General features: G+C 45.4%; 5 protein-coding genes and 1 non-coding gene across 6 annotated transcripts; 2 read left to right on the forward strand and 4 right to left on the reverse strand.

Moving 5' to 3' along the window:
• The first annotated feature begins 13,190 nt into the window (after positions 1 to 13,190).
• On the forward strand, positions 13,191 to 13,263 carry TRNAK-UUU. The gene has a single exon. It is a non-coding gene; the product is annotated as a tRNA-Lys (tRNA).
• A 272-nt stretch (positions 13,264 to 13,535) lies between these two features.
• On the reverse strand, positions 13,536 to 14,997 carry LOC124687320 (APO protein 3, mitochondrial). The gene is made up of 2 exons (XM_047221111.1): positions 14,531 to 14,997; positions 13,536 to 14,431 (listed from the first exon to the last, which is right to left on the reverse strand). Exons 1-2 carry the CDS (start codon positions 14,929 to 14,931, stop codon positions 13,585 to 13,587), a joined length of 1,248 nt encoding a protein of 415 aa, XP_047077067.1. The 5' UTR covers positions 14,932 to 14,997; the 3' UTR covers positions 13,536 to 13,584.
• Positions 14,998 to 15,373: 376 nt separating this feature from the next.
• Positions 15,374 to 16,069, forward strand: LOC124687321 (molybdopterin synthase sulfur carrier subunit). Its single transcript, XM_047221112.1, has one exon. The coding sequence runs from the start codon at positions 15,377 to 15,379 to the stop codon at positions 15,698 to 15,700; it is 324 nt and encodes a 107-aa protein (XP_047077068.1). The 5' UTR covers positions 15,374 to 15,376; the 3' UTR covers positions 15,701 to 16,069.
• Positions 16,070 to 23,954: 7,885 nt separating this feature from the next.
• Positions 23,955 to 33,541, reverse strand: LOC124692404. Its single transcript, XM_047225766.1, has 3 exons — positions 32,606 to 33,541; positions 25,923 to 25,968; positions 23,955 to 24,413 (listed from the first exon to the last, which is right to left on the reverse strand). The coding sequence occupies exons 1-3, from the start codon at positions 33,529 to 33,531 to the stop codon at positions 24,288 to 24,290; spliced, it is 1,098 nt and encodes a 365-aa protein (XP_047081722.1). The 5' UTR covers positions 33,532 to 33,541; the 3' UTR covers positions 23,955 to 24,287.
• Positions 33,542 to 40,449: 6,908 nt separating this feature from the next.
• On the reverse strand, positions 40,450 to 43,317 carry LOC124690154 (protein WVD2-like 7). The gene is made up of 4 exons (XM_047223582.1): positions 43,240 to 43,317; positions 41,815 to 42,555; positions 40,723 to 41,190; positions 40,450 to 40,554 (listed from the first exon to the last, which is right to left on the reverse strand). Exons 1-4 carry the CDS (start codon positions 43,315 to 43,317, stop codon positions 40,450 to 40,452), a joined length of 1,392 nt encoding a protein of 463 aa, XP_047079538.1.
• Positions 43,318 to 48,891: 5,574 nt separating this feature from the next.
• On the reverse strand, positions 48,892 to 49,416 carry LOC124690155 (dehydration-responsive element-binding protein 1F-like). Its single transcript, XM_047223583.1, has one exon. The coding sequence runs from the start codon at positions 49,414 to 49,416 to the stop codon at positions 48,892 to 48,894; it is 525 nt and encodes a 174-aa protein (XP_047079539.1).
• Between the last annotated feature and the right edge of the window lie 21,824 nt (positions 49,417 to 71,240).

Raw genomic sequence — 71,240 nt, forward strand, 5'->3', positions numbered from 1 at the left:
TTGATGTTATCTACATGTTATATGCACACTTTATGTCATATTCGTGCATTTTCCGGAACTAACCTATTAACAAGATGCCGAAGTGCCGGTTCCTGTTTTCTGCTGTTTTTGGTTTCAGAAATCCTAGTAACGAAATATTCTCGGAATCGGACGAAATCAACGCCCGGGTTCCTATTTTACCCGGAAGCATCCGAACACACGAGAACCGCCAGAGAAGAGGCACAGGGCCACCAAACCCTACCCCGGCGCGGCCAAGGGGGCGCGCCCCCCTAGGGTGTGGACCCCCCTTCGACCTTCCTGCGCCGCCTCTCCGCCTATAAAGAGCCCCTGGATCAGAAAACCCGAGACGAATTGACGAAACCCACGAAAACCTTCCAGAGCCGCCGCCATCGCGAAGCCAAGATCTGGGGGACAGGATCTCTGTTCCGGCACGCTGCCGGAGCGGGGAAGTGCCCCCGGAAGGCTTCTCCATCGACACCGCTGCCATCTCCACCGCCATCTTCATCACCGCTGCTGCTCCCATGAGGAGGGAGTAGTTCTCCATCGAGGCTCGGGGCTGTACCGGTAGCTATGTGGTTCATCTCTCTCCTATGTAGTTCAATACAATAATCTCATGAGATGCCTTACATGATTGAGATTCATATGATGATGCTTGTAATCTAGATGTCATTATGCTAGTCAAGTGAGTTTTACTTATGTGATCTCCGGAGACTCCTCGTCCCACGTGTGTAAAGGTGACAGTGTGTGCACCGTGTGGGTCTCTTAGGCCATATTTCACAGAATACTTACTCATTGAATGGCATAGTGAGGTGCTTATTTATATCTCTTTATGATTGCAGCATGTTTGTATCACTACTATCCATGTGCTACTCTAGTGATGTGTTATTAAAGTAGTTCTATTCCTCCTGCATGTGTGCAAAGGTGACAGTGCGTGCACCGTGTTAGTACTTGGTTTATGCTATGATCATGATCTCTTGTAGATTATGGAGTTAACTATTGCTATGATAATATTGACGTGATCTATTCCTCCTACATATGCATGAAGGTGACAGTGTGCATGCTATGCTAGTACTTGGTTTAGTAGCGTTGATCTATCTTACACTAAAGGTTACTTAAACATGAGCATTATTGTGGAGCTTGTTAACTCCGGCATTGAGGGTTCGTGTAATCCTACGCAATGTGTTCATCATCCAACAAAAGTGTAGAGTATGCATTTATCTCGTTCATTATGTGATCAATGTTGAGAGTGTCCACTAGTGAAAGTGTAATCCCTAGGCCTTGTTCCTAAATACTGCTGAGTTACTACTGCTTGTTTACTACTGCTGCGTTACTACTGCCGAGTTACTACGCTCGTTTACTCGTTTCTTTGCGTTACTACTGCTGCAATACCACCACCATCAACTACACGCCAAGCACTTTTCCGGCACCGTTGCTACTTGCTCATACTTATTTATACCACCTGTATTTCACTATCTCTTCGCCGAACTAGTGCACCTATTTGGTGTGTTGGGGACACAAGAGACTTCTTGCTTTGTGGTTGCGGGGTTGCATGAGAGGGATATCTTTGACCTCTTCCTCCCTGAGTTCGATAAACCTTGGGTATCCACTTAAGGGAAACTTGCTGCTGTTCTACAAACCTCTGCTCTTGGAGGCCCAACACTGTCTACAAGAATAGAAGCTCCCGTAGACATCAGGGGGGCGCGGCCCCACCCCTGGCCGCGCCGCCTTATGGGGTGGGCCCCTCGAGCGTCCCCCGACTCTGCCCCTTCGCCTATATAATCTCTCCGTCGCGAAAACCCTAGTACCGAGAGCCACGATACGAGAAAAGTTCCAGAGACGCTGCCGCCGTCAACCTCATCTCGGGAGGTTCTGAAGATCGCCTCCGGCACCCTGCCGGAGAGGGGAATCATCACCGGAGGGCTCTACATCACCATGCCCGCCTCCGGACTGATGCGTGAGTAGTTCATCCTTGGACTATGGATCCATAGCAGTAGCTAGATGGTTGTCTTCTCCTCTTGTGCTATCATGTTTAGATCTTGTGAGCTGCCTATCATGATCAAGATCATCTATTTGTAATGCTACATGTTGTGTTTGTTGGGATCCGATGAATATGGAATACTATGTCAAGTTGATTAATGATCTATCATATATGTGTTGTTTATGATCTTGCATGCTCTCCGTTGCTAGTAGAGGCTCGGCCAAGTTGATACTTGTGACTCCAAGAGGGAGTATTTATGCTCGATAGTGGGTTCATGCCTCCATTGAATCCGGGACGGTGACGTAAAGTTCTAAGGTTGTGGATGTGCTTGTTGCCACTAGGGATAAAACATCAATGCTTTGTCTAAGGATATTTGTATTGTTTACATTACGCACGATACTTAATGCAATTGTCCGTTGTTTGCAACTTAATATCTGGAAGGGGTGCGGATGCAAACCCGAAGGTGAACTTTTTAGGCATAGATGCATCGTTGGATAGCGGTCTATGTTCTTTGTCGTAATGCCCTAAGTAAATCTCATAGTAGTCATCATGATATGTATGTGCATTGTTATGCCCTCTCTATTTGTCAATTGCCCAACTGTAATTTGTTCACCCAACATGTTATTTATCTTATTGGAAAGACACCACTAGTGAACTGTGGACCCCGGTCCATTCTTTTACATCTGAAATACAACCTACTGCAATCATTGTTCTCTGCTGTTCTTTGCAAACAAACATCATTCTCCGCACCATACGTTTAATCCTTTGTTTACAGCAAGCCGGTGAGATTGACAACCTCACTGTTAAGTTGGGGCAAAGTATTTTGATTGTGTTGTGCAGGTTCCACGTTGGCGCCGGAATCCCGGTGTTGCGCCGCACTACACTCCTTCACCAACAACCTTCACGTGGCCTTCATCTCCTACTGGTTCGATAACCTTGGTTTCTTATCGAGGGAAAACTTGCTCGTCGTACGCATCACACCTTCCTCTTGGGGTTCCCAACGGACGTGTGCTTTACCGTCACAAGCAAATCTTTTTCTGGCGCCGTTGCCGGGGAGATCAAGACACGCTGCAAGGGGGGTCTCTCACACCCAATCTCTTTACTTTGTTTATTGTCTTGCTTTATTTTATTTTCTGTCTTGTTTGCTTTCTTTATATCAAAAACACAAAAAAATTAGTTACTTGTTTTACTTTATTTAATTCAGTTTGCTTTACTTATTTTTATTATTGCTAAAATGAATACTCCTGAGAACACTAAGTTGTGTGACTTCACTAGCACAAATAATAATGATTTCTTATGCACTCCTATTGCTCCACCTGCTGCTACAGCAGAATTTTATGAAATTAAACCTGCTTTACTAAATCTTGTTATGAGAGAGCAATTTTCTGGTGTTAGTACTGATGATGCTGCTGCCCATCTTAATAATTTTGTTGAACTTTGTGAAATGCAGAAGTATAAGGATGTAGATGGGGATATTATAAAACTGAAATTGTTTCCTTTCTCCTTAAGAGGAAGAGCTAAAGATTGGTTGCTATCTTTGCCTAAGAATAGTATTGATTCATGGGCTAAATGTAAAGATGCTTTCATTGGTAGATATTATCCTCCTGCTAAAATTATATCTTTGAGAAGTAGCATAATGAATTTTAAGCAATTGGATAATGAACATGTTGCCCAAGCATGGGAAAGAACGAAATCTTTGGTAAAGAATTGCCCTACCCATGGACTAACTACTTGGATGATCATCCAAACCTTTTATGCAGGATTGAATTTTTCTTCGAGGAACCTATTGGATTCAGCTACTGGAGGTACTTTTATGTCCATCACTTTGGGTGCTGTAGCAAAGCTTCTTGATGATATGATGATCAATTACTCTAAATGGCACACTGAAAGGACTCCTCAAGGTAAGAAGGTAAATTCTGTTGAAGAAACTTCCTCCTTGAGTGATAAGATTGATGTTATTATGTCTATGCTTGTTAATGGTAGATCTAATGTTGATCCCAATAATGTTCCTTTAGCTTCATTGGTTGCTCAAGAAGAGCATGTTGATGTGAACTTCATTAAAAATAATAATTTCAACAACAATGCTTATAGGATTAATTTTGGTAACAACAACTATAGGCCGTATCCTTCTAATAATGGTAATGGTTATGGTAATTCTTATGGTAATTCTTACAACAATAGTAGGAGTGTACCCTCTGGTCTTGAAGTCATGCTTAAAGAATTTATTAGTACACAAACTGCTTTTAACAAATCTGTTGAAGAAAAGCTTGGTAAAATTAATGTTCTTGCTTCTAAGGTTGATAGTCTTGCTGTTGATGTTGATCTTTTAAAACTGAAAGTTATGCCTAATGAATATAAAGATATTAATTCATTTGCTACAGCAAACTCTATACAAGTTCGAATTAATGACAATATTAGAATGATGGCTGAATTGCATGCTAGGTGGGAAAGAGAAGAAAAACTTGCTAAAGAAAATAATGTAGCTAAAGTTTGGACTATTACCACCACTAGCAATGTTGATGCTTCACATGTTGCTAAACCTCCTACTATCAATGGTAAAATAATTGGTGTTGGTAAAGTTTCTACTTCTAATACAAAGCATGCAAAATTTCCTGAAACTGCTGAAATTGTTTGTGATAAAAGTGCTGAAATTTTTCAGAACATTGGGGACAATGATCCCATTGCTTTAGATCATAATGGTTTTGATTTTGATAATTGTCATATCTATGAAGTTATTAAGTTCTTGCAAAAACTTGCTAGAAGTCCTAATGCTAGTGCTATAAACTTGGCCTTTACAAAACATATTACAAATGCTCTCATTAAAGTTAGAGAAGAGAAATTGAAACTTGAAACTTCTATTCCTAGGAAGTTAGAAGATGGTTGAGAGCCTATCATTAAAATGAAGGTCAATGATATTTATTGTAATGCTTTATGTGATCTTGGTGCAAGTATTTCTGTTATGCCTAAGAAACTCTATGATATGCTTGACTTGCCACCATTGAAATATTGCTATTTAGATGTTAATCTTGCTGACAATTCTATAAAAAAACCTTTGGGGAGGACTGATAATGTTCACATTACGGTTAACAATAACCTTGTCCCCGTTGATTTTGTTGTCTTGGATATTGAATGCAATGCATCTTGTCATATTATTTTGGGAAGACCCTTTCTTCGAACTGTTGGTGCTATTATTGATATGAAAGAAGGAAATATTAAATATCAATTCCCTCTTAAGAAAGGTATGGATACTTCCCTAGAAAGAGAATGAAGTTGCCTTTTGATTCTATTATTAGAACAAATTATGATGTTGATGCTTCTTCTCTTGATGTTACTTGATTTACACTTTCTGCGCCTAGCTAAAAGGCATTAAGAAAAGCGCTTATGGGAGACAACCCATTATTTTATTTCTGCAATTTTTGTTTTATATTTAAGTCAAGGTGCTTGTTACTACTGTAGCAATACCTTTCTATCTTTACTTTATTGCATTGTTGTGCCAAGTAAAGTCTTTGATAGAAGGTTGATACTAGATTTGGATTTCTGCGCAGAAACAGATTTTTAGCTGTCACGAATTTAAGTACATCTCTCTGTAGGAGAATCTAAAAATTCTGCAAAAATTCATGAGTAATCCTCAGATATGTACGCAACTTTCATTCAATTTGAGCTTCTTCATCTGAGCATGTTAAGTGCTCGAAAAAAATTCGTCTTGACGGACATTGCTCGTTTTGACAGATTCTCGCCTTTTATTTCATATTGCCTCTTTTACTGTGTTGAGTGGATTTCTTTGCTCCATTAAATTTCAGTAGCCTTGGGTAATGTCCATAAGTGTTGGGAATGATTGTGTCCTCTCTGAACATGTGAATTTTTGATTATGCACTAACCCTCTAATAAGATTGTTTTGAGTCTGGTGTGAAGAAAGTTTTCAAGGATCAAGAGAGGAGGATGATATAATATGATCAAGAAGAGTGAAAAGTCTAAGCTTGGGGATGCCCCCATGGTTCATCCCTGCATATTTCAATAATACTCAAGCATCTAAGCTTGGGGATTCCCAAGGCATCCCCTTCTTCATCAACAACTTATCAGGTCACCTCTAGTGGAACTATATTTTTATTCCGTCACATCTTATGTGCTTTACTTGGAGCGTCTGTGTGCTTTTATTTTTGTTTTTGTTTGAATAAAATCGGATCCTAGCATTCCTTGTATGGGAGAAAGACACGCTCCGCTTTTTCATATTGAACACTGGTGTTCTTAGCTTTACTTTTAATGTTCATGGCGAAGTTGAAAGCCGCTTCGTTTATTGCTATTTGGTTGGAAACAGAAAATGCTTCATGTGGTAATTGGTATATTGTCTTGAATAATTTGATACTTGGCAATTGTTTTGAGTTCTCAAGTAGATCATGTTTAAGCTTTTGCATCATGTAGTTTAAACCTATTAGTGGAGAACTACCGTAGAGCTTGTTGAAATTTGGTTTGCATGATTGGTCTCTCTAAAGTCTAGATATTTTCTGGTAAAAGTGTTTGAACAACAAGGAAGACAAGTGTAGAGTCTTATAATGCTTGCAATATGTTCTTATGTAAGTTTTGCTGTACCGGTTCATACTTGTGTTTGCTTCAAACAACCTTGCTAGCCAAAGCCTTGTACTGAGAGGGAATGCTTCTCGTGCATCCAAAATCTTGAGCCAAAACTTATGTCATTTGTGTCCACCATAACTACCTACTATGTGGTATTTTTCTGTCATTCCAAAGTAAATTGCTTGCGTGCTACCTTTAAAATTTTTATTCCTTGTCTTTGCAATACATAGCTCATGGGAATGTAGCCTAAAAACTATTGTGGTAAAGAATATGTCGCTTATGTATCTTATTTCTTATAAGTTGCTTGTTGAGCGGTAACCATGTTTCTGGGGACGCCATCAACTTGTTGCATCTTTGTTGAATATCATGTGAGTTGCTATGCATGTTCGTCTTGTCTGAAGTAAGGGAGATTTGACATGAGTTAAATGGTTTGAGTATGCATACTGTTAGAGAAGAACATTGGGCCGCCAACCAAAGCCATGTATCATGGTGGAAGTTTCAGCTTGGACATTAATCCTCAATCTCTTATGAGAATATTACCTGTTGTTGAATGCTTAAAGCATTAAAGAGGAGTCCATTATCTATTTTCTATGTTGTCCCGGTATGGATGTCCTTAAGTTGATATCTATCAAAATCGAGAAATCAAATGCGATCTATCTCCTTCGACCTTTGTACAGGTGGCATAGAGGTACCCCTTTGTGACACTTGGTTGAAACATATGTAATGCAATGATAATCCATGGAAGTCCAAGCTAACTAGGACAAGGTGCGAGCACTATTAGTATTCGATGCATGAGGCTTGCAACTTATAGGAGGTTTTATGCATAACACATATGAATTATTACTACCGTTGACAAAATTATTTCCATGTTTTCAAAATAAAAAGCTCTAGCACATGAGTAATCCCTGCTTCCCTCTGCGAAGGGCCTTTCTTTTACTTTATGTTGAGTCAGTTTACCTACTTCTTTCCATCTTAGAAGCAAACACTTGTGTCAACTGTGTGCATTGATTCTTACATACTTGCTTATTTGCACTCATCATATTATTTTGTATTGACAATTATCCATGAGATATACATGTTGAAAGTTGAAAGCAACTGCTGAAACTTAAATCTTCCTTTGTGTTGCTTCAAAACCTTCTATTAAGAATCAATTGCTTTATGAGTTAACTCTTATGCAAGACTTATTGATGCTTGTTTTGAAGTACTATTCATGAAAAGTCTTTGCTATATGATTCAGTTGTTTAGTCATTATCTTTACCATTGCTTTGAATCACTTCATCTCATATGCTTTACAATAGTATTGATCAAGATTATGATAGCAGCATGGCACTTCAGAAATTATCCTTGTTATCGTTTACCTACTCGAGGGCGAGTAGGAACTAAGCTTGGGGATGCTTGATACGTCTCAAACGTATCTATAATTTCTTATGTTCCATGCTAGTTATATGACAATACTCACATGTTTTATATACACTTTACATCATTTTGCTGCATTTTCCGGCAGTAATCTATTAACAAGATGCCGAAGCGCCAGTTCCTGTTTTCTGCTGTTTTTGGTTTCGGAAATCCTACACAGGAAATATTCTCGGAATTGGACGAAACAAAAGCCCACGGTCTTATTTTCCACGGAGCCTTCCAGAAGACCGAAGAGGAGACGAAGAGGGGCGACGAGGCGGCCACACCATAGGGGGGCGCGGCCCCACCCCTGGTCGCGCCGCCTTATATGGGGTGGCCCCTCGAGCACCCTGATACGCGTAAAGCACACGTCCGTTGGGAACCCCAAGAGGAAGGTGTGATGCGTACAGCAGCAAGTTTTCCCTCAGTAAGAAACCAAGGTTATCGAACCAGTAGGAGTCAAGGAACACGTGAAGGTTGTTGGTGGCGGAGTGTAGTGCGGCGCAACACCGGGGATTCCGGCGCCAACGTGGAACCTGCACAACACAATCAAAGTACTTTTCCCCAACGTAACGGTGAGGTTGTCAATCTCACCGGCTTGCTGTAAACAAAGGATTAGATGTATAGTGTGGATGATGATGTTTGTTTGCGAAGAACGATGAAAGAACAATTGCGGTAGATTGTATTTCAGATGTAAAGAATGGATCGGGGTCCACAGTTCACTAGTGGTGTCTCTCCCATAAGATAAATAGCATGTTGGGTGAACAAATTACGGTTGGGAAATTGACAAATAAAGAAGGCATAACAATGCACATACATATATCATGATGAGTACTATGAGATTTAATCAGGGCATTACGACAAAGTACATAGACCGCTATCCAGCATGCATCTATGCCTAAAGAGTCCACCTTCAGGTTATCATCCGAACCCCTTCCAGTATTAAGTTGCAAACAACAGACAATTGCATTAAGTATGGTGCGTAATGTAATCAACACAAATATCCTTAGACAAAGCATCGATGTTTTATCCCTAGTGGCAACAAGCACATCCACAATCTTAGAACTTTACGTCATCGTCCCGCATTCAATGGAGGCATGAACCCACTATTGAGCATAAATACTCCCTCTTGGAGTCACAAGTATCAACTTGGCCGAGCCTCTACTAGCAACGGAGAGCATGCAAGAACATAAACAACATATATGATAGATTGATAATCAACTTGACATAGTATTCAATATTCATCGGATCCCAACAAACACAACATGTAGCATTACAAATAGATGATCTTGATCATGATAGGCAGCTCACAAGATCTAAACATGATAGCACAATGAGGAGAAGACAACCATCTAGCTACTGCTATGGACCCATAGTCCAGGGGTGAACTACTCACACATCGATCCGGAGGCGATCATGGTGATGAAGAGACCTCCGGGAGATGATTCCCCTCTCCGGCAGGGTGCCGGAGGCGATCTCCTGAATCTCCCGAGATGGGATTGGCGGCGGCGTCTCTGGTAGGTTTTCCGTATCGTGGCTCTCGGTACTGGGGTTTTCGCGACGAAGGCTTTAAGTAGGCGGAAGGGTAGGTTTAGGGGCGGCACGAGGGCCCCACACAACAGGGCGGCGCGGGACCTAGCCTGGCCGCGCGGCCCTGGCGTGGCGGCGCCTCGTCGCCCCACTTCGTAATCCTTTCGGTCTTCTGGAAGCTTCGTGGAAAAATAAGACCCTGGGCGTTGATTTCGTCCAATTTCGAGAATATTTCCTTTGTAGGATTTCTGAAACCAAAAAACAGCAGAAAACAACAACTGGCTCTTCGGCATCTCGTCAATAGGTTAGTGCCGGAAAATGCATAATAATGACATATAATGTGTATAAAACATGTGAGTATCATCATAAAAGTAGCATGGAACATAAGAAATTATAGATACGTTTGAGACATATCACGTCCCCCGACTCTGCCCCTTTGCCTATATAATCTCTTCGTCGCCAAAAACCTTTTACCGAGAGCCACGATACGAGAAAAGTTCCAGAGACGCCGCCGCCGTCAACCTCATCTCGGGAGGTTCTGAAGATCGCCTCCGGCACCCTGCCGGAGAGGGGAATCATCACCGGAGGGCTCTACATCACCATGCCCGCCTCCGGACTGATGCGTGAGTAGTTCATCCTTGGACTATGGGTTCACAGCAGTAGCTAGATGGTTGTCTTCTCCTCTTGTGCTATCATGTTTAGATCTTGTGAGCTGCCTATCATGATCAAGATCATCTATTTGTAATGCTACATGTTATGTTTGTTGGGATCCGATGAATATGGAATACTATGTCAAGTTGATTAATGATCTATCATATATCTGTTGTTTATGATCTTGCATGCTCTCCGCTGCTAGTAGAGGCTCTGGCCAAGTTGATGCTTGTGACTCCAAGAGGGAGTATTTATGCTCGATAGTGTGTTCATGCCTCCATTGAATCTGGGACAGTGACAAAAAGTTCTAAGGTTGTGGATGTGCTGTTGCCACTAGGGATAAAACATCAATGCTTTGTCTAAGGATATTTATATTGTGTACATTACGCATAGTACTTAATGCAATTGTTTGTTGTTTGCAACTTAATATTGGAAGGGGTGCGGATGCTAACCCGAAGGTGGACTTTTTAGGCATAGATGCATGCTGGATAGCGGTCTATGTTATTTATCGTAATGCCCTAAGTAAATCTCATAGTAGTCATCATGATATGTATGTGCATTGTTATGCCCTCTCTATTTGTCAATATCCTTTGTTTACAGCAAGCCGGTGAGATTGACAACCTCACTATTAAGTTGGGGTAAAGTATTTTGATTGTGTTATGCAGGTTCCACGTTGGCGCCGGAATCCCTGGTGTTGCGCCGCACTACACTCCTTCACCAACAACCTTCACGTGGCATTCATCTCCTACTGGTTCGATAACCTTGGTTTCTTACTGAGGGAAAACTTGCTGTTGTACGCATCACACCTTCCTCTTGGGGTTCCCAACGGACGTGCTTTACCGTCACAAGCAGCGCCCTAGCCACCCCCTCTCTCCAATCCCTAGCACACCTCCCTCCTCCTCCTCTCTCCCGTAGTGCTTACGGCGAAGCCCTGTCGGAGATCTCCACCGCCACTGACACCACGCTGTCGTGCTATCAGGATTCCGAGGAGGATCTACTAATTCCCCTGCCCGCTGGAACAGGGAGAAGGACGTCGTCATCAACACCGAACGTGTGACTGAGTACGGAGGTGCTGCCCGACTGTGGCACCATCAAGATCTTCTACGCGCTTTCGAAAGCGGCAAGTGATCGACTACAGCAACAACGAGATCTAATCTCGTAGGCTTTGGAAATCTTCTAGGGTTAGTCTCATGATCTTCTCGTTGCTACCATCTTCTCGATTGCATCTTGGCTTGATTTTCGTTCTTGCGGTAAGAAATTTTTTATTTTCTATGCTACGAATCCCATCACGTGTATGCAGCTGCCACCACGCCGCGCCATAGCTCGTTGTGTACGTTCGCCGCATGCCTCGCCTGCAGCCACGAGCTTGGTCGTGGTCGAACAATTTTAGCAAACCAGCTAGAAATCGGCGGCTGGAAGCGATTGTACGGACGGCGGCGCTGGAGGAGCGGTGAGAAATCCGTTCAGTTTTGGGCCTATAAACTGCCTTCGGTCTGTATTAATAGAGGTCGAGTGTAAACTTTTTCGGGCCCCTGAAAAAGTTTATAAGGCCGGGCAGCGAGTTCAGTCTCTGTTCTGCGACACTTTCAACCCGAACCCGTAAATCGGCCGGAAAAATACGGTTCCGGCGTGGTTTATGGGCTCTGTTAGAGATGCTCTAAGAGCATGTCCACTGGACACCTCCATAGCATCTCACATCCTACGTATAGTTTGAGGTCTAAATTTAAAAAATGCTTTCACCGACATCTCCAGTAGCAAATCTACATCATCACGCCCGTAATAGTTGGTGGCCTTGGATTATTTCTTTGGGGTTACGATGAAGATCATTTTCTTCGATGACACGGACTTACAGGGGGTCATCCCGACCAAAGCACGTTCAATGGTATTAGCCGGCCCACTTCTATATACGAAGACATTAACTATCATTTGATTTTTTTAACTACGACACAAGGAGTCACCACAATGGTAGTATAATAAGAGCAAGTACAATAAAATCTACTCAACAGATTATAACGATTAAATATATATATTTGTGTTTAGTTGGAGGAAGCAGAAGAGGAGAGAGATGGTAAGTTGCCTCTCATGGAAGAGCCAACTCTAGCACACGCTACTAGGCACTTTGTGAGAGCGAAAGGTGGACCATATATAGTGAAAGGTAGACCATGTATTGATAAAATTGTACATTTATATAATCAACTACTGTACATGTTAGCTTTATGTTGGCTGTAGATGGTATGGCATCTTGCTGATAGTATCATGCATGTTGACAAAAAAAATCTGATGTGACACAACAATAAATAAAAAGAGTGGTGAAAGTGATATCATAGATGTAGTAGATACCGTATCATATTACATAAAACTAGAAAATTTAATAACAAATATATAATATAAACAAATTTTCATTGAGATCTTACAAAATATTAAGTATGATGAAACTATGATACTATTTATTATATGGAAGATATCATAAACTGGTATTAACACCGGTATAGATGCATGCTCTCGACAATAGACCGCAGAAACCACAAACACCATAGCTAGAGTTACAGTAAAATCTCATATCCATCTTCTCCATAATATCAATTATTACATCATAAAATCTTTCAAACGTTATGGTCAAAACACTAGAAACAAACTGGAGCTACGACATCGGAACTCGTACACCTATACAGATTTAATTACCTTACAAGGAAGGTACTGCAGTTCTTCCTCAGCTGCGGTGGTATCTTACAGGGGGTGCCATTGAGCTAGACAGTTTTGTGGAAATTGTAGTGCTTCCACAATGGTACTGGGGAACCATTAAGTATAATTATTAGATGAAGGAGAATCCACTTCAGGGTGAAATGCAGGCATCCAACGGTACCAAGAAAAATTGAATTTCAAGTTGGCTTGAAGATTGTGTATGCCGCATGATGATGAAGTAACAAAAAAATCCAACATAACACAAAATGTTTAGCTAACCAAAGAAAGGTACTCCCTCCATTCCCAAACACAACATCTGTTAACAATTATAAGGCCTTACGGAAATACCTTACAAGAATGTACGGTCACATGAATTTCCGTCGAAGCCGTCTTAGCTCAGCTGGTAGAGCGCGTGGCTTTTAACCACGTGGTCGTGGGTTCGATTCCCACAGACGGCGATTTTGTGTACCTCCCCTTGTCGATCATCACTGTTACGTTAGATTTTTTGTTTGTCATCCAAAGGAATTTGGTTCATCGAATTGATTCTGCTACTGGCATGCGTGAGCAATTGTGTTCTGCCTGATAACACGAAGGTACACCCCACATCCATGCAGGTTTAACAAATGCAACAAAACGAAGTACACTACTATCCCTGAAGAAATGGCACCGGCATATTGAGCATTTTCAACCTTGTGCATATACCACATTCAGGAGAAATGAGGATCCAACATTCACGCACTGCACTGCACCAAAACACAAAAACATCACCGGCCTGAGTGTCAGGCGACGAGGTCGTACTCGTCGCGCGCGGGCGGCACGACGTCCAGCCGCATCATGCTCCTGTACTGCGCCGGCACCGGGGCGCCCCCGCGCACGCACAGCTCCACCACGGCCGGGGCCTTGCCGTAGTACCTCTTGAGCTCGTTGGCGAGCGGCGCGCCGTCGCCGTCGCGGACGTGCCAGACGTGGTTCGGCGGGACGAGGTCGTCCACCGTGGCCTCCTGCCACGCGTGCTGCCCGTCCCGCTGCTGGTGCTTGCTCGCCTTGCACATCCTCACCTTGTGGCCCTTGGGCCCGACCTGCACGTCCGGGCAGTACCCGCAGGTGACCACGCCGTACTTCCTCATCAGCCTCGCCGCGCCCGACCGCATGTCCAGCCACGACTGCAGCGTCCTGGAGCTCAGCTCGCTCACGCTCATCTCTTCGTCTGTTCCCTCAGCGCCATCGGCTGCAGGAGCAGAACTTGGTCGAGATGGACACGGCAAAGGTTCAGGTGGTGCTTCTGCTTGGGAGCCGTCCTCCTCGTCCAGCTCGAAGTCTGCAATCCTGCCATCGATGGAGTAGACCGGCCTGGTCCTCCGTTTGGTCGGGTAGCGCTCCACGTCGACGCCTGCCTGGATGCAGAGCTCCAAGATCGCCGGGAGCCTCGGGACGACATACTTCTCCTTGTGCACCACCCTCGACTTCCCAACGCGATCGAACAGGTGGTAGCAGTACGGGAAGCCGACGACATCCTTTACGGTCCCTGGCCGCCACACATGCAAGGAGTTCCTCGACCCGCTGTCGGGGCCCTCACACGTCCTGATCTCGTGCCCGACTTCAACGATGTGCACCTCCAAGCAGAACCTGGTTGATCAAACACTTGACGCCGTCACACATATACCACCATGATGAATCATAACAATGTTTGCACAGAGCGAATCACTCAGGCTTGTTTTCTTTTACCTGCATCGCTTCACTGGGATGGCGGCTTCGCCTTTGACGAGCCTGGCAATGCCGTCGAGGAATCTCTTTCTCGCATTGTGAACCTGGTGCGCGACCTTGACGAGGTGCGGCACGAGGAGGCCGTTGTCAGGCGGGTGCTCCAGCACGCGGCACGGGCTCTCCTGCCTGACACGCCTCTCCTCCTTGGCCTTCCGGATAAGCACCTTCATCGGCGTCACGTACGGCTTCCGCTCCCACTTCCTGCCAGGCCGGGGAACGTCGGCGTACGGGATCTCTTCTTCCTGTGGCTCCTTGCCGCCGTGCAGCCATCTTGTCCATGCCTTGAGAGGACGCAGAGACCTCGCCAGCGTTTCATCGCTCCCAGATACGACTCGCCTAGCCAAAAGCCCCGACGGCGGCATTTCATCGAACACCTTGTCCTCGTCCCAGAATTCACCGCCGGTCTGCTTGCCGAGCTAGGTAGAAGCGAGGGGTGTATGAAGTTTGCAACGCCGCGGCCGTAGCGTCGGAATGCCAAGAACGGCGCGGACCGGGAGGGACACAGAGGTCCGGGCCGTGAGGGGGGCGGACGGCGATTTGAGGAGCAACGAAGTACGAATTGGCGCGCGTGGGACGATGTTGCGGCGTCGGTCGACGCGCGGGGGTGTGGATGACTAGGATCGAGTTTCTCCGGCCGAGCTCCTACGGCGGCGATAGGCGGACGCGTGGGCAGGGTAGCGCCGGCGAGCGGCGCGGCCGCAATCAGGAGTCAGGACTCAGGGGTAGTTTGGTCACTCGTAGCACTTGCTGATTACTTTTCCCGTCCCATCCCGCGAGTCAATACAGCAGCTTCCTCCCCTTTTACTCATGCCTGCAGACGCTGCTCCCGCGGAGGCGGAGAACCCCGCCGCCGATCCGGCGGCGGCGGCGGCGGCGGCGGCGACGGTCAAGGTCAAGGTGCTCTTCTTCGCCCGCGCGCGGGACCTGACGGGCGTCGCGGACTCCTCCGTCGAGCTGCCGTCCGGGAGCACCGCGGGGGAGTGCCTCGGCCGGGTGCTGGCCTCGTTCCCCAAGCTGGAGGAGATCCGCCACTCCATGGTGCTCGCACTCAACGAGGAGTACACGCCAGAGTCCGCAGCCGTCGCCGACGGAGACGAGCTCGCCATAATCCCGCCCATCAGCGGCGGCTGATAGAGACTGAAAATACACAAAAGGAAAGAAAAGGTCTTCTTTCTTCTGCTTGTTGTCTTTGCTTCCTGATCAATGTGCAAGTTGAATAAATAACGAAATTCTGGTGTTCAGCGCCATTTGCTTTCTTAAATCTTGTTGATTAGTAACATAATTTCGATCTCAAAAGGTGCAGAGAACATAATCCTCTAGTTGTATGTGGTAGTATCTCTTATATCATTCATCGCTGTTGTATTAAAGGCGAGTGGCCATAGTTGATCGAAAATATGGTCACAAAGTCCACAAAAGTATTGATCAATGGCTGGTGGAACTAAAATTGAATATAATCCTCAAACAATTGTAAGCAACTCGTCAAAGTTTTTATGTGTCTCACTCTTTTTTGTCAACGTTGTTGTGCCCTAATGATCCAATGGAGAATGCTCAAGGGTAGAGCTTCTCATCCTGGTTTCTTATCAACAGTCGGTGGAACTAAAATAATATATGATCTTGGGCCTGGCTTTTCCTTAATTAATAGGCCAAATTTTATTCCTAGTGTCCCTGCGGAAAAAAAATTTATTCGTAGTGTAAAGGCATAGCTTATCTGTTACTTACATGACAGGTTAGTTTGGGAAAAAGGCAGCAATTCTGTTAACCGCGTAAAAGTATAACCTTTCCAATTCATTTTTTGCCGCCATTAAAAAATTCTCTCATTTCTAAGCATGCCATGGTTAGCATGACAAGCTTGCGATGATCGATAAATACAGGATACTCATGAGAGTGAAGCGAGACATTGAAAACTGAGCTTGAAAGAATACACACTTTCCTGGAGAAGTTGCTGGAAGTTCAGTAATGAGCATGTGAATTGCTGAGTAACTTCTGTCAAATTGGCAAATTGATTACATAAATCAAAGCTCATCGCCAAACAGCCAAAATTGTCCAAGTTTAACGATACTGTCTCCAACCCTAGCAGACTTTGTATGCACTAATGGATCATAGAATGAGTTCCTAAGGTGATGACCAGAGGGGAAGAATATTCCAGTACAAGAACTGAACGGTTGGCCAGACAACCTATTAAACATGTATATATCATGATGTTCAGTTGATATTTGGGTGTGGCTGAAACTGGATATTTTGTTGATAGCAAATGCAGGAGCCCACCTTATGTCCTGAAAATATTGGCTGATAGCAAATGCAGGAGCCCAGCAAACTCATAATGTATTTTCACTTTTGAAACTCAAATTCTTGATAGTGACCAGAGATAACTAAAAAAACCCTTATTTACAACCAGATCTCTTATTTGGCTTTAAAACTCTAAATTATTTCCTCTATTTGGTTGATTGTCGCGGTGTTTTTTGTTAGCGCTACATCTGTCTTTTCTGTGTACATCAGATAGATTTGCCAATTGTTTCCTCTGCAAATATACAATCGATCATTATTTGCTTCTCTCTCTCTCTCTCTCTCTCTCTCTCTCTCTCTCTCTCTCTCTCTCTCTCTCTCTCTCTCTCTCTCTCTCTCTCTCTCTCTCTCTCTCTCTCTCTCTCTCTCTCTCTCTCTCTCTCTCTCTCTCTCTCTCTCTCTCTCTCTCTCTCTCTCTCTCTCTCTCTCTCTCTCTCTCTCTCTCTCTCTCTCTCTCTCTCTCTCTCTCTCTCTCTCTCTCTCTCTCTCTCTCTCTCTCTCTCTCTCTCTCTCTCTCTCTCTCTCTCTCTCTCTCTCTCTCTCTCTCTCTCTCTCTCTCTCTCTCTCTCTCTCTCTCTCTCTCTCTCTCTCTCTCTCTCTCTCTCTCTCTCTCTCTCTCTCTCTCTCTCTCTCTCTCTCTCTCTCTCTCTCTCTCTCTCTCTCTCTCTCTCTCTCTCTCTCTCTCTCTCTCTCTCTCTCTCTCTCTCTCTCTCTCTCTCTCTCTCTCTCTCTCTCTCTCTCTCTCTCTCTCTCTCTCTCTCTCTCTCTCTCTCTCTCTCTCTCTCTCTCTCTCTCTCTCTCTCTCTCTCTCTCTCTCTCTCTCTCTCTCTCTCTCTCTCTCTCATGACCATACTAAACTTAGTTTTGACGATATAAACATAACGAAGTACTTTGTGATTGCCCATAATATATGGAATGTATATGTGTGGGGGCTGTTTTAGACACCTTTCACCCGACAAAACTTGTCTGTAGTAGAATTATGACAACCCCAATACCCTAGCTAGATAACTATACAATTATTTATTGTGGAATCTATCATCCTAATCCTCTTTATAGAATCACATCTAGAAAGCTATCATTTTAAATGATTCTTGGTTCTGAGGATAAATTTAATTATGAAAGTTCTCGTAGTCTAATTCTTGACTATTGCTATTCCTTGTCTCACCTTCTTCACCATTATGTTTTGATTCTTCTTCCCTAGTTACTTCTTTAGTATACATATCCTATCTAGGAGAAGTCATTTCAAGAACACATGGATTCAAGAGTCATATATCAAGTACTCCATACTTCAATACCTAGTTGAGAGAAGACGAACCATATAGGAGGAGTTAAATAGAATCCTTTTAGATATGTAATACGTATGTTAGGGGATTTTGCTTGAGTATTGACTACATCTGTTTGATTATTTTATGTAGTCATACTAAACCATGTTTTACAAAGTAATTTGATTGAAGTTTATTTGGATATTTCATGTTTGGTTACAGATTTGGTTATGGGTTAGTTTCCTTTTCCCTCTTATCTATCCTAACTTGGGACAACGACACAGGATGAATGCAAATCGGGGTCGTGGTCGCGGAGGACGTGGACGCGGACGTGGTCGCGCGCCAGCGTTTCGAGAGGACTTCGTCGAGGGTGAAGTTCATGACACGGACACCGACACCGAGAATGAGGGACCGGAGCAGCCGCCACCACCGCCACCGGCTAACATTGCGCAAGTGATGCCGATGCGCACACGACCTACGCAGCAGATGGCCGCCACTCTGGCGAACCAGAATCAGAATCAGAACCAAAACCAAAACCAAAACCAGAATCAGAATCCTCCACCGCAGTCCAAGCTTGCAGAGTTCATGAGGATGAAGCCACCCACCTTTGCGGGATCAGCGGACCCTATTGAGGCAGATGATTGGCTGAAGGATATTCGCCGGAAGCTCAACCTCGGTGAATGTTAACGCTCAAGACCGTGTGAAGTATGCTGCGCATCAACTTCAGTGGTGTGGCCGCGGATTGGTGGGAGAATTATTGTGAGGCGCATGATGATGCCGAGGGGATCACGTGGAATGAGTTTGCTGAATCATTTCGCACTGCACACATTCCAGCTGGTCTTATGGAACTGAAGAGGGATGAGTTTCGAGCTCTGGTTCAGGGGAAGATGACAGTCTCTGAGTACTGGGACCGTTTCACCCAGTTATCTCGCTATGGAAGGGCGGATATTCCCACTGAAGCGGATAAGATTTCTAAGTTTTTGAGGGGCCTGAACCTAGGTTTGAAGGATAGGTTGGTGTCTCATGATTTTGCTAACTTCCAGAGTTTGGTCAACAAGGCTATTCTTCAGGAGAATTCAAAGAACGAACTTGATGAACACCGCAAGCGCAAGGCACCACAGAGTCAGTATGGGGCAGGGAGCTCACGCCAGAAGAACAATAACAACCCGAGATACCGTGGATCGGGTGCAAAGCCGGCGAAGCCTAATCACAATGCTTCGTATGGTGCCTATCGTACTCCGAGAGCTGAAGTCGGAGGGAACCATGCCAACACTGCTGGGAGGACATGCTACAACTGTGGCGAAGAGGGTCACTTTGTTGCTGCATGCCCAGGCAAAAAAAACGCAGGGGCGACGCCAGTGAAGTTCAACTTAGGTTCCACCGCCAAGACACCAGCAGCGGGACGTGGAAGGGGCATACTACCTACCCCGGGTATGAGTCGGGAGATGGCAGTACAATCACCTGGGGGAATTCTTACTACGGGTTTAAAATGTCCTAAGGTGATCCTAACGATCGAGGGAGTAGAGTTTCTAGCAGACCTCATAGTGTTAGACTCTAAAGGGTTAGATGTTATTCTGGGCATGAACTGGTTAGTAAAACACAAAGCTATGATAGACTGTGGCCTTGGAGCAGTATGGCTGACTAGTAAGAATGGAACCGTGGTGGATTACAAACCCAAGTCGAGCACCTCATACCGCGAGTGGACGATATTCGAACGAGCTTGAAGGGGATGGTTGTATCGGATGTTAGAGTGGTTAAGGAATACCCGGATGTTTTTCCGGATGAGTTACCCGGTCCGCCACCGCACCGTGAGATAGAGTTTGCCATCGAGTTAGTCCCGGGCACTGCTCCTATTGCAAAGAGGCCATATAGGATGCCGGCAAATGAACTAGCTGAAATGAAGAAGCAAATTGAGGAGCTTTTAGAGAAGGGATATGTTAGACCGAGCACCTCACCTTGGGGAGCACCGGCCTACTTCATGAATCTCATGAATAAAGTGTTCATGGATTGCTTGGATAAGTTCGTCGTAGTGTTCATTGATGATGTGTTGATTTACTCTCGTAATGAGGAGGATCATGAAAAGCACCTTCGGATTGTTCTAGAAAGGCTTAGAGAACATCAACTTTATGCCAAGTTCAGCAAGTGTGAGTTTTGGCTGAAGCAAGTGGATTTCCTTGGTCTTGCGGGATATTACCGTCGATTCATAGAGGATTTCTCGCGGATTGCAAGACCGATGACACAATTGATCAAGAAGGATAAAAAGTTTGAGTGGACACCAGCTTGTGAAACCAGTTTCCAAGAACTCAAGAGGAGATTGACATCGGCTCCGGTGCTAATACCGCCGGATATTCGAAGGATTTTGAAGTTTATTGTGATGCTTCTAAACAAGGATTGGGTTGTGTGCTCATGCAACAAGGCAAGGTTGTGGCCTATGCATCGAGACAGTTACGCCCTCATGAAGCAAACTATCCTACCCATGACTTAGAGTTGGCTGCCGTAGTTCATGCCTTGAAGATATGGAGGCACTACCTTATTGGCAACCGTTGTGAAATATATACGGATCATAAGAGTTTGAAGTATATTTTCACTCAACCGGATTTGAATCTGAGGCAAAGGAGATGGCTGGAGTTGATTAAGGACTACAATATTGGCGTAAATTACCACCCTGGTAAAGCTAATATCGTAGCTGATGCGTTGAGCAGAAAGGTTTATTGCAATAACCTCATGATTCAAGAAGCTCAACCAGAATTGCACGAAGAGTTCAGAAAGCTGAACTTGAATGTGAGTCTCGCTGAAAATGAGGAGGTATTAGAAGTCAAGTTCACTCTAGAGGATCAAGTTAGAGAAGCCCAGAAAAATGACACAGGGATCGAAGAGATTCGAGCAAAAATCAAGTCAGGAGAAGCGCATGAATACAAGGAGGATGAAAGTGGAAGCATTTGGTTTCGAGATCGCTTAGGATCATTATTTGCTTCTCTCTCTCTCTCTCTCTCTCTCTCTCTCTCTCTCTCTCTCTCTCTCTCTCTCTCTCTCTCTCTCTCTCTCTCTCTCTCTCTCTCTCTCTCTCTCTCTCTCTCTCTCTCTCTCTCTCTCTCTCTCTCTCTCTCTCTCTCTCTCTCTCTCTCTCTCTCTCTCTCTCTCTCTCTCTCTCTCTCTCTCTCTCTCTCTCTCTCTCTCTCTCTCTCTCTCTCTCTCTCTCTCTCTCTCTCTCTCTCTCTCTCTCTCTCTCTCTCTCTCTCTCTCTCTCTCTCTCTCTCTCTCTCTCTCTCTCTCTCTCTCTCTCTCTCTCTCTCTCTCTCTCTCTCTCTCTCTCTCTCTCTCTCTCTCTCTCTCTCTCTCTCTCTCTCTCTCTCTCTCTCTCTCTCTCTCTCTCTCTCTCTCTCTCTCTCTCTCTCTCTCTCTCTCTCTCTCTCTCTCTCTCTCTCTCTCTCTCTCTCTCTCTCTCTCTCTCTCTCTCTCTCTCTCTCTCTCTCTCTCTCTCTCGCTCGCTCTCTCTCTCATGACCATACTAAACTTAGTTTTGACGATATAAGCATAACGAAGTACTTTGTGATTGCCCATAATATATGGAATGTATATGTGTGGGGGCTGTTTTAGACACCTTTCACCTGACAAAACTTGCTGTAGTAGAATTATGACAACCCCAATACCCTAGCTAGATAACTATACAATTATTTATTGTGGAATCTATCATCCTAATCCTCTTTATAGAATCACATCTAGAAAGCTATCATTTTAAATGATTCTTGGTTCTGAGGATAGATTGTCAAGTCAACTAATTAAGTGGGCCACTGAGGATCTTGTTTTGAATGTGGTTATGCCACTAACTATTATTTTTGTGCTTACTATCCTTTTGGCTAGTAAAACACGGATAAAGGAACAGTGAGAAGATGTGAAGATTCCTACGACTGGTTTTGAATGGATGGACACTGTCGATCAGTCAGAACATATAAAATGTATTTTCTCCACAGGACTGTACATTTCGAACGATTTATGTGTTGGTGCGACAATGGATAGTTAAAGGATTTGTTTGCACTCAACAACATGGTAGAACAGGAGCAGAAGCCTCCAGCTAGTAGAGATTGAAGCAGTTTGTTGTTTAAGCCCATGATCTAGAGTCCTGTTGCAATGAGACTGCATCCATAGCATCAGAGTTGATCCACATGCATCAACGTGGGTGTCCTCGTTGTATCACCATAGCTGAGGTTCGGGACAGAAGAAACCTACTTAGCTGCAGTGTTAGGAATAGAAATGGAGGAACTGCCATATGTTCAGTGTACCTATAAAATAGGAAGAACCTTGTGGTATGACTCCAACAAGAAACTGATTGCCGCGAGTAAAGCTAACGAATCCATTTGCTGTTCCTGTTCGACACAGTTTGAAATGTGTTCAGGAAAGCCTTGGATTTGATCTGACGTGATGGGTAAGAATGCAGCTTGTCGGGCATGAATATTGTGGTGTGTCCAACGTTGTGGGAGAAAGAAAAATAATAGTCATAGGGTTCCTGCGAGGACATATAGAGTAGATATAACTTGGAAAGCTGAATATAGTTCATGCATTTCTTTGCACATCAATTTTAAAGAAAAAGAAGTTTTCTCTTCTCCAATATCTACCATTCTTCTTGTGGTGTCAGCTAGAAATTTGGATGATATCTTCCATGGCCTTTTCAACTTGATTTTATTTGGTTAAGATAGAAGCTTTCTTACCTCCAACCTCTACATCATAGATGTGGATATTCTAAACTATTACACCGTATATTGCAAGTTGCCAACAAGTGGAGTGTGCTGAAAAAGCTCTAGTGGAATGCAAGTCTTACCTATCTGAGTCATGTTCATGAGATCATTACACCTCAACCACCTCGATAACATTGGCATTCAGTTAGCCGTGCTGCCCAAACAGTGCCTAGTGAAAGTTTATGTTTGAATTTGCCGCTCTAAAGATAGAGACCACTGTAACATGTTTATTACGAACAATATGAAACAACCCGGGTACATCCGTACATAGCAGATAAGAATGTAGCCCTAGCAATTTATCTTTTCCTGAAATCTGGCATTCTTCATTTTCCACAAGAAACAGCCCATGCTAAAGGAAGATTTCCTTAACCCTCATGAGGCTCTTTCAGAATTGAGACTCCATTGGTTTGACTATTATGGAGAACCAGCGAAAGTGATTTTTTATACAAAATATAGTTATTTCACAAAAGCGACTGTGCAACCCCAGCGTAAATTAAAGGCTTGTAGAGCCATTTGCTCGAAATATATTTATTTTTAATCTCATATCTTGAATGCCAAGGCCGCCTTGGAGTCCTGGACCTTTATGGTACATTATAAGTTTTCCATTTCACTAAACATTGCTAGTATTTCTATTCTTCTGTGCTGATCCGATTGGTACAAAAAAGTGAGAACGGCAAAAGTGAAGTCTTCCTCGAACCCCTTTTGGAATATCCAAAAAGGACATACTGATTTCTTGAGGACTACACTGCTACCGTTGAATCCTACGTATTTTTAGATTGCCAACAGCTTTCAAAACGATATCCAGTTGCTTTAAGAAATTACAGTATTTCATCTCATGCTCCTTAGCCTGTGCTAACAATAAAGTTCAGCCTTTCCGAAAAGAAAAGAAATTTTCAACCATGAAAGCTGTTCGAACAAACTCAGGATCAAATTCATCTTAACAGCCTTTACCAGCTTCATATTAATCTGAGATAACTCATGACCACATTCAATTGCCACGAAGGAATGCATTTGTATTTCATAATATTGCGTTTAATGAACAAATAAATCCACCAAAAATACTTTCATCGAGAAGAGGGCAGAACAAGCATAAGAAAACACATTCTAGGAACAATGACAAGCACATGGATTTCAGCATTCACATAGATAAACACATGTCTAGAGTAATGAAAAGAATTCAGGACTCCACTGAACAAATGACCAAAGGACTAAAAAACCTATCAAACAGAAAGAAAAGAAAAACATAAAACAAAAGACAAGGACTCGTGGTAGTGTACTACGCTAAGAGTATAGATATTGGATCATCCACATCGACATCCTCGATGCGTCATCAAGAGAAACACTATCAAGGGAGTGATGCTCTCACTAAATATTGGTCTTATCATGTATTCCTGTAGTTGGCTAATGCAACAAGGTGGGGGATGCTTCGAGCAGGCTGGCTCATCTCTCCTGCATCATTGACCAGGGGAGCGCAGCACCGGACGAAGTTCTCAGAGCAGGTACACGCTTCGCGATCAAGAAGGCTTCGTTGAGACGGGCTGCGCGGTCTGCGAACTGGGAGGCCCTCTGAATTGTTCACATCAAATAAACACATAGGAAGGATTAGAAGCTGAAGCTTGTAATACAAAAGTAAAGATATTTTCTTACTGTAATGCAAAAGTACACGTGTTATCACAAATGCTACTCGTAGCAACCAATCACTGGAAAGTGAGATATTATTACACCCCCCATTGACATGTGGTCCAAAAGGGGCAAAGCATGTGGCCGAACAAGCACTGCCAAGACAATTCATGCCACTGTTTTTAATGGCAGATTTTGACACTTACCTAACCTGATTTGTTGGTAAACCATGGCATTCAGATTAAGTACAACAAAGATGTCTACTCTGTCCAGTCCTGACTTGGCATGTAACCCGTATGACTAAACACACTCCTGATTCAATCTCCTAGTACAGATAACACAGAATCCCATTTTAGGTAATCATGGCCAACTGTTGGCTATGATTCACACATTGCGTGCCTTTTAATAGATGTACTTGTGGCAATAATTGATACACGTTATTCAAAATAGTGTTAATACTATCAGAATCTGGAAAACACACTGTCCAGTTGAATAATTTAATGTCCAGTGCGCAAAAAAAAACCCTACAAATCCAGCTGAATTGTATGAAGGCTTTTAGTGGTAACAAAGATGGAATTATTGGGCGTTGCTTCATGCAGAATTTTACATTCACCAATAATTCGAGAATGATGAAATTGCGAAGTCCCACCATTGTACTACATATGATGAGAGATATCTAAAACGTGAAAAAGGAACTCTCTAAGCAGAACTTTGGAGTGATCATTAAACAGATGAAAATATAATACTAGTATAAGCTTGAAAGAGCATATTCAAATCACTAATTCAGATGAAGTAGGAAATTTCAAGTTGGAGTTCAACAACAATATTTACTTCTCGTGTTTGAACTCTGATCACCTTAAACTAATTCAGCACACAAGTTCTATCCCTGGCAAACAAGCGATAAACCATACCAAAAACTAATAGAAGCAGAAGTCTAAGTATTCAATTCAAGGAGGAAAGTACAATAGTATAGACCTGAAAGAGCATATAATTAATTCAGATGAATATAAAATGTTTGAAGGTTGAAGTTCAATAGCAATATTTACTTCTCGTGTTTTAACTTTGTTCACCTTAAATCCAATCAGCACACTAGTTGTATCTACGATAAACAAGCAATAAACCACACCAACACAATTTCACTAGATTCTGAACATACCGAAAAGAAATAGAAAATAATCAGAAATTATCGCCAAATGGCACAGCAACCAGACAGTGCGTGTTGGTGCACTTTTATACGGAAAAAGAGATGATGCCATCTGATTTCTGAATCATACCAATGTTTTTTTCTAATCAATGCGTGAATGACTACATGAGAATTTCCCAGGCCCCTACAGGTCACAAATTTACTCCCTAATTTAACACAAATTTACTCATCTGTATCAGAAAAGTGAAATTAAGCAAAGCATAAATCATTCCACGGAACAATATAGTAATAACAGTTAGCAAGAAGCTGACCTTATCATCCAAGGCGATCTTAATCTGGGGAAGGCCCGTGGTCTTGTTGAAATATTGGGCCCACTTTAGTGGCCCAAATTAGATTTCAGTTTTTCCTATAAATCTCAAAGCCCACATAGTGGTAGCCTTGTGAGTTTGAGCCCAAGTTGGTGGCAGCTCACTAGGGAGTGGCAAGAGGTGGGAAGTTTAGTCCCACATGGAAAGTTGGGAGGAAGTTAGACCACCTTATAAGGTGGGTTGTTCCACCACTAGTAAGTGAGTGAGAATAGGAGTGCTACACGCGCGCTCCTCCTCCTCCTCGCTCGCTCGTCTCGTCTCGACTCGACACGACACGCCACGACGCGCGCCGCGCTCGTGGTGAGTGGATTGAGCCTCGAGCCGAGACTTTCCTTACTTTTTGCAGCTCTGCAGAAAACGAACGGAGTCCTAGACGGACGCGTCGCAGCTTAGTCTGGTTCGGGTCGCTCCCGGATCGTGGGCTATCCGTGAACCGACTCAAAACGTTCGTGCGACGTGGGCGTGGCCCACGTTGCCTAGGGTTTCCCGAGCCTATATAATCTTCTCGCCCGGCTACCGCGTAGAACACATCCAATACACGAGTTAGGGTTTCCACCTCTCTCTCGCTTGCGCCGCCATCGTAGCCTACTCCATCCCGCGCGCGACGTGCATCGGCGAACGGGAGAGCAGGTCTCCGGAACCGCTCGTCCTTGCGATCCCGTACGGGAGAGGGCGAATTAGGGTTTTTGGGAAGCGCTTTGCGCGACCGCTCAAGCTCTTCATCACGGGTCGCCTTCCGTCCAAGTCGGGCGGTGCCGCCTACCGTCGTCTTCAACGCCGTCTACTTCGACCCGTCGTCCTCGTCGTCAACAACGTTGTCATCAACAACGTTACCGCTGCGACATCGTCCGCTACACCTCCACCGCCACCTCCACCGGATCGGTACGTGCGACATATCTCGATCCGTTTAGCGATGGATGCTTTATCGTTTGCGCTGCTGCTCGCTCATGTTGATTAATGCATCTAGTATGTTCGAGTTTCACATGTTAGTAGTTGTCGTCGTCATGCTTAATATTCTGGGATTAATCATGGAAATTGTGCCTAATTATCCAACAATCCAAAAACCTAATTGTAGGCAATTTCCGAGTTAACAATGGCTGGTTTTTCCGATGCACCGAGGCCGGATAAGTTTACTCAGTGTGCACTTTAAGAGATGGCAGTATAAGGCCATGCTCCGGCTTACTCATCCGAAAGTGTTCGAAGTTACCTGATGGTTTACCCGAAGGAACTATATCCGACCAAGATCGAACAAGTTCAAGGAAAACAATACTCTCTTCGTTCGGATGCGTTCTAAGTATTCTTGCCGATCGTCCGTGTGATGTGTACATGCACTTACCGGACGGTAAAGAGCTCGGGATGCACCGAATGCTAAGTTCGGTGCAACCGATGCAGTAGCGTGAACTCGTACATCATGGAGAGCTTCCATGACATCGGGATGGTTAACAACCGTTCGTAGTCGAACAAGCTCATGAGATACGAGTGCATTGCGAAAGAGCTTGAACTCCTTAAGTGTGCCTTACCCGACAAGTTTGTGGCTGGATGCATCATCGCTAAGTTGCCCCCTTCATGGAGGAACTTTGCCACAACTCTCAAACACAAGAGACAGGAGATATCGCTTGAAAATCCGATAGCGTCTCTTGATGTTGAGGAGAAAGCTCGGGCTAAGGATAATACCGAGAAAGGAGAGGGTCGATCTAGCGCCAACATGGTGCGGAAGAAACCCTACAGCAAGAACAAAGGGAATAACAAGCCCTCCTTCAATAAGCCTATGAAGACTACAACCTTCAAGAAGAAGAAGATGATAAACAAAGCGGATCCGAGCCGCTTTACCCGTGGAGAGGCTGGCCACTTTTCTAAGGACTGTCCCGAGAGGGCGGACCGCAAGAAAAGGGGAGGCAAGTCAACACGAGTGACCGCTAGCAATGCCGATGGGTACGGTAATCTCTTTACTCGTTCTTTCGGTATTTCAATCTCCATGTTGGTGGATTGATACGAGTGCTAATGTTCATGTGTGTGCTGACATATCCATGTTCACTTCTTACCGGGTCGCCGGGATTCTTCCGTCTTGATGGGGAATGGGTCACATGCTTCGTTCGTGGTGTTGGCACGGTAGATCCGAAGTTCACTTCGGGAAGATCGTGCAGCCGAGGAACGTGCAAGCATGTCCCTACTATGAACAAGAATCTCGTTAGCGGCTCCCTTCTATGCGAGAGATGGGTTTAAGGTTGTTCTAGAGTCGAATAAAGTAGTTGTTTCCAAGTTTGGACAATTTATTGGTAAAGGCTATGAGTGCGGAGGCTTGTTCCGCTTTTCGCTTTCGATTTCAGTAATAAGTCCGTGAACCATATTTGTGGCAATGTTAGTGATGATACCAGGTGTTTGGCATTCTCGTTTATGTCACATTAATTTTGGTTTAATGTCTCGGCTATCCAGTTTAAGTTTAATTCCGAAATTCACCATTGCCAAAGGTTCTAAGTGCCATAGTTGTGTGCAATCAAAGCAACCTCGGAAGCCCCATAAGGCGGCCGAGGAGAGAAACTTGGCACCTCTAGAACTCATACATTCTGATCTATGCGAGATGAATGGTGTGTTGACAAAAGGTGGAAAGAGATATTTCATGACATTGATTGATGATGCGACTAGATTTTGCTATGTTTATTTGTTGCGAACTAAAGATGAAGCTTTAGACTACTTTAAAATTTATAAAGCCGAAGTTGAAAATCAACTAGAGAGAAAGATCAAGCGTCTTAGGTCGGATCGTGGTGGCGAATATTTTCCTAAAATCTTTGATGAATTCTCGTGAGGAACATGGCATTATTCATGAGAGGACGCCTCCCTATTCACCCCAATCAAACGGGGTTGCCGAGAGGAAAAACCGCACGCCGATCGACTTGGTGAACTCCATGTTAGCCACCGCCGGCTTATCTAAGGCATGGTGGGGGAGGCTTTATTGACTTCATGTCATGTCCCGAATAGAGTTCCTAACAAGAATAAAGATAAAACCCCTTACGAGGAGTGGGCTGGGAGAAAACCATCACTTTCGTATTTGCGCACATGGGGATGTTTGGCGAAAGTCAATATTCCAATCACTAAGAAGCGCAAACTCGGACCAAAGACAGTGGATTGTATCTTTCTAGGTTATGCTCCGCGGAGTGTAGGATATAGATTTTTAGTAGTTCAATCCGAGGTACCCGATATGCATGTTGATACTATTATGGAATCTCGTGATGCAACATTTTTTGAGAATATGTTTCCTATGAAAGATATGCATAGCATTGCTAGAATTTCTACCGAGATAATTCCTGAGTCTAGTACATCTAATGAGTATTTTGAACAATCACATGAGAATGTTACCGAGAAGGATGACAATGAAGCTCCTAAACGGAGCAAGAGACGAAGGATTGAAAAATCCTTTGGTGATGATTTCATTGTGTACCTTGTGGATGATACTCCCACGTCCATTGCAGAGGCATATGCATCTCCAGATGCAGATGACTGGAAAGAAGCTGTCCATAATGAGATGGACTCGATTCTTTCTAATGGAACTTGGGAGCTATCGGAACGACCCCATGGATGCAAGCCTCGTGGGCTGCAAATGGGTGTTCAAGAAGAAGCTAAGACCCGATGGTACTATTGAGAAGTACAAGGCGCGGCTTGTAGCTAAAGGCTACACACGGAGAGAAGGCGAAGATTACTTCGACACCTATTCACCTGTCGCTAGACTTACCACCATTCGAGTACTACTCGTCCATGGCTGCCTCCTATGGTCTTATCGTTCATCAAATGGACGTAAAGACAGCTTTTCTTAATGGAGAGTTGGAAGAGGAAATCTATATGGATCAGCTTCGATGGGTTCATAGTAAAAGGTGAAGAAAGAAAGGTGTGCAAGTTGCTGAAATCTTTATATGGCCCGAAACAAGCACCTAAGCAATGGCATGAGAAGTTTGACGGAACTTTAACTTCGTAGGCTTTGTTGTCAATGAGGCTGACAAGTGCGTTTACTATCGCCATGGTGGGGGCGAAGGTGTTATACTATGTTTGTATGTGGATGATATTCTGATCTTTGGTACAAACATGAAAGTAATACACGAGGTCAAGTCTTTCTTGTCAAAGAGCTTTGATATGAAAGATCCGGGAGAAGCCGATGTGATTCCGAACATCAAGCCGATTAAGAACGAGAGTGGGATTACTCTAACGCAATCCCATTATGTTGAGAAGATCTTGAGCCGGTTCGGCTATATTGATAGCAAGCCTTCTTCAACACCTTATGATCCCGAGTGTGACACTACGCAAGAACCGGAGGATTGCCATAGATCAATTGAGATATTCTCGGATCGTTGGCTCACTCATGTACTTAGCGAGCGCGACTAGACCCGACATCTCTTTTGCTCGTTAGCAAGTTGAGTAGGTTCATGTCAAACCCGGGTACCGATCATTGGCATGCACTTGATAGGGTCATGCGCTACCTATGTGGTACAATGAGTTATGGGATTCACTATTCAGGGCACCCAGTCGTGCTTGAAGGATATAGTGATTCGAATTGGATCTCGGATGTAGCTGATCCGTACGCCACAAGTGGGTATGTATTTACCTTTGGAGGTGGCGCAGTGTCATGGAGATCTTGTAAGCAAACCATATTGACGAGGTCAACTATGGAAGCAGAACTTATCGCTTTAGACACAACCACCGTTGAATCGGAATGGTTGCGTGAGCTCTTGATGGACTTGCTCGTGGTTGAAAAACTCTGTTCCGGCAATCCTTTTGAATTGTGACAATCAAACTCGTAATTGTCAAAGTGAACAATTCTAAGGATAACGCGAAGTCATCAAGACACGTCAAGAGACGTTTGAAGTCCGTCGAGAAATTGCGAAACTCCGGAGTAATAACTGTTACATATATTCAAACGAGACAAAAATCTGCAGATCCCTTTACAAAGGGACTATCACGTAATGTGATAGAAAGTGCATCGAGGGAGATGGGTTTGAGACCCGTTGATGTTACGCCATAGTGGTAACCCAACCTTTGTGATCGGAGATCCCGTGAATTAGGACCCGGGAAGAACAAACTAGTGGTTTAATTGAGGAGAGTATTATGTAACCCTCTCTATGTGAAGATGCACAACTCTCGATTCTGTCGTAAGGCAGGTTGGCAACAAGCCTTAATGTGTTTATGTTGGCTATTTTAGCAAAGATGCCGTCCTACTGAGCATTCTTGAAATAACACACCTATATGAGTCCGATTGTTAAACGTCGCAATCTATGAGATTTGGGTGATCTCTAGTAAACTCATGAAGAGACCATGAAGTATGACGCATATGCTTCACCCGCGGGGTAGGCTACTGGCAGCCATGTACTGGTCATGACTTTGAGTGAAACCTCGTTCACGCAAAACTTGCAATTCAAGGCTTAGTCCATTGTTCAAGTGTGAGTGGATGTAGCTTAAGGTTCTAGGCGGAAGTTCAACTTAACGAGTCTCCGCTGAAACACTCGGTATATAAACAAGCAGCGAGTATTGGTAAATCTCTAAATGGGGATTTGAGATCTGGTGGGGGATTGTTGAAATATTGGGCCCACTTTAGTGGCCCAAATTAGATTTCAGTTTTTCCTATAAATCTCAAAGCCCACATAGTGGCAGCCTTGTGAGTTTGAGCCCAAGTTGGTGGCAGCTCACTAGGGAGTGGCAAGAGGTGGGAAGTTTAGTCCCACATGGAAAGTTGGGAGGAAGTTAGACCACCTTATAAGGTGGGTTGTTCCACCACTAGTAAGTGAGTGAGAATAGGAGTGCTACACGCGCGCTCCTCCTCCTCCTCGCTCGCTCGTCTCGTCTCGACTCGACACGACACGTCACGACGCGCGCCGCGCTCGTGGTGAGTGGATTGAGCCTCGAGCCGAGACTTTCCTTACTTTTTGCGGCTCGGGAAAACGAACGGAGTCCTAGACGGACGCGTCGCAGCTTGAGTCGGTTCGGGTCGCTCCCGGATCGTGGGCTATCCGTAACCGACTCAAAACGTTCGTGCGACGTGGGCGTGGCCCACGTTGCCTAGGGTTTCCCGAGCCTATATAATCTTCCCGCCGGCTACCGCGAAACACATCCAATACACGAGTTAGGGTTTCCACCTCTCTCTCGCTTGCGCCGCCATCGTAGCCTACTCCATCCCGCGCGCCGACGTGCATCGGCGAACGGGAGAGCGAGTCTCCGGAACCGCTCGTCCTTGCGATCCCGTACGGGAGAGGGCGAATTAGGTTTTTGGGAAGCGCTTTGCGCGGCTCGCTCAAGCTCTTCATCACGGGTCGCCTTCCGTCCAAGTCGGGCGGTGCTTGCCTACCGTCGTCTTCAACGCCGTCTACTTCGACCCGTCGTCCCTCGTCGTCAACAACGTTGTCATCAACAACGTTACTGGCTGCGACATCGTCGCTACACCTCCACCGCCACCTCCACCGGATCGGTACGTGCGACATATCTCGATCCGTTTAGCGATGGATGCTTTCATTGTCTTGCGCTGCTGCTGCTCATGTTGATTAATGCATCTAGTATGTTCGAGTTTCACATGTTAGTAGTTGCTGTCGTCATGCTTAATATTCTGGGATTAATCATGGAAATTGTGCCTAATTATCCAACAGGTCTTGCGCCTCATCCTGTACATCCTCCTGCCCAGCACGACAATCCCGAGGAACGCCGCGGCGATGGAGATCGACCACACCGGCCTCACCTTCCACGCGCAGTAATGGATGAGCTTGAACGGCAGCCGCCACCACACGACCAACTGCCTCTCCGCTCCCTCGCCGGCGACCGGGGCCGCGGCTGCAGCCAGAGGGGAGGAACAGTCCTTCCCATCACCATCCGACTCGCCACAGCCGGGTGCGGCGTTACCATCCTCCCCTTGCTCCGGCTCCTCCTCCTCTGGCGCGGCGCGCACCTCGTCGTCGCCTGGTGCAGCAGCTTCGATACCAGAGCTTTCTGTAGTGGTATCAGGTCCTCCATCTTCCAATTTCACACTAGAATCTTCCAATTGCACACCCGAATTCTCCGATTGTTCTAATTGGAGTGTCACACCGCCCGCCGCGGCTGTTGCGTCGGAGTCCAAAATTCCCTCCGGCTCCTGATGCGCGGGAACCGAATCCGGCTCGCCGCGACCGCGCGCGGCGGCCTCGATCTCCGCCGGCCCTAACGCCTCCTCGGTTTCCTCGTCACGTGCGCTCGTCCACGTCGCGCCGCCGCATGTGAAGGATGCACTGATAACCGAGCCATGTGCGGTCACATCAGCCCCGCCTAACTGCAACTGCAACTGCGCGGTGGAATCCGCAGCCGCGGTAAGATCCACGGGCGGCTCTGGCGAGATCAAACCTAACCTGTCGACTGATCCGAACCCTGATTCGACCTCCTCCTCGGAGGCGGCCTCCGAGGACGAGGGGTGGAGGGCGAAGTGGTCGTAGAGGACGTGGCCGCCCTGGCCGGAGACGAGGACGGCGTCGTCCTCGTCGTCATCCCCTCCGGCGGCCGATGCGGCGGAGAGCACCTCCCAGTCGCTGAAATCCGATGCGGCGTCCTCCATGGCGCGGTGGCTCTGGCGCTCTGGGGAAGAGGGAAAGGGCTCGAGACTCCTAGAGGCGGGGAAAGACACAAGAAGAAGGGCGGTGGGTCCCGCTTGGCAGAGGAAGAGAAGGCGGAGATGGGGAGGGACACGTGGCTTGGGGCAGGGGATAACGGGGCGAGGTGGCCGGTTGCTCGACTCATCATGGGAATGTGTTTCGCTCGCTGTGCGGTGGGCCCGGAAGGTTCGCGGCTGGTGGCCTGGTCCACCGTGTCATCGAGTGCGGCGTAGGGTATGATCGTGAGAGCGGGTTCCGGTTAAAATATCTGAAGGGTAGAAGCCAAAAAATGGCGACACCAGGTGCCGGCGACGTGCACTTCTCCTTGGCACGTGCTCGCCCCTCGCCGCAGGTTGCCGCTCCTACGCGTCACGCCCATAGGCCGATACGGAAGTTACACAAAACAAGGGTCCGTCGATTAGGATACGACATCACTGGTTAAGGAAAATGTTAGAATATTAGTCAATTTTTTATAAGGGCGGTGCTGAGGATCCTCCGGAGGATATTTTCCCTGGAACCTCCGACTCCCCTACGCGACACGTGTGCTCTGGACCATACCCATATGCAGCACCCGCTCGCTCCCCGCACGGAAAAGAAAGAAAAAAAAATCCTACACAGACATGGCAGCACCCGCCTACCGCCGCACCTTCGCGCCCTCCCCCGAGGCACCCTCTGGTCGGCCACCCATCTTTGCAACATCATCACCTGCACCACCGCCGGTGGTGCCCCGACGACCGGCTTGCAACAAGGAGGCGGCGCCATAGTCGATTGGCTTGCAACACCACCACAGAGGTCGACGGCAGACTTGTAGCACGAAGGGGACGTCGACATCGGCGGCTTTGAAGCACCGCGGCGGCTCTCGACGGCGAGCTTGCAGCACCGCGGTGGCTCTCGACGGCGGGCTTGCAGCACTGGAAGGCACTTTTGCAGCTCCCATGGCGCATGTTTGCAGCTACGGTGGCAGACCATTGCAGCTCCGGTGGCAGACCATTGCAGCTCCGGCAGCGACCATTGCAGATCGAGCGGTAGATGGTGGGTCCCACGCACATGTCCGGTTCTTTCTCCCAAGGGACGCGTGGCGGACGGTGAGCCCGGAGGCAGCGCGCATCGCAGCCTCCGGAGGAAAACAATCGTTTTCCTTTTTATAATTACCGAAAACAACATTACAGATACACTAGCATACTTAACCGTATACATCAGATTAAACACATGCATTAGATCTGAATATGAAACAAGTAGCAATGTCAAATAAGAGAGGCATAACACGTACATCGTGACCGGGAAGGTCGCACCAGCAACACCAACATTGTGGCCATCGTTGATGTCGCCCATGCTGTAGTCGGATTTGTCGAGGAAGCAGTCGAACCGGCGAAGAAGAACACGAACAACAACGAACAGTCGCGCCGAGACGCTCCCCAAAAACCTTATCGCTCATCTCCCGGTGTAGGATCTCAATTCTCAACGGACGTGGTTTCGGAGACCTTCTCTCCCAGACGGCTGTGCACGTAGTTGTCGGGATGTGGAAGACTAGAGAGTAGCGCAACAAAAAGAACTTTTCCGTGAGAGAGACGGTCTAGAGAGTTCTAAGAGAGAGTCTCTAGATCTGTTCTGTTTCCTGGTATAGCCTGGGTGGTGAGCCGACCCGACCGCGTTGCCACGCGTAGGAGGCCAGGGACACGCGGCGAGCATGCACACACATGGTCAACACGTACCTAATTCAGTTGGTGCACCAAGCAAAAAAATTAGACTTTCTCGAAAGTGTCTCGAACTTGAGTCACGAAACGCGACGTGCGTACGTGACGAGGCGAGGCGGGCGACGCAAGAGGAGGAGTGCGCGAGGGCTCCTTCTCTTCTCACTTGCTTGGAAGAACTAGAAGAGTAGCCCTTATATACCACTTCAATTTCTTTCCAACTAGCAATGTGGGACTAAACTTTGTCCCTCAAGGCTGTCCCCAAGCTGCCAACGTGATGGCCTTGAGATTTCAGAAATTGTAGGCTACATGGGCTGCCTTACTGAACTGCAACCCATCTATATCCAACAAAAAAAGCACAGTACTTGGTTCAAACTCGTAGGAGAGTCCATAATCGAAATAATCCCTCTGATTCATATTAGTTGACACAACTTTGTCTAGAGACAGATATATCTATTCAACAAACACATCTAGATATACATCCGTATCTAGATAAAGTTGAGTCAACTATTTTGAATCAGAGAGAGTATTTATAGCTGCAATTCTACATTCATTTATAGGATCGACTAGTTATCGGCTAGCTAAAGAATTTCGTGCTTACAAGTTGCAGCTTAGGTTTGTTAGTTACAAGTGGAGTTATAACTATGATCTTTCAGTTGCAATTAGGGATGTAACTAAGAAAAAGTATCCAAACTATCAGATTTGCTTCGTGATTCATGCTAGTTATCAGCTGCAACATAAGTTGCAAGCAAAATTTAAAAATATCATCTGACAATTAGCTTCGTTCCCAGTCGACTAAAAAATGGCCACCCTCTTTGTTTATAGATATTCGAATTTATTTTGTAAGTACAAATAATTCAGTTGTGGTACTAGTTTCTTCTTGCTATGCCGCCATAAAAAGACATATGTCACATGCAATACAATTATTTACACCTTAGATCATTTTACTTGAATCATGGGAGGTTTACCGAAACGATTAATTAAGGTGAGTGTGTCGTTTTGAGGGCCGAACTATATGTAGCTTTTTATTTTCAAATAATTAAAATTTATATTTTGAGACTTTAAAATAATCTGAAACAAAATTCTAGATGGTGTATGCTATAATGGTGTAAAATTGCAATGCAAACTAATTTGTATTCTAGTCTACACGAAATTAAGAAAATCTGACAAATTTATAGTCTTGAAATGTGCTCTATTCACTATAAAATTTAACTGAATTTATCATTTTTCTGTAGCCTACAATATAAGGTTGTTTGTATTGGGATTTTACACCATTGTACTATACATTATTGGCTATCTCTAGAATTTTTTCGAATTTTTTCAAAATTTAAAATATAAGTTCCGACTGTTCACAAATAAAGGGCTACGTGCAACTTGACCTCCATTTTAAGTTTTTCACTCTCTGGTCCATAATATGTGTCCTGATTTTAGTTCAACCATAACACTTACTATGAATGCGGAAGGAATACTATTTTGGTAGATGGCTTTGTTTTCTTGCTATGTGAAAGATAAGATAGTGGTGTTTGTTTGGGAGTGGTGTTTTGGCACCCGGGAGCATATGCTCCCGGTTTTTAAATTTCATTTTAAATACACTTTCAAAATGTTGAAAAATTCGAACACAAAATTAAGTGGGTACATCTCAAAAGTCTACACACGTTCAAAAATTGGTTCCACAGAAAGCCGACATTTTGAGTGTCATCTGTAAAAAAAAGACAAAATTTGTTATAGAAAAAGGTTGTGCATGAGATGTTTTGTTTGTCTTTTTCACACAAGTCACAACAAATTTCGGTTTTCCAAAACTTGATGTGCGTACGTAAAATGTCGATACGTAAACTAGAAGATTTTTTTGACATTTCAAAATATTTTTTTCGGTGGCAGGAGCATATGTTCCCATGTGCCGAATTGAATTTCTGTGTTTATATGTAAAACCGGAGGGAGTAGTATTTACCTATCCCCGAGTCTATGGTTGACATAATATTATATGCCATGAGTATATTATTTTGTGTTACATAGTTACTCGCTTGCTTATTTACCTAATCTGATACCAATCTTATAGAACACTAGTTAAGTGTTGTCAGATAATCCAATAAAAATACATATGTAACTTCAAATGTTAAGAAGGATTTGATTCGCTCAAGCTCAAACTCCAAATCAAATAGCAGAAAAACATACCAAAATCATGTTCTCCTCTACTAGAAGCAAACATTAATGCTTATTTGGTTTTTTTCATTAATACGTCCAAGTCGTAATCCTAAATACTTCATCTGTCTTTCCTAAAAAAAATTACTTCGTCTGTCTTTCCTAAAAAAAAATACTTCATCCGTCTTAAATAAGTGCCTCAACTTTTTTTTAGACACAGGTATATCTAAAGAAGGTTGGTCCCTTGCTTGATTAGTAGCCACCAGCTCCAGGGTGTTTCAGGAAGCTGCACGTCAATGGGTAAAACAGCTGGAAGGGTAGACAAGTCATCATGTGTACTTACAACATAGTTTTGAAAATATGTAAATGGAAATAAGATAGACACTATCCCCACTTTGTTGTACTCGAATAAGATATCTCCAACGCAAGCAAATTCAAACAATTTTTGCCGCAAATGTAGTGCTTCGTAGTTTGGTCGTCCGCTAGGGCAACACCAGGAGGGAATCCTAGCCGCCGCCAAGAGCTCCTCTGGGTGGCTTCCCTACCGCCAGCGTTGCCCGTGGTGGTGGCGAACCTCGGTGCCAAAGATGCTGGGGAGCGGAGGTTGCGACGGTGACTTCATACATGCGAGTAGGCGGCTTTCGTGGAGGTGGTTGTAGGCGGTGGTCGAGGCGGCACCCCCGGCCAGGTTGCGGCAAACTTCGTCCGGTGGCCTCCTTGGGGGCTGATGCGGGTGGAGGTGGCTAGCCGCGGGTGTAGGATCCCGCTGAGATATGTCGTCAACTACAATGCCGTGGTTGGGGGTAGCACAAAGCCGGTCGATGTGAATAAAGGTGGTTTAGGGTTATACATAGCAATGGTCCTCTGAAGGCATTGTTTTGAAAACTCATACTTTTCTTAGGGTGAAAACCCAAGATCTTTGATCGTACTTCTTTTGTGATCTGGATCTTGTCTTCAGTGGTGGTTAGAATGTTGTTGTTGCGAGTGTATCGTCATAGCGGGAGTCTTCGCTTTCTATTTCTCTTTTTCTTTATTTCTTGGTTGTGTACATCATTGATGTATTTAGACACCATGTTGATGCAGGTCAAGCTATTAATATATTTGCTTTATTAAAAAATAGTTCATAGTTTATAATTTGTAGCCAAACACTCTTGAACCTGACAATTATTCTGAGTTTCTGACGAGACACACATGTGTTATTTGTTGCGAAGGGGTCAAAACATGGTCGGCATACATCGAATCACACACTCGCACAGATACAGCCCTGCGGCCCAGTCCCTCGGCTCTTTGTCCTGCTGCGGGGCTGTTTTGGAGAATGGTATTTCCCGGTAAAGCTTTGTCTATAACCTTTCTTTCAAACAGACCGCAACGATGACAAGAGCACCGGCTAAACTGCGACTGTGTTATCTTCAAAACCAACGTGAGCAAGAACAAATGTGGCTGCAGACATCAGCTACCGACAAATCGAACCGTCTCCGTAGAAAATTCCCTATGTCCAAATCGAACAATTCCAACAGCGCCAGAATGCTTTTCCACGGCGTGGCCACAAAGTCCAAGCACAAATTAATCGCAAGTGCTCCTGCCTCTCGCTTTCACTCACTACCCACGCAAGAAATAATCATAGCGAAACAGCGCTGCCAAGCTCTTTCTTGACTCTGATCAATACAAAGAGTTATACAGAGGCTGACCAACATCAACGTCATGGTAGAAGATAGGATTCACATGATACTGGAGGCTACAGAACACCTCTTGGTTAACATATAGGTAACCATGCTGAACTTCAGGAAAGCCCTTGGACAGCCTAAATTATATGCTGAGCTTCAGGAAAGCCCTTGGACAGCCTTGCCTATGCCGAGCTTCAGGAAAGTCCTTGGACAGCCTTGTCTATGCCGAGCTTCAGGAAAGCCCTTACCAAACCCACCAGTGATCGTGCCAAGGCCTCGGAAAATATTGTGTTTCAGAAACTGTTCAGGAACGGCTGAGCAATGGTGCGTCATCGCCAACGGGGCCTCTCTTGTCTGCAGAGTTAAGAATGTTTCATGAGAATCAAGTGGCAGCCAGTACTAGTTTAGGGGGACTCCTAATGGTAGGCGATGACGATGACATCCAAGTCACACAACAGACAGATTCTTAGCAATTTGGTTTACACAGTCTATGCAGTGATCTATCATAAATACATGATCTGCATGGCTGAAGATGGGATCATAAATCTGGAAAGCGCGTGTTAAATGGGAGTACCTTGGCTTGCTCTTACACGTCAGCTTGTTCTTCGTGCTAGATGAGGGAGTGCCAAACCGTGATGAGATTACCTGCACAAGAGTGTGCAGCAACCTTTAGTTACTGATGCATTTTCATCAGGCACAATGAACTTAAAATAAATGTCCATTTGTACAACCACAATATGATATTGTTCATATAAAGAAAAAGACAGGGTCCGTCATACAGGCAACAGAGACTGCAGATTCATGGTTGATTACCACAAAAGAGTAAATGCTAAGTTAGAACGAAAAAATCACATCCAAAAATGAACTGACCTTTCTGTTTTGTTCATTGCAGTTTACAGTACGTTTTAGCACAACAGTCGTTCCTTCAGTAGTATGACTTCCATACGTTGACTTTTTCACATTTTCCGTCTACAACAAAGCCTTATTAGGAAGTACTATAAACTTTCTGAAGAGAAAAAAAGTACGAACTGGAGACATCACCCAGCAAAAAAGGATATGAATCGTCACCTCACTAGGTACTGCTTTTACCTTCATCGTGTTTTGCCCATTTGAGATCCTTGGTGCCTTCGCAGCTTTGGCAGGACGAATGTTGTCGTAGCTACTTCTGGAAAAAAGAACAGAACAGTTTATAAATGACCAGATATTTGTCACCAAATAATACCACACTTAAGAAACAAATGGAAACAAACCTTGCACTTGTGGGTGCAGATATGCGCATCAATCCTCTATTCCGTTTACGGTCATCCGATGCCGCAGGTGTGCTCAGCTGCTTCCTGACCATCAGCTCAAACAAGTACAGGAGTGTCAATGATATTCTTCAGGACTTTCATAGTATATGTTGAACAGAAATAATATAAAATAAAATTGAAGACCTTTTGTTCTGTGAAACATTGCTTGTACTTGTAAGACCTGTTGCTCTTTTCGATGCGACCTGCCAAAATTAATTAAACTCTTTTAAGTCCTTCACTGTTTATGTTGAACGTACAAAAATAGTTTCTAAAAATTAGCTAAGGAAAATTATGGTCCATCAATGAGCAAGTTACTGAAATTGTATCTGTAATGATTTCAAGGGCCAACATTTGATCAAGCGCAAAACTACCTGAGCACTCTGGAAGGGTTTTGTGTTATTTTGAGAGGACTTGGGCATAACAGAGCTTTTAGCAGCCAACCTTCCAGTACTGATGTGGTTACTAGAAGCAACATGAGAAACATGCAACTGTTTGTTGTAGAAATTTGTACGAGGAACAGTTGCTGCACGTTCTTTAAGAGAGTTGGGAGAAGCTTGTGCACATGATGCAGGAATTCTATCAGTGTTCTGGCACAAGGCAGATCTGGAAGAAGTCGCAGCTCTATCAGCATTTGGGTATGAAGAAGGTCTTGTGGCAGGCTGACATGAAGCTGATTTAGAAGAGGCAGCAGCTCTATCCGCACTCATCCTATCAGACAAGGCACGCAATTTCATCTCAACCCTCTTGTAGAAAGGATCCTTCAGGCCTTCAGAGTTCCTGTTTTCTGAGTTTCTTCTTGAATCAACCCTAGGGATTTGGATAAGAGAACTTGATGGGTCCTGAAATAATAAGCATGCACATATATGAGATAAATAATAGTCAACTTTTGCATAGCATATACAAATCAACCAAGACAGGAATAGACAGACAATATGAAAGCTTTCTTTAGTAATCTCCGGGAAAGTCATATTGAGTACATTATACTATGGAACTTACGACCTCAAAAACTGCCTGAAACCTCATACAAGCAATTTTTTTTTTGTTCTAACCATGTAACTGGAGTAAATAGATGATCCTAATATATGGGTGGATGCTTCTGTGTGGTTACTAATTCACTGGTATATGTATAGCAGAGTACATCGATGCCCAAAATAGTTTTGTACTCTTGCGATGAACCTTCTAAAACATATACATGCCTGTAAAGTGGGAGCCGACAGTAGAAACTACTTTGTTCTGTTATTAATTCATTATTATATGTAAAGCAGAGTACATCGATGTCCAAAATAATTTTGTACTCTTGTGATGAACCTTCTAAAACATATTATGGATTATCTAGATTTTTACAGGACTCTAAAGTGGGAGCCGACTGTAGAAACTATTTTGTTCTGTTATATCTTGTCAGTGATTCTCCCTCAGTTGAAAACACTACATAAGCAGTAAATATCAATCCAATATTTTATTACCTTGGCCTCCTTTGTCAACCTATTAGTGACCACTGGCGCTATGTTCTTTCTTGGCTCCTGTTTCTCAAGACCCACTTTCAGACCTTTTGAGTGTAAACTTGCTATTGGCAACACAATTCTTGACGCAACAACATTACTTTCACCATAGTCAGTTGAAATCACATGCTTTGGTGCAAGAACCTTTCTCTCCAAGGTTTCGTGGTTGAGCCCATGGTTACTACTTGTGCGTGTTGCACACTGAAACTCGCCATCGACATATTGCTGTTGACCAGTACTAGATGTCTCTTCATGTTGAATACCTTGTGACCCTGATATCCGCGAAAACAGAGGATTAAATGTCACGTATCCTAGCCCATGAGGTTTATGGCATTCCTTCTCATCTGATGAGCTCACTCCAATAGATGGTTGAGAGATGGAGCTTGGAGCAGTAATCATAGGATCTTCAGAAACAACTGCATGTGCTTTGTCGTCCTGCCTGCTATGGTCCAGAGTGTTGTCATCACTCATTTCTTCAGATGTGGCTTCAGTGAGATGCATAGCTTTCCGAGCCTTCTTCTTGTAATATTCTTCAAAAAATGCCTTCTTTTGTGCAACTAAACCAGGCATGGTGAGTTTGTTTATCTCCTCATGACGTCTGTTGTGCTCAAACACTGATCTGTTTTCCCATGACAAAGACTCCCCAGCAAATCTACCAAATGATACGGAACCATGATCAAGTACCATCTGCTGAACTGAATCGTCCTGAATGGCAGACACAAAACGAAATTAGGGACTCAAGAAATCTAATTCAACAGACAACAATAATTAACTAACAGTTACAAAGCAATATCTAGTCATCTAAAAACTATATAGACATAACTTATAAGGCCCAGCATGGTAAAAAAAAAACTTATAAGGCCATCCAGCATCAGCTGAATCACATCATGGTGTCATCTCAAATATTTGCCAACGACGTTACAGTATTCAGGAATCAAGAACCATCTTTGGCATCACAGTTCACAGTGCATATAAACGAAATTACTAACGAATCAAGCCTACTCAAAACACAACAAGTTTCAGACAGCATCAACTGTGTCACATTATGTTGACATCTTAAATACTTCCAAACAACATTACGATATCAAGGAACAATTTAACCTTGAGATTTCAGTTGATAATTCAAGTAGGCAACTACGTTACAGTATTCAGGAATCAAGAACCATCTTTGGCATCACAGTTCACAGTGCATATAAACGAAATTACTAACGAATCAAGCCTACTCAAAACACAACAAGTTTCAGACAGCATCAACTGTGTCACATTATGTTCTTAAATACTTCCAAACAACATTACGATATCAAGGAACAATTTAACCTTGAGATTTCAGTTGATAATTCAAGTAGGCAACTACAGGTAAGTAATGGATGGTTTCGAAGCAGAGGACACTACCTGTGTGGAGTGATCGTTGTAAGCCAAATCTGAGTGTGACCATCCACTGAACGGCTGCCCAACCTCAGCAGCCATTGATCCAACCTCAGCAGATAAAATCCTTGACGCTGATGTTCCGATCTACCTGCAGCACCAGATATACGTCACACTGTCAAAATTCTGCCTCCATGGAAATTTCATGAAAAATACGTCTTTTCAGCAGAAAAAAAAACAAGAATCACCAGAAAATTCTTAGGAGCAAACACAAAACCCGCATAAACAGCTCTTCGAAAGTTCAGAGGAACGAAAATAAACCAAAAACCACCCAAATCTTGGTTGCCCGGCAGAGGAAGATTCAGCAGTCAGCAACTAAACCTGGCAATTTGGTTCACCTGGAACCCACGGCTTGAGCCCCATATTGTTTATTGAGTAGAATAGTTTTGGCCAGGAAAGAAAATAACCAGAAAAATGGGGATTCTTGGATGGAAACTGGAAACAGCAACTCTACCGATGAAGTGTAAAACTACACAGCAAACGGGTCTAGAAACATGGAAATATGCCATGAAGAAACATACGAGATGCGGCGGATAATCCTTGGAGGTAACCAGCAAACAGTGGCATAATCTGAAAACAAGAACTCGCGGCGCTCGCAGGACCGGTCAGCAGGAAACGAAGAAACGCCGACGGAGAGGAAAGAAGCAGCAAAGCAGCAAGCCGAACAGAACGGAAAAAAAAAATCCTCAAATCTAACCGCGGTACGGCGGGCGCACCAAACGAAGCCATCAAGAACCGGGGCGTACCGTACTAGAAAGTGGAGAGGCAAATCAAGAACCCACCGGCCCGATCGAACAGCCACCCTCCAACGGCAGGAACTCGATAATCGGACGCCGAAGCCTCACCTACTCGCCGATCCGGAATTCTTCGTCGCGCTGGCGGAGAGAGGGGGGAGGAAATATTTGGGGGGCGGCGGCGGCGATGGTGAAATTGGAAGAGGAGAGCGCTAACGGCAGGGAAGGGAGAAGTAAATGCGAAGGGGATGGGGTCGGCCGGTCGAGTAACGTTCGAATGAAGCTCGCTCGCACGCCGTTGCGCCACGCGTGGGCTTTTGCCTCTGGCTCCCTAGTAGAGAATTTAAAAGGTGGTTCTTGGGCTTCTCTCCAAGGCCCGCCTTGGTGTGTGTTGTTTTGATCTTGGGTCTAGAGTATTAGAGCATCTCCAGTCGCGTCCCCCAAAGCGTCCCCCAAAGGGATTTGGGGCACGCCGGACAGAAAATGCGTTCCAGCCGCGTCCCCCAAAGCCCTTTTTTGTCCGGCGCGCCCCTATACGGTGTCCGGCGCCCGAGCCCGTCCCCGTCCCACGGGGGACGCACCGGGGACGCCGGACACAACGAAAAGCGAGGCGGGGAGTGGCGGGGCCGACCCGTCGGCCGGTACAATTAACTTAAACCCAACCGTCGCCTACCTCGCGACGGAAGTTATTGGCGCGCAGCCGACGGTGCGCTTCCCGCAGAGGGCGCAGCGGACGCGTCCCGTCACGCCTAGCTCGCGTGCCGGCGTTAATGAGCGCCACCGCTCCTCCGCCTCCCTCCGGCCTATAAAAAGGGGCGCCTCTCATCGTCCCTCTCACACACAAACCCTAGCGCCTCTCTCCCAAACCCTAGCCACCACCATCTCTCAACAATACTCGACGCTATGTCTGGTAGAGGCGGAGGCCGACCTCGCGGCCGCGGCCGTGCTCGTGGTCGTGGTCGTGGCCGCGGCATAGCTGAACGCTCGCCGTCGCCTCCCACGCCGTCGTCTTCATCGTCGGAGATGGACGTGGAGCCGGACGTCCTGTTTGAGTTCGTCCACGTCCTCAAGGGCGACCCGCGCGGCATCCGGAGGCTGCCGGACTCCTTCGCCGAGTACGTCGGCGGCGTACGCCCGCGCACGATGCATCCGCGGGAGCATTCGTGCGGCTACTGCCGGTGGATCGTCAAGGCGATCTACGACGCGCGCGGCAAGATGTACCTCAACATCGGCCGGGAGAAGTTCGCGCGCCACCACAGCCCTCGAAGCCGGCTTCATCCTCGTGTTCTCCTACTTTGGCAACAGTGGACATGAGCGTCAAGGTCTTCGACGAGAGACGCTGCCTCCGGGACTACCACGTCGACAGGGACTCCCACGACGACAACACCGACGAGGAGGACGACCGAGTGTTGTTTCTTCGCAGCCGAATACGTGCACGGAGGTTTCTGCTCGTTCGCCTCATCGGTAGAACCAACAAGGGCACCATCCTCCCGCTGGATTTTCCGGCTTAGGTGACTGGTGTGCCCTCGAGTGTTCTTTCTTAGCAGCGAACACAGGAAACCTTCGATGCACGGCCTAGTTAGGTTTAGTTTCTTTGCAATATTTTATATTTGTGTCCACCATGGTTCAAACTATGTATTAGTTTGTGGAAAACCATGTTCCAAACTATGTCTTCGTGTAAACCACGTTCCCAATTATGTATTAGTTTGTGGAAATTGAAATAAAAATGCCAAGAAAAATTATTTTAAATGTCTGGGGCGGCGTTTGGGGGACGCGGCTGGGGAGCGACGTCCCCCAAACGCGGCACGAACGAAACATATCCCCCAAACGCTCGATCCGGCGCGGTTTGGGGGACGGTTTGGGGGACGCGACTGGAGATGCTCTTAAACTTGTTTTGAAATTTGGATTCTTTCCGTCTTAGATTTTGTAACAAACATTATAGTATTATTTATATTGTTTTTTTTATAAAATTCTCCTTTCCACCAACCATTTGTGGGAATCTATCCATCACTTTGTCTCGTAGGAAAAAAATGCTCTGTCAGAGTGCTCCTTTTTTTTTTTTTTTTGAGAAACACAGTACAAACGCAGACGCTCACATACACGCGCATACACTCACCCCTATGAACGCACACACGCACACCCCTACCCCTATGAGCACCTCCGGAAGACCGAGCCGGCGGATTGGATCTTGAAATTGACGAAGTCACCACGAGCGCTCGCCGTCGACGGGAACGTCGCCTCCCACTGAATGAATATTCCGCCTTTATGAGACACACAGATGTCAAACCTGGGGTTTGAACTCTGGTGGGCTGGGGGTACAACCGCCCTCCTAACCACCCAACCTCAGGTTGGTTCTCAAGTCAGAGTGATATGGTCTTGTACACCCAATACCTCATCCTCCCCATCCCAAGCACCACGATAGCTTGCGATGGAGATCGAGGTCACACCATTGAGCTCTATGGGGAATAGGTTCAAGTAGCCTGATATGGCAACGATGGGTCTCCCTAGAGCCAGATTCGTGACATGCAAGCCCAAAGTAGCGTGTGTGTATGTGTGTGCATGTGGTATATCTCAAATTAAACCTGGGCATGAGCAGCCTGGCCCAGACGGCCCGACCCGACCCGGCCCGAAAATCTCAGGCGGGCTGGGCCGGGCTCACATGTTGGGCCGTGTTCGGGCCTGAATTTGGAGCCCAAATGTTGGCTAGGTCGGGCTCGGGCTTGCAGGAAACATGGTTTTGGCTTAGTTCGGACCGCATTCGGGCCTGGTTTGTAAACCCGAATGACGGGCCAAGCTCGGGCCTAGGAATTTAGATTCGTGCTTTTTCGGGCCTAGCCCAAAACCCGGCCCGGCCCGAGAAATGCCCAGGTGTATCTCAAACCGCCTCACTAAGGATAAAAACATGTAGCCATGTAGGTATATTTTGTCCTTACCATAGATTTATGACCGATGTCCAACTTCATGCACCAAAAAATATTAGTAAATGCAATGCTCCATACATTGTACTTAATTTTCGGCATGTCGTGAATGGTTCATCCTTAGGAGGAGTATTAGCCTGTGCTCACATGGTTGTGGACTGTGTGGATTTATGGATGGGGTGCCTATGTAGATTTGTCTAATTTTTTTTTTATCAAATATGATGTTTTTGTGTGCATGAATAGATCATTACTCTTATATACACTTTGTTTTATGTATCATCATGTTTATCAGAAATGGATCAAGTGAATCCCATACATACTGGTCTAATTTCCTACATAAGAAACTCCTTTATACTACCGCACAAACAATGTTATTTAATATTTTCTTTAAATCTAAAGTGTAAATACATTTATCTTGATATCTAATTTATGTTGTCAACTCATATTATGGTTGTAATTGAAAATTACTTCGATATCTTTGGGTAAAGAAGAGAGCTTGTAGTTTTATTGGGAGATTGCTTGAAGGAGAAAAGAGGTTCACATATTCTCAAGTTTCTTTGATAAACCTTGAGTCGCCACTCAGAGGAAAACTACCGCCACTGGGTCACTCCATGGTGGGTATCTCAATAAGTAGCAGTTGCCACTGGATCACTCCCACCTGAATATGTTGCAAAGTTGAGCTCTCCACGATTCTAAAAAGGTTGAGCTCCCCGATTCTACCTTAGAGTAAGACCCGGCCCAGTTTTCCCCCCCTTCATTGGCATATGGTTATAATTCAGTTCTTAAGTCTCTTCCAATTACTGAAGGATCTATGGATTTTTTCCGTTATTATTTATAGTTGAACTCTAGGTTTTAGAGAAAAACATCAAAACGTGAAAATTTAATACGTATTAAGCATGCTAACTCCCACATAATTCTAGTTTAGTCCCTTTACTATGCTTCAAATCTAAATTATGTCTCCTAACTCTGAAATACTGGTACGTCGATGTCTCGGCACAAGTGATAGCCTAGTTAAGAAAAGAAAATAAATCAAGCAAAATTGGAAAATATTCTACCTATGGACTAAGTTAATTGTCGCAAATCATTACTATGTTCACTTTTGATTCTAGTACCATGTGCGTCAATTAATTTGGGAAGGAGAGAGTAGTACTTTTAGATGAAAAAAAATTATAAACTGAGAAAACATAGCATTCATAAATGTTCTTGGAAAAGCCATATACAGTACGTTCAAATTCAAAATAGTTCATCTCTGTCTAATTGTTTCTGTGTATTTTTTGGGTTTTTAAGTAACGTTGTTGAATATAATTGATATGAGTTATATGTCCCTGATTTTTCTTTACATTAGTTCGATTTCCTAAAAAAACTTAATATTGCTTTTCCCCTATTTTCTTTCAGTAATTATTGATTGGGTTGAGACATATGCTAAAGATCATCCATCACATCATGATACAAATTTCTTTCAATATTTTTGTTCCCCTTCACCTCGTTCCATAATGCTGCTAATTATATAGACTTATATGTTCCCTTTTACGGTCTTGTAAAACTCTCTCTTAATAAGTTGATTGGGGCAATGCTTTTGCCCCCGTTTAAAAAAATGCTGCTAATCAAAGAAGGCAGCGGATAGTCAATGATGCTCAAACGAACCTAGAGTTGAGAATTCAGCTCTGTTTCCATATTAAATCACATATAAAGATCAACAAAGCAGTACTAACTGTTACTGTTTGATACACGTCACAAGAATTCGATTGTTTGCCTGATTTGACACCGGTTACATCATGAACTTAGGGGGCTTTTGCACTGCTTGACCGGTTCATTTTGCAAACAGCGACTTCTGATGGTTCACCACCGTTCACTTCAAACTTATTACTCCCAGTACTTAGCCTTTAGCAAACCATTAACCACACTAGTAGTAGTTACGCCCGCACTTGCATAGCTTGTGATAATAATTAGCAGTGGCCTGATAATTAGCAGGCATCCCAGAGGGACCCCTGCGGCCAGGTTTGGGAGCTCTCGGCAGCGTCACTGCCATCCTGGTCCCATCTGGGAGGTTCCAACAGCATGGCCTCTGCCATCTCGGCCCACAGCTTGGGTGATGACTCCAGCTGGTCGTCCAACTCCCCGTCCCCTAGCTCGACCGCCGGGTGATTGGCTGGGGCGGCGGCAACCGCCAGCGCCGGCTCGCGACGCACCCGCTCAGCTGCCTCTGCCGCCGCCGCACGGATGTCCGCCGGGTCCGTGGTCGCCGGCTGGGGCAGCCAGCCGACGGATCCCGGGAAGTTTAGCTGCGCGTCCCGCGGCCCGCGCAGCCGCAACGCCGCCACGTCGTGCGCCACCGCCGCCATCTCCGCCGAGTCGAAGCTTCCGAGCCACACGCGGACCTTGGTGCCCGGCTGCCGGATCTCCGACACCCACCTGCCCCATTTCCGCCGCCTCACGCCCCTGTACTGCGGAGCTGGCTGCTGCTGCTGATGCTGCCGGTGGCTGTCCATGAACACGATCTTCTCAATGCAATGCGCGCCTAAATATTTGCGTCTTCGGCTTGCTGCGATGCAAATTTGGCGGCGATGTTGGTGTGCTTATATAGGCAACGGGGCGGTGTTCCATCGAGTCGCGGCTGTGAATCCATGCACGCATGCATGCACGGATGCGTATGGATGAAAACGCCACACGATCGCGAGCCAATTAAGCTACTGATCATCTGGAAAGGTTAAGTGGATTAGCACAGGCAGAATGCTGTTGCAGAAATTGACCTGCTGATCGAGAGGACGCCTGAGAAGGCGAGGACGGGCGTGACGTCGACCGCTAACGAGGCACGACTTGTCGTAAGAAAATCGCCCGTACGTGTGATTACGTTAGGTCGACCTAGGAAATTTGTTTTCTTAAAAAAAATGAAGAACATGAATAAACTTGTAAGTAAATAAACCAAATGTATATTATGGGAAAACGGATAAAAAAAACTAAGTTTAGGTATGGAAACCAATGTAAGAAAACTAGAAGGATACCCCGCGCGTTGCAGCGGGAATTTCTCTGATAACTCTATTTTGTAAAAAAATAAAAAGATATAAGTTGATTGAAATAGAATATTGTAGGAACATGCAAGATTCAATTGGCGTAAATAGTCAAGAGGCTAACTTTAAAAACTGACTTGAAATGGTTATGTAGTTGGCAGGTAAAAGTGGATGATGTGGATAATTGGATGGCTTAAAAAATAGATGATGTGGCTTGCATGTAGAGTATTAATGAATGTTAGTGGGAGATGACATGGATAATTGAATGGCTAATAGAATGAATGATGTGGATAGCTTGCATGTTGAGATAGACAACTTAAATGACCCTCTAGTGGGGTTTTGCTTTATAAGAGATATAGATAAGCCTTTTTCTATGCGTTTCGATGTGTTTGTGATTTATTTTGCAAAAGGACCTGAAACCCATGATGTAGATATTATGATTGGGCCCTTCTCCATCGATCGCGGGTTTCAGGACATCGCCACCTGCTCCTTCATCGGGGAATACACGACTTGGCGGCCAAGAGACACCAATAGGGAGCCAAAGAGCCTCCCCTTTGGCATGTCGGACTAGAGGTTGCGGGTGAAATGTGGTTTAGGGATAGCAACAACGATTGGCAACATGTGATGATGCATGCAAGTTGTGGAGAGGTAAAATTGTGGCGATGAGGGTGCATTCCTTCCTTTGCAACAACCTCGTCCAGTGCCGTACCTGAGAATACGGAGGCCCTGAACAAAACAAGAAATAGAGACCCTCAACCTGATCATTGGCAACTAAGATGATTTTATATGTACTACTCACTCCATTTCAATAAACAATGCATCCTTGTTTTTTGTATTTTATCTTTGACAAAATATTAATCTATATCTCTCTATTTAAAAAGGATGTTTCAATTTTATTTAGATATACATGTATTTAGATGAGTTTAGTTTGTAGATACATGCAAGTTTTGATGAAGTTGAAACATATTTTTCAGGATGAAGTATATAAAAAATATTTGATATCATTAGAAAGTATTTTCTAACACAATTCTAACAAAGTTGCTTATGTATTATATGATCGTGATATTGCTGTCCTATTTATTTGGTCAAGGTTCACATTAAAATGCGTGTGCGTCTTATTTATAGGAATGGAGGTAGTATGTGGTAAAATAAATTAAAAGAAGTGCATCATGTGAAAAAGCAATCTAAGAATTCAAAAGTGCTAATTTTTAGTCAAAACGTGCCATCTTTCAAAAATGAATCTTCAATTAATTCTTCATAAAAATTCTTGAGACAAAATCTTAGTATTCATTGGAAGACTAACTGAATTAGCTGCACTCGCGATGAAAGAGAAAGAAAAGATACGGGTAAAGAGGCGTGGGTGGCTTGGGGGCCTTTGGAGTTAATGCGATTGCAAATTTCCTAAGCACTAGTACTGCCTTAGGCTGACCATAGTGCTAAGTATCATGTAGTAGTATCATGCATATGATACTTGTGTATGATACTATCTCTATAGTGGGTGGTATCATGGAGTACTATCATGGATATGCTATATTTATTATTTTTTAGAATCTCAGTGTAAATTTGTGTACAAGATGTGTTAGGTATTAACTTTTCTGGTAATATGTGCTATGATACGGAATCCACCTATGTTACTCTAATCTCCTCTCTCCTCCTTAATTAGCTGCCACATCAGCATTTTTGTGGGATCAGTATCCATGATACTAGCTAAGATACTAGCACTATGACTAGCCTTAATGGAGTATAGCACTCCGTAGCATCTCTCATCGAATTGATTGAGGTCCAATTAAACAAAATCGGTCATTAGAATACTAGTTTAACATATTAATTTGGGGCCCTCTAAATCGGGAGGCTCTGCGCGGTCAAACAGACTGCACATGCCTGCGGTACGGCCCTAACCTCGTCATAGACTCATAGTTGTCCATCTTGGCATCTTTGTGCCGTCGGATTCACATAGAGTGAAATGTGTTAGTTTAAGCTATCGCCAGTGAGAAAGGCACGATGGGTCAAGAAAAATGTGTTTATCCCATGCATGGGCCATCTCGCGCATGTTTGTGTCGTCGGATTCACTATGTTCCATACTTTCAGATATGTATATCATTCAATCTTATTAAGTTTCAAATATCTAAAATAAATTGGCATGCAACGAAACAAAATGATTTAGTGAACGGGAGATCCCGTGCACGGAGCACTACTAGAAACAAGGGCTTTTATCCTGTCCTCGAAAGTGCTTTTGCACCGGATTTGGCACGAACCGGTGCTAAAGGGGTCATTAGCACCGGTTCGTGCGGTCTGCACGTCCAGGGGGCATTAGCACCGGTTTGTGCGGGACCTTTTGCACCGGTTCGTAACACGAACCGGTGCAAAAGAGTTGGTGTCAGCCACGAACTCTTTTGCACCGGTTCGTGTTACGAACCGGTGCAAAAGGTCTACCCTTTTTTGCTACCCACGCACCTCCACCCCCCCCCCCCGTGGATCGCCTTTTTTAACACTTTAAAATAGAAAAGAAAATGATAGATTATTCAAAAAAATAAAATCTTTTGAGATTCATGTATGTTATGCAACCTACTATTAGGGAAAATTAACAAATTTGAATTTTCACATTTATTGCAAAAAATGTTTGAAAAATGGTAAAACCACATTAACTTTTGCATACGACGTCGAAAAAAAAAAACGTATAATATATCAAAATCATCGTGGGAAAAAATTACATCCGAATTCACCTGGGTTTACCCGGTTAGCTAATTTTTAGATTTTGAAAATTCCAAATGAAAATATGAAAGCAGGAAGATTTTAGTTTTTTTCCAGAAATTTAGGGATTTTATATTTCTTTATTTTTAAAATTAAAATTAATAATTGCATACTGCATAAAGATTGCTATTACTTTTAGCAAATTATAAGATTTTCAAATTTTTAGGTTTTAGGTTTGGCAAAAAAAAATTAAAAATTAAAAAAATGAAAATAATTAAAAATAATACAAATTATAAAGTAAATGTTTATTTATTTATTCAAGATTATTATTACAACATTACTTTGGTTTATTAAAATAATTATTTGAAATTTGAACAATAAAGAAATATGACATCGATCGACATGTTAATAGGATTGATATGATACTACTATCACATACATGCGCGCGAAGCACTTGGATGCGGGATGGAAAGGAACTTGGAAGTTAAGCGTGCTAGTGCTTAGAGTAGTGGGAGGATGGGTGACCGAGCGGGAAGTTTGAGCACGAGTAAGTAATTGGACTAGAGATAAGGGTAGTTAGGACTAGAGATAAGGGAAGTAATTGTGAAATAACTAAAATATTAGAAATTCCGAAAAAAGAAAAAAAAAGGAGTAGAAAATAATTCGAAAAAAAGTATTTTTCGCAGCGGCGGCGTTTTGGGACGTTTTCACGCCGCGGCACCCTTTAGCACCGGTTCGTATTACGAACCGGTGCTAAAGGTCCTCCCGCCGGACGCCGGGAGCCGCCACGTGGTGCACCCTTTAGCACCGGTTCAGTAATCGAACCGGTGCAAAGAGGGCGCCTTTGCACCGGATTGTTTGCACCGGTTGGGCATCCGGTGCATATAGCCCTTACCAACCGGTGCAAAAGGCCCGTTTTCCACTAGTGGAGCAATACCACTCTCCATTATTTTGAACTAGACTAGAATTTCTTTCTTTTTCTGCTAACCGGTAGCATGGTTGCCTGGTAATTTAATTGTGCGGCAGATGGACTCTTGCAACCTTTTATCTTGAGCTGACACGATTACGACCCGATCGATCCCAATCATCGATCGACCTGCGATGCGATGTGACGACCGCTGAGGACTGAGCGGACGGGTCGAGTGTACATGGCGAATCAGGTGAGATGGCAGCTCGCTCTGGATATTCGAAGTCTTGGTTTGCAGGTCATCGGCCCGGCCGTACGTACGTGGGGACTCATGGCCGGACTGGACGGCCGGAATGGATGGATGGCGAGCTTTTGCTGCTCCTGAGACGGTGATCTGTCAGACTGGCACGGAGAGGTTCATCGTTCCATCCACACCCACTTGCTCGGGGGTGTGCCGACGCCGCGCCCGGAACCTACGCGCGGTAATATTCGTACATGCATGAAAGTGACCTAAATTGTACGGAAGATGTATCCATTGAGTGAAGTGGCTCTACCTTATTTTTATTTCTACAATAGTTTTTCTTAGGGTAAACGGTGGGCTTTATTCATTCATAATAAACATCTAAATATAAGTAATATCTAGAGAATCCAGCAACCAAATATGACGACCCACTAGAAGACAAGAGGCCCGTCCTAGTTAAGATATAAACATCTATGTTTAATAGTGGTTTTGTGTGTTTTAAGGAGTGTTTTGAGGGGTGCTTTGATGAAAACATCAACCACGCAAAACACTACCTAAAACACTAGGTACTGCAGCATAAAGGCTTTGACCCGTGCTGGAGAGAGGGTCTCGCTGATACTCGGATCTTCCTCCACCCGCATTCTCCTCAAAGGAGCCCCAGGTCCTAATATTTGGCATGCTAGAGGATTAAGGCAGGGGATGCCTTGTCTCCCATGCTATTTATCCTTGTTATGGACGCACTAAGCCTTCTGTTCCGCAAAGCTGAGGAAGAAAGGGTCTTGTCTCCATTCCCAATTCACCAAGGTATACCACAACACATATCGGTATATGCAGATGATGTTATTCTTTTCCTCAAACCATCACAGAGAGATGCGGTCGCAGTCGCACACATCTTGGAGATCTTTGGCAATTCATCCGGGCTGAAATGCAACCTGAACAAAAGCTCTATCTCCCCACTAATTTCTGATGAAGTGATCACTCAAGAAACAAGCAACATAGTAAGATGTTAGATTCGGAATTTTCCCATAATCTGCCTGGGACTACCACTACATCTTAAGAAAGCTCGTAAAGAAGATTTCCAGGCCCTGATTGATAAAATCAGAAATCAACTTGCTGCTTGGAAGACCTTTATGCTCACACATGGAGGGAGGCTCATCCTAGTTGAGTCCGTCTTAAGTGCAATTGCCATCTTTCACTTACTGTCGCTAGACCCACCACCATGGGTGTTCAAAGAGATTGTCAAAATCAGAAGAGCCTTCTTATGGAAGGGTACCGACGCAGTGAAAGGCGGTAAATGCTTGGTGAATTGGAACACAATATGTCATCCTAAACCCCTCGGCGGGTTTGACATTTTTAATTTGGAGATCATGCATACAACCTTCAAAGTACGATGGGCTTGGAACCTACGTGCCGAAGAAAGGAAGCCATGCATGGTGCACTCTTGCCAGCCCAGTAGAAGAGAAAGTGAGGCAAAATTGCAATGCAGCCTCTAAGGTGATTATTGGCAATGGAGAGAGATGTTTTTTCTGGACTGATAAGTGGATCAACGGAGGTTTGATAGAGGAATATGCTCCGGAGGTTTTTCAAAGCATCCCGTTAGCAATCAGAGCTACAAGAACAGTTGCACAAGCCATAAAAATGGCAACTGGATCGATGTTATCAGGAAACCAATAACCATCAATTATTTTCTGCAAGTGCTAAGGATATGGGAGGACACGAACAAAGTTATTTCAAAGGAAAAATCATCTGTGATTTTGGTGCTGTAATTTGGAGCGTTTGGGCCCCTCTTAGCTGCAAAATGGCCACATGGCTCTTCGTGCGAGGAAGGGTGTGGACAGCCAATCGTCTATCTAAGCGTGGCCTCCCTCACATTGATAAATGTGTCCTTTGCAATGCAGCAGATGAAAATGCACACCACCTTTTTACTGGTTGCGCGGTCGTAAATATAATCTGGGGACATGTACTGAACTTGGCAAACTTGCAGCAGATCACCCCGGTCATGGATCTGCCGCTTAGAGCTTGGTGGATTCAATCAACTTCCATATTTCCAAAGGACATCATGGCAAAATTTAACTCCCTAGTAATCCTGATCACCTGGTCGGTTTGGCGGGAGCGAAACACCCGAGTCTTCGATAGGTGCTCCAAACCCATCAATATCCTCATAGAGTAGATTAAGGCGGAAGCAAAACTTTGGTTGCTGGGAAGCAAGGGTCGCCTGAATTTACCGGGGGTTTAATTCAGCTTTATCATTGTCTCTATTTGCTAGCCTGCCTCCTTTTGATGTCGTTGTACAAGCCCTTTTCTTTCTTTCTGCTGGTCGCTCACTTCTTTGGCTTTCCTTCTTATAATATAATACATGCAAGGCTCTTGCATGGTTAAAAAAACACTATAAAACTCATTTCACCCAAAATACTTATCAAAACACTTGTTTGGAACATTGGTTTTATAAACTAATGTATTCAACATAAAAAGATAAAAATACAATGTTTTTTGATAGTTTAAACTAGAATTATATCACAAATAAAAATTTGATCTTTTTAGCACACTAAAATATCATATCTTGCAATCAGTACATAAATATGCATTACAACAACAATAGCATCTCTTCATCACAACTACAGCCATGGTAGTTACCTCATGGCCTTACATCTCATAATCCACTTTTCGGAGATATGAAACAAATAGAGGAATTCAAATTGGATAGACACATGGTTCTGAGCAAGTACTGAAACTACAAGATATGTTTGACAAGTTTTTTTTTAGATAAAAGGCATGAGCTGCTGTTGCGGTCAGAAACCCACCGGCGGGCAGCGACTGGCAACACCGTAGAGCCGGGAATCTCCCAGGACTGCGGCTGGCCCTGGTCCCTCCGAGCGACGGCCCGCAAAGCCTTCTGGTCACACGTCCGATGCTGTCGCAAGGGCGTGCCACCTGACCTATACCTGGTCAGGAAGGTATCGGATGATGCCTCGCTTAGTTTCCTGCATGGCATACACGTAAACATTAAATACGAGCCTCGATCGGCTCTCAGGTTATCCTGTGAATCGGCTCAAAGAGCCAATCCACCCATGATTCGTACGAGGTGTACGAATATATGGTGGTCCTGCTTGATCAAGATAAAGCTAAAGCGATCTACGACGATTTAGGGTTTTCACCGCATAATCGGATCATCCTACTCACGATTGGGCCTCGCGCTCGCGTACGGTGATCGTAAGCCGATCCTAGACAGGGCCAAAAAACCAACACGAGGTTGATCCCCGGAACATCCTGTCTAGGGCTAGCAAACTACACCCTACACGCCGCTGGATCCTCCAACCCTTTGTAAGGCCTAACTATTGCGGATATTAAACTAATCCTTGAAGAACAAGGAGCAACCGTAACGGATCGGATCTACTAAACAATGATCAAGCGGGGTGCCGTCCCTACACCTAAGATAGGTGTAAGGGCGGCTAGATGTATAAGGGTTGCACTACGACAACATATGATACGAAGAACCATGCTAACCCTAACACATCTAAGATAACTACGTTGCTCGCCATCAAAAAGGCTTCAGCACGAGCAACGCATGAACAACGTAATAAGCTTGTGCTGCCTAGATCGCAAGATGCGATCTAGGCAGCATGGTGCTTACCAGGAGAAACCCTCGAGACGAAGGAGTTGGCGATGCGCCGAGATTGATTTGTGTTGAACGTTGGTTGTTGTTTATTTCATAAACCCTAGATACATATTTATAGTCCGTAGACTTTCTAATTCGAGCGTGCACCTAATCGTGCACGGGTAAAACTCTAACTCCTAACCGACACGTATCCTACTATGGTACAGATACACGGGCGATTAGCCCAAACTTGGTACACAAGGCCGATTCCTGTATTTCTTCTATGTATATATCTTCAAGCCCATCTCCAATCGCGGCCCACCTCTGACTCGGTCAAATTCTGGTGATAACACATGCCCCCCTGATTTTGGAAATGATATTTCCAAAATCATTACGCTTTTCTTTCGTCGGGTCATGTCGTGGCGTCTTGCCTCCTTGACTTTATCACCAATCTAAAAACTCCATCTTAAAATGAAGGAATGTCTTCACTTAACCTCGCTGATAGCTAGAATCAAGCACTCCCTAAAAGAGCCGATGGTATCACCCCAGCCTCTATGATAAAACAGGAGTAAGGCCAACCTAACTGCCCCTCCAAACGGTAACCTGTGCCCTCCGTCTGAGAAACTCAGATCCCCAAATCGCCGCCCCGGCAGCTCCACGAATCTCAGATCTCAACCGCGCCGTCCCGATTCCTCAGCGCATCCAATGGCGGAATCATCCAACGCCAACGCCATGGTCTCCGGTCTGAAGGTAATCCTCAACAGCCTCCTTGTCATGTGCATCAATGCTAGGAGTAAACAGCAAACACCTGAATTAATGTTCTATTCCATTATCAATTTTAGGTTTCAGACATCCTGCTGCCACATCCTTCTCTCGCAAATTCTATGTGCCTCGGTCCTCGTTCTTCCGAGAGTCCCGCCCTCTTAATTTCATGCGAAGCTAACAGAATCCCCTTCGTGAATCGGAACCTAGATCCGACCTCTCGGGCCGACCGCTCGCGAGCCCGGCCTAATCCTCCCGAGGGTTGGGTGACATGGTACAATAGAGTATCCAAAACCCATTATGCCACCCGGGAAGCCATAGGGATAGCCGATGCCCTGTCATTATCATTGTCTCCTCTTGAGAAGAATGAAAATATTCGAAAACCATCGGCTACTTCGGTCCGACGCACCGAACCGCTTCATGTTTGGCCATGGCCCTATGACACCAACCCCGCTGGATGTGGCCATGATCACGAGCCTAGACATTGCATCCCCAAGCCCTTACGCATTCAAACTGCCGAAAGTCCCTTTCACCCTTTCTTCTAAAAAAGAGTGTACCAGTCGGGGTGCCTACCTCAATCGTTATATGAAGACCAAAGGCCCTGTGACAGAGAGAGAACACACAGCCTTCCTGAACTTTTGGTTGGAACACTTCATATTCTGTGGCCCATCACTTGCCCCTACCAAGAACTACCTTTCCCTAGCCTATGAACTGGCCAAAGGCACCCATCTTGGCCTAGGCAAACTGTTTCTTGGAGAGGTCTATCGATCTCTTCAATCGATGTCCGTCAAACTCGTTCTCTCAAAAGACAATTAAAGCCGGCGGTCCCCGGTGGTTTATCCGGTTATGGGCGCAGCTATACTTTCGGAACCGGATCCCGGACTTCCCACCTTTGACCTCCTGCACCTTTCCGGATGCTAACGGAAAGGATATCCGATGCACCGGCTATGGCCAAGCTTTGTATGGTCTCCCGAGCGACGGGCTGATCCCTAAGGAAGCGACGAGGGTGGTTCAAGATCTTCTTCCAAGGTTTGGACAACCCCTCGTTCTTTCCTTATACTCGACCCGGAGAACTTTGAAAATCCGGTCTCCTTTCGATTGGATAACTTTGCCGATGACGCTAGCACCCGGCATCCGTATTCCATCATGATTCGTCCTTGCTTCCTCCCCGTTGGCATGAGCACCTCGAACCGGATCATCAAGCCTCGGTTATGAGTGTTATCAACCGGTAGTGGTAGCCCGACAGCTCGGTCTTGGGCGAGTGCCTCCACACTTCTTCTTACACCACCCGACGGCAAGCGGAGCTGAACTGCCCGACATCCTTATCGGCCAAAGGTGTTATACCTTCTTTGATGCTTTGGCCATTCCAATTCCCCACGACCTCCGTTTCTCCTTCACTACCGATGGTTTCGAGACTTGGTGGTCCATGTGGAAGACCCATGTCTTCGGAAGGGCTTTAGGACCGTTGTTGAGACAACTTGATGCCGAGTATGACGTCCCCACGGACCGGTACCATTACTCAAATATTTCTTGTAACCGCTTATGGTGATTGTCACGTGACTCGACTCCATCTCCCGGCGGCAACAAGCTGGCCCAGCTCCCACGCAAGCCGATGGCTCCCCCTTCGTATTCCTTCCTCCGGCCCCGGTGGTTCTCTTCGCCGAGCTCGCCACCTCTGAAGAAAATCATAATGCAGAGTCAGCCGATTTCACCGAAATCGGCTCCCAAGAGTAAAGCATCTTCGGGGCCAGTTGCCCCCCGAGCCTCGACTCAGGCGAGGACGGCGGTGAGGAAGGTGGCTATCAGGAAGACCCTGAAGCGCAAAGCTCCTGCCCAAGAAAGCTTGCACGTAAGTTGATTCGTGTCTTGACCGAACACATTTGCCTTCCCAACCTTTGTAACATGGTTGTACCTCTTCTTTCAGACTTCCACTGAAGAAAACTCCAGTGAGGGAGCACAGTCCAGTCCAAAGGACTCCTCCTCGGGCGATACAGAGAGATCGACCACACAGAGCCAGACGGACTCGCCACCGTCAGCTTCTAGGAAAAGGTCGACTCCCGAGCCTGCTGACCTTCAAGCTCCGATCAAAACGGGGTCACGCCTGAAGCGTCGATGCGTCAAAAGGGCTCGCAAAGGCCCACAAGTTTCCTCGCCGAGCCAGGAAGTTTCAAATGTAATTATCTCAACAGCTCGTATTCCACACCATCCCGTTACTAATTGGATTGCCTCACCATTTCCCTTGCAGACTAATGGGACCTCTAGCGGGGACGTTGAAGAAATACCGATGCCATCTGCTACACTCGGCCTATCCAACTCGCCGAGCGTGGCTGACCAAGTAGCTAACCTGGCCCAGACTACCGCAAAGCCGATTGTTACAACATCGGCTGCCCTTACTTTCTTGGGAGAGGTAAGTTCCACTCTCTCGGGCCTACCCTTTCCTTTTGCCCTGTGCTCATACAGCTCTTGTTCGTCTGTCAGGGCTGCGATCCTTCAAGCTTGCTGACGTTCGATCCCGACTCCATCGAGCCAGCTTCTTCCAAAGCAGGTGAAGAACCAAACCCTAGCGCGGTCCATGGCCCGCTCCAGCGTCTCAAGGTTTTGCTCTCCTCCCCGGTCGAAACCCCGGTCGAGAACCCCGAGGCAATCAAAGGCATCCTCGAAGACATTCAGCCACGTCTCCCGGTGGCGGCTGCAGGTTAAGCTTTGGCCCGGCTGTGACTTTGTCGGTTTTCAGGTCAAGGGTGCAGTCGGCTCGTCAAAGAATTACTCTCCGCCGCGCCCAGCTCCCGTTGAGAGCCGATATTGCCGATAAATGTCAACGACTCAACGAGAAGAAAGCAGCTTGAGATGCCAAGACCGCCACTTCTACCCATAGCGTCGAACTCGAGACCTTGCGCAAGGAACTGGAGGACCTTGAAAAGAGGGTCAGGGAGACCAAACAACTTATCCAAGATAAGGAAACCCTCATTGCTCGCTCTCAAGAGGAAGCAAAAGGTCTCACAGCCGATCTGAAGACCGATCTGGCTGAAATTCGTGCCCTGGGCAGTCAGCTGGTGATGGGGAGGGACGAGGACGACGAGGCCGAGATCGCCGAGGTGGATCGGATCCGTGTCGATGCCCTTCACGCCCTCAACGCTTTTCTTCAGTAGGGCCTTTGTGTAAACTGATGTATGCTTCACTGAACTTGTCTAAAGCTGATGGACGTGCAACGGCTTTCTTAACATTCGGAAGTCAATGCCTGAGCATCGGCTCTGGTTGCATGCTCTTTTTCTCTTTTTTTTTACCGGCCGATTTCCCTATCGGCCACCAATATTTCTCCGCACATAGATCGGTTGTCGCGCATGTTCATCTGACTAGGTGCCCCCCGAGCCAATTCTGCCAGGTAACTGCTGATATCGGCTCCATGGTTAGCCAAGGTACTACGATGTGAACGTCGGCCTTGTTAGGAACAATGTGGATTTCTTCCAGTGCATCAGTCGACGCAACCCATTGCCCATTAGATCGACGTTGAACCCAGGCCGAGTGCATGGTGAGGATGATTTTGGCCGACTTCTGGAATCGGCTTCCGTGTTGGTTGGTCCACGAAGGTCTGGCGATGTTTCTTCATAGATCTTTGGGGCCAATCTCACGGATCGGCATTGCCGCGTTTGCCCATACATAGTGTCGGAGCCGGTCGCGTGGAACGGCTTCTTCCTTGTTTTTGCTGTGAGAGCAGCTGCCCTCGTCTTTGTCCTTACCAGGGTGGTGCCCGAGCCCTATCATGTTGATGTCGGACGAGGATCTTGGCTGGCACCCTCCAGGGTAAGTGCGCTCCACCATGTTAACGGCGGATGCCAGTGAAATCGGCACTCTTGGTGCCGCCAACGCGAACGGCGGCGGCGGACGGGACTGGAGTGGCATCTCTCCTTGGTAAGTCCCCAGAGCCGGTCCTGACGGAGAATACTGGTGGCTCATGATTTCCTGGATCACGCGCAGAGCGACTCGCTCCAAAGTGTTCACCGAGGCTCTCGAGTGGCGGTGCGGCGAATGAGCCACCATGAAATTGATCTCTCGACGCGGCGACACTGGTGCGTTCTTCCGACGGGGCGGACATGTCCACTCCATCGAGCGCGCCTTCAGGTGAGAACCCCTTCCACCCGATGCCATGGGAGCGGGTTCCGTGGAAAGAGCCGATGAGGTCGGCTTCGAGGACCGCTTTGATCTCGTCATGCTTCTTCTTGAGCTCGTCGGTCGGATCCTCGTACTTGACCGGAGTGCCTTCCGCCATCTCGGATGTAGATGGCGATGCGGTGGATGTCGAAGATGTGTCCCACCGGACGTGCCGAATGTGTTGCGGTCGGAAACCCACCGGCGGGCAGCGACCGGCAACACCGTAGAGCCGGGAATCTCCCGAGACTGCGGCTGGCCCTGGTCCCTCCGAGCGACGGCCCGCAAAGCCTTCTGGTCACACGTCCGATGCTGTCGCAAGGGCGTGCCACCTGACCTATACCTGGTCAGGAAGGTATCGGATGATGCCTCGCTTAGTTTCCTGCATGGCATACACGTAAACATTAAATACGAGCCTCGATCGGCTCTCAGGTTATCATGTGAATCGGCTCAAAGAGCCGATCCACCCATGATTCGTACGAGGTGTACGAATATATGGTGGTCCTGCTTGATCAAGATAAAGCTAAAGCGATCTACGACGATTTAGGGTTTTCACCGCATAATCGGATCATCCTACTCACGATTGGGCCTCGCGCTCGCGTACGGTGATCGTAAGCCGATCCTAGACAGGGCCTAAAAACCAACACGAGGTTGATCCCGGAACATCCTGTCTAGGGCTAGCAAACTACACCCTACACGCCGCTGGATCCTCCAACCCTTTGTAAGGCCTAACTATTGCGGATATTAAACTAATCCTTGAAGAACAAGGAGCAACCGTAACGGATCGGATCTACTAAACAATGATCAAGCGGGGTGCCGTCCCTACACCTAAGATAGGTGTAAGGGCGGCTAGATGTATAAGGGTTGCACTACGACGAGCATATGATACGAAGAACCATGCTAACCCTAACACATCTAAGATAACTACGTTGCTCGCCATCAAAAAGGCTTCAGCACGAGCAACGCATGAACAACGTAATAAGCTTAGTGCTTGCCTAGATCGCAAGATGCGATCTAGGCAGCATGGTGCTTACCAGGAGAAACCCTCGAGACGAAGGAGTTGGCGATGCGCCGAGATTGATTTGTGTTGAACGTTGGTTGTTGTTTATTTCATAAACCCTAGATACATATTTATAGTCCGTAGACTTTCTAATTCAGGCGTGCACCTAATCGTGCACAGGTAAAACTCTAACTCCTAACCGACACGTATCCTACTATGGTACAGATACACGGGCGATTAGCCCAAACTTGGTACACAAGGCCGATTCCTGTATTTCTTCTATGTATATATCTTCAAGCACATCTCCAATCGCGGCCCACCTCTGACTCGGTCAAATTCTGGTGATAACAGCTGCCCAACTTTAAATTAATAAAGCCCTCAGGTTCCGAAACAACGAGTACAGACATGCTGCGGTATACAACTTAGCCAAAGGAGAAACAAGGGGTCGGCCTCCCCGGTAACAAGCCTTAAGGAAGCGGGCGTAAAAGAAGTCGACGTCGATGGGAGCAGAAGACGCTCAGTCGTCAGGCGCCCGACTTGCAGCGTGAAGAATCTTGAGCTCGTGCGCCATTCCCCTTATCCATCCGCGGTCCAGATGTCTTGACAGAGGTGGCCACAGCTGCATAAAAAGCATAGTTTTGAAGATCACATCATGACATCAGCGGGGTGGCTCATGACCCTAGATTCAATAGCCAGTTTATTACGAAGCAGCCATAACGTCTAGGACTGAGCAATAAACAATAGCCAGACCATCCGTCTAAATCTACCCTAGAAACTAGACACGATTGTAAAGAATTGGGCGAAGTTTCCCAGGCACCAATTGCACCCTAGCAGTTGCCTTAGCATGCTCAACGCGAACTTAGCCGGCGAACATGCAAAGAAGATATGTGTCGCGTCCTCTTCCGCATTGCAGAGGGCACAACGCCCGTTGCCCGGATCTGTCTTGGCCGCCACATTTAAGCTGGAGGGTAAGCGATCTAGAGCCATTTGCCACGAGAAGATTTTAATCTTGAGCGGCACCCGCCCCGCCCAAAGATCTTTGAAGTGGGCAATCGACGCCCCATGGGAGAGCTTAGCATGCATCGATCTGACAGTGTAGGCACCCGATTGGTCTAGCGTCGACACAATATTTGTCCTGTCCCTGGGAAAGAGTAGTTGGCTCAATAATGTTGGTCAAGTGCTGCAAATCCGACATACCAGCCTGTTCGAGCGCTCTTCTGAACCTCAGTTGAATAGTACCCCCACGAACTTGCGCCACCAAACACATTTGAGACAAGCAAATGTTGAAGAGCTATGGGAATCTGCCTTTGAGCGGTTGTTCATCACACCATCTGTCAAGCAAAAATAGAGTCCGGTTACCGTCGTTGATTACATGCTTCGCCCCCAACTTGAAGAAGTGCTTGATTTTGTGAATACTCTTCCAGAACTGGGAACCCCGGTATCCCGAGCCTGCGAAGATGTTGTTCGTTGAGGGGTATTTGGCTCGCAAGATCTGTACCCAAATAGGATTCTCTGATTGGTATAACTTTCAAACACATTTTAGTAGCAGCGCAATCTTCATTTTCTTGAAATTGATGATCCCCAGACCACCGCATTTCTTAGATCTGCATACCGTTGGCCAGTTGACCATATGGTACTTCCTTTTGGGCCCCGCGCCCTACCAGTAGAATCTGGCCCTATGAGCATCAAACTAGCGTGAATGCCATCCTGGAGGAGGAACAGCCCCATTCCGAAAGTGGGTAAGGTTGCCAGTCAGGAGTTGGAGAGAATAAGGCGCCCACATGAGGACATGAACTTTCCCCACCAAGGTTCTATCCTGCCCGTCATCTTACGCACCAAGAACAACCACTGTTCGATCATTAGCTTCCTGTCCGAGATGGGTAGACCAAGGTAAATGAACGGGAAGGACCCCCGCTTACAGTTGAGCCAATCCGCCACCCTCTGTTGTCTCGCTCTCGAGCTGTCCATGACCAACACTTCAGATTTGAGGTAGTTTATTTTCAGCCCGGACATATCTTCAAAGCACATCAGCATGAATTTTAGGTTCGCAATCTGGGTATCGTCGTCTTGAACCATGATCAAGGTGTCATCGACGTACTGAAGATGGGTAATCCCCCCCCCCCCCCGGATGAGGTGGGGAAGGACCCCTGAGATGTGCCCCGCACTATTGGCTCTAGAAAGGATAACGGACAGCGCATCAGCCATGAAGTCGAAGAGCAGAGGCGAGAGAGGGTCCCCTTGACGCACTCCCCGCTTGTTACGGAAAAATGGGCCGATCTCACCATTGATAGAAATTGCAGTTTGGCCTCCGGATACCAATTGCGAGATGCGATGGACAACTCTGGGGTCAAAGCCCTTGCATCATAGCACTTCGAACAGGAATTCCCGGTTAACCCGATCATAGGCTTTCTCGAAATCCAGCTTAAGGAGAATGCATCCCAGCTTCTTGGTTTTTGCTTCGTGGACTATCTCATGGAGGGCTAGGACCCCATCTAGAATGAATCTTCCTTTGATAAACGTTGTTTGGTTTGGGCTGATAATCCTATGAGCAATCGGGCCTTGGAGACGATCTTGAACACTACGTTGATGAGGGCGATCGGTCTGAACTGAGTAATCTGGTCAGCTCCAGGGACTTTAGAATGAGAGATAGAACCCCAAAGTTCAACCTCGCAATGTCGATACGTCCCAAGCTGAAGTCATTCAAAATGTGCAGCACCCCGTGTTTGATTAAGCCCTAGAACTTCTTGAAGAACCAGACCGGAAACCCATCCGGTCCGGGTGTCATCTCAGACTTCATACTCATGACGATTTCCTCCAACTCCTGCTCCGTAAGTGTGCGCATTAAGTCCTCATTCTCAGCCGCGGAAACTTTGTCTTGTTCTCCCCAAGAGTTAGGGTCCATCGCGCAAAATCTGGGCTCCGAAGAGCCAAGCAACTGCCTGTAGAATTTGTACACATGGTCCTGGATGAGCCTCTTGTTCGTGATTACTCCTCTTGGGGTGCTAAGGGAGGTGATGTTGCATTTCTGCCTCCGACCGTTTGCAACCGCATGGAAGTATGTCGTATTGGCGTCTCCAAGAGTTGACCGCCGAACCCTGCCTCTCTGTCTCCAATATTCTTCGTCTTGGCGAAACAGAGAGCAACTGTTCTTCTAAATGATACCGGAAGGCCCAGTCTTCCGTCTCAATGCCCACATTATCCGCACGGTCGTCCAACTCCTTGATTTGGCTGAGAAGAACTTGCTTCTCATATTGGAACTCCACCCACGGAGATTCTGTCGAAGGCCCGAGCTCATGAAGTTCCACGGGTCAACAATATCCCGCCCACCCACCCTTTGGGTTAAGGTCATCCAAAACTGTTGAAGAGTATCCGGAAACTCTCCCACTTCCAACCAACTAGATTCAAAGAAGAAGCGGTTGCTCCTAGGAGGGGATCCTTCCCCAGAGTCAAAGATTAACGGTCTGTGGTCGGAGCCGAGGCTGGTCTCCGCCACTAGCGAGCAAAGGGGGAACCGAGGTTCCAACTCTGGGGACATAAACACTCTGTCCAGCACACATCTGATAGGATTCAGTTGCTTATTTGTCCAAGTGTATCTAGCACCCGTCCTAGGTATCTCCCGCAAACCCCAATTCGCGATGTGTTCGTTGAACAAGTCTAATCTAGCCCAGTTAATTCTATCGTTCGTTTTTGTCGTGAGCTGCTCTGAAGGCTACCAGAAACTAAATAAGGGCCTTAAGCATGGGTCTGTAGCAGTAGCTTACGCAGCTGGGTGGCTGGGTGGGCCACGGCCCACCCTTATCTTTTGGAAAACCATTAATATTTAGTCATTTAGGTAAATTTTTATCACACATGGGCAGGAAAAAATAAAAATTAGGGGGTGTGCCCACCCTACAGATTTCTTGTGCGTCCGCCACTGGTCTGTAGTGATCCGACTGAAAATGCCATTCTCAGTCAGCACCGACTAAAAGGTAGAGAAAATGAATGTGGACTTTGAAGGTGTAAACAATGTTGAATAAAGCACCAAACAGTTCTCTTAAAAACATGCTTGTTCCCTTCAATATTATGAGAAGAAAATCAATCCAAGTGACTTATTTCCTGCTTGGAAACAAGGTGTAAACCATCAAATACTAATATACATCCATGCAGGCGTTGCATTTGAGATGACAATGGCAAATATACGAACTCCACGATTTGTACATCCATACAAGTGTTGCATTTGAGGGCAATACAGAACATCTCCAGCAGTACAGAACAGAGGGCACTATATAGTTCAGGAATGCTAGAATAAGGCCTAAGGATGTACAAGCAGCATATCATCTTGATACTGAACTCTTGACTTATCGCCTATGAGTTCCCAAGTAATCATGTTCTTCTTTTCTGAACTAATAGAAAAGGGATGTGTTAAACTGTGTCTTATATCTGTACAACACAAGCATATGTATCTCTGAAGAAACCTACTCCTTTACGGGTACAGTCTCCTATAAAGTTATGCTCACTTGATGTGATTATGATGGAAAGATGCCAATTATTTTCAGAGAAAATAAGAAAACGGCTGCAAGTGAATGTAATATGCAATTAAATGAGGTTTTGTGGAATGAAAACCTCTCTTTGTTGCTCTGACATGAAAGAGTGTGATGGAAGAATGATCCATGCAAAAAATAGAAATTACCAAAGATCTGATTAGTGGTTGTTGTAAGGGCCTGGAATGACCAAAAATTGTCAGTACAAAAATCTACTCAAGAACACTACAGAGCGAGCACAATCAATAGATAAAGCCCATTTTTCCTACAAGGAAACTAAGATGTCACTACAGTTTGGTTGGAGCAACTAAGAATTGCACATTTGAGCTTCATCATTCTGTAGTGGTTTCAAGAAAGTAAAGAATGAATGGTTGAGATTGCTGAATACCCGCGGCATAGATAAAGCCCGCTATATATTCCCTCCATTCCAAAATTAACGAAGACCAGTGTCTAGTCAACAAATCAAAAACATGTACCATATCAGGAACTAAAAATTCTAGCTACAGGAATATTGTGTTTCAAGTCATGTCTTGGAGATGCTAATTCCAAACTCGGAAATTGCAGGAGAATAATCCGTCACATAAGAGGCAAAGCTAAGCTCAAATCCTTAGAAACTAAATAATCCATGACACACTCATTCAAGGGTTGGACAGTCAGCACTAGCACTATCAAAAATAAGATTTATTTCTCGCAAAAAGAATTACGCTGCTAAAAGTAAGCAGATTGTGCTCATCATAAACCATCTTCTGCTACAGTAAATCAGAAAATATACTTATCCACATTTTGCAAACAAGTTGTTTCATCCAGAATTCAAGTTATTCCAAACAGCAGCAGTATAGGAGAATTCTAGCTACAATTACATATGCATAAAGAATTAAGATGCAAGAAGATGCTAAATAATCTACCATGGCAGCAAATAATCTAGCAAAACACACCACAGTGATCATTTGGATAAGAAGCATCACAAGCATTAATAAGGCAGCAAATATAATTCATGTTAGGAAACCTATAATTTGTTTAATCACAAAAAGAGCATATCCAAGAGAAAAGCTCTTCTGGTAAAAATATAAGGTGAACAATTAGTCTACTAGCAGAAATGAGAGGAAAACAACAGATCGTGTAAATACCAAGAGAAACAACACCGGAAGTACAGCCATCTGACCCTTTGGTGCTCACTTCAGGATGGCATCGATCACATCACCTAGCTTCGTATTTTTTCAGAACCAACATACTAACCAGCAGCGTCGCGTCTCTGGGCAGCTAGTATTAATCGATCCACATTCCACACAAAGAGCAGTGTCGCGTCTCCATGCCTCTGTGATGTGAACACGTGTGTAGTCCGCAGCAACTCTATCAAGAGGAACATACAGAACTCACGTGATCGATTATCGTTTCTAACCATGCAAGCGCCGGCCGGCTGCTGACAGTATCGCAGCTACATTTTAAAGAATCCTGCATTTTTTTAAACCATTGTTTCTTCCGTAGCTTCAGATCGAATCCCCTTGTTTCTGACTACAGCTCAAGCGCTGGCAGCGTTCTACTAATTTACAAGGCAGCAGTTCTAATGCCAGCTAATTAAAACTAGCAAAATATTATACTTCCCCAGACGAACCTGGCTCTCTGAACCTCCTCGCCAAGAACTAGACTCCTGGAAATAGACTTTCGCCCGCTTTATAAATAAAGCCGCAATGGCCGAACTGGATATCATCGAGAACCCTAGACCTCAGCACCTATGATAGTTTTTCCAAGATACAACACACGAACAGAGGGTAAAAGAAACACACAAGCTTTGACACCACGCACCTCTTGTAACTTTTCTGTATTTCTTCTCATCTAATGAACTGGATTACATGGGATTAAATAGAGCAGCTAACACACCCACTAGCTAGCATGCACACGCACTGGTCAAGCCACTATCGGTTTGACCCACTAATCACTCCACTAACCCACGCACACACGTACAGACTTTGAGTCGTTTGCAAGTTTGCAGATCACACTGGATGAGCTCTCACTTGGTGCATGCCGCAACTGCCTGCGCCTACTTCTTGCTCCATCTCTATCTACTACACAACTCCGCCGCCGAGACACTCCTCAGCCTGACACATGCAGCTAACTAACACAACACATTTACACTGGTGGAAAACAGGGCTTTTGTGGCGGGTGGTAAGGGCCTTTTGTCGCGGGTGGCCATCCGCGACAAAAGAGGCGCGATAAAAGGTCCACCTTTTGTCGCGGGTCGCTTACCACCCGCGACATATAGTCCACCACGTGGCAGGCGCGGGGCGCGCAGGGGACAAGCCCTTTTGTCGCGGGCGGTATTACCACCCGCGACAAAAGGCCCTCTACGTGGCGCGCGCACAACGCTGCTGCTTTAGGGTTTAAGGGTGCAGCACCCCCCCCCTCCGCCACCGACCGCCTGTTATTTCATTTTTTTCATTCGAAAATAAAAGTTGCATATATTTGTACGCTACTAGAAGTGGTACACGTTCATTCATTATATATATATATATAGATCGATCAAACAAATATTGGAAGCAAAAGTCGATTCCCCTTACATGTAGATTCCCCTTACATATATATATACATGTAGCTCACGATCGACAAGCGGTAATAACGACCGTCTATTTGGAGGTAGAGCATCTATTTGGACTAAACAAGCCTTTGTTGTTTAGTACTTCTCTAACCAAAAGTCCCGCCAGTTCCCCCGCAATTCCTAGTAGGTGTTCGTTTGGTTGGAGTCTGTCCCGCATGAAGTCGACCTATATACAAAAATGAGATGAGTATGACTATATCAATCTTGATAACGAAATATTGACGATAATAAATAAAGTTGTGAATGTTATTGCTTACGTTGAATTTATTTTGGTTCTGCTTCTCAGTGGTTAACATGCGAATGGACTCGCAAACGTAGTATCCACATAGATTCGTCCCTTGTGGCTGCTGAGAGCACGGTACAGGAGTAAATGTTAGCTTCTCTGCCCAGGTACCCTCCTTATGATGATTCTTGAAAGCTGTCCAAGCCCTGCCAGGCAAAAGAATGATTGAATGAGTGGATAATTAATTGATATCTCACGAAAGATATAGCGCGGCGATGAAGGAAATTACACTTGGAGCAACTTCGCAAGTCGCGGAACCCGTCCACGCCTCTACTCAGTGGGTCTCTTACTTCAACTATTCCCTTATCAGGTTGAATGTCTAGTAGAATCCAGTGAAAGCTGCACATGTTATGTATATACGTCAGGAGTTACACTTAACATCGAGTAAGAAAAATTGAATGTGCATAAAAGATCATTAAGACTCTCACTCGTAGTTGTAAGGAAACAATATTGAATCACAGAAATATTGCTCCCCCAAAAACCTTAGAAGGTTTCCCCCCGTTTCTTGGCCTTTATGCTTTACCGTTTCAACATGTATTTTATCTGGGTCAACAAACCCAATATTGA

The sequence above is a fragment of the Lolium rigidum genome, chromosome 2, assembly GCF_022539505.1.
Source record: "Lolium rigidum isolate FL_2022 chromosome 2, APGP_CSIRO_Lrig_0.1, whole genome shotgun sequence".
In the NCBI taxonomy this organism is placed as follows: domain Eukaryota; kingdom Viridiplantae; phylum Streptophyta; class Magnoliopsida; order Poales; family Poaceae; genus Lolium; species Lolium rigidum.

What these genes read in the sequence shown, in the direction of transcription:
- LOC124692404 (XM_047225766.1), bottom strand. Translation starts at nt 33,531, where the DNA reads ATGGAGGACGCCGCATCGGATTTCAGCGACTGGGAGGTGCTCTCCGCC. An exon ending in AGGATGTACAGGATGAGGCG is followed by an intron (nt 25,969 to 32,605) that starts CAAGACCTGTTG and finishes CCAATATTTCAA; the next exon opens with CAAGACCACGGGCCTTCCCC. An exon ending in AGATCGCCTTGGATGATAAG is followed by an intron (nt 24,414 to 25,922) that starts GTCAGCTTCTTG and finishes TGAACAATTCAG; the next exon opens with AGGGCCTCCCAGTTCGCAGA.
- LOC124687321 (XM_047221112.1), top strand. Translation starts at nt 15,377, where the DNA reads ATGCCTGCAGACGCTGCTCCCGCGGAGGCGGAGAACCCCGCCGCCGAT.
- LOC124690155 (XM_047223583.1), bottom strand. Translation starts at nt 49,416, where the DNA reads ATGGACAGCCACCGGCAGCATCAGCAGCAGCAGCCAGCTCCGCAGTAC.
- LOC124687320 (XM_047221111.1), bottom strand. Translation starts at nt 14,931, where the DNA reads ATGCCGCCGTCGGGGCTTTTGGCTAGGCGAGTCGTATCTGGGAGCGAT. An exon ending in ATCCCAGTGAAGCGATGCAG is followed by an intron (nt 14,432 to 14,530) that starts GTAAAAGAAAAC and finishes TTGATCAACCAG; the next exon opens with GTTCTGCTTGGAGGTGCACA.
- LOC124690154 (XM_047223582.1), bottom strand. Translation starts at nt 43,317, where the DNA reads ATGGCTGCTGAGGTTGGGCAGCCGTTCAGTGGATGGTCACACTCAGAT. An exon ending in ACGATCACTCCACACAGGTA is followed by an intron (nt 42,556 to 43,239) that starts GTGTCCTCTGCT and finishes TCTGCCATTCAG; the next exon opens with GACGATTCAGTTCAGCAGAT. An exon ending in AACCCTTCCAGAGTGCTCAG is followed by an intron (nt 40,555 to 40,722) that starts GTAGTTTTGCGC and finishes TAATTTTGGCAG; the next exon opens with GTCGCATCGAAAAGAGCAAC.